Here is a 71,009-nt window from a genome sequence, read left to right on the forward strand (position 1 = left end):
TACCCTTATCAACCTGTTCTATCATTGAGGGAACAGAGAAAGCTGATTTTTATCATGGAACTGTAGAGCAGCTCTTAACCAGAGCAAAAGGAAAGATGATGATATTAGAAAGAGGGATAAAAGTATGTTCAACTGCTCTGTAGGTGCTGGTTAGCATCAGAGGATGTTAGGGGTTGGAAGGGACCTCTGGAGAGCTTCCAGTCCATAGCCCCTGCCAGAGCACAGAACACATCCAGAGAGGGCTGGAAAGGCTCCAGACAAGGTGTGGTGGAGGCAGGGAATGAGCGTGGCCAAGTCAGGCACATATATAAAAATAGTTATTTTGTTTCCTGAATCCCACCCCCAAAACTGCAGACAGAAATTAACTGAGTTTAATTAGCAGACTCCCTTAATTGAGAAGGCCTTACAGAGGATGCTATGGATAAATCTGCCTGCTTCAGAAGCCAGGGAATGGAGCAGACTGAGCTACAAACGCAGCTTCCCCAGGGTCAGTCAGGCTGAGCAGAAGATTCACCACTCACAGGTGGGGCTGAGAGAAAGGCAGCCCAGACCTTGTCAGCTCTCCCAAAGGCCGTCCCAGGCTCCTTGGGCCTGTCGAGCTCGCACAGAGGCTGCTCACGGCGGGAGCCGTCCTGGGCACCACGGCCTGGGCCCTCGGAGCCTGTCCTTCGGCCCCTCGGCAGCCTGTCCCTCGGCCCCTCGGCAGCCTGTCCCTCGGCCCCTCGGCAGCCTGTCCCTCGGCCCCTCGGCAGCCTGTCCCTCGGCCCCTCGGCAGCCTGTCCCTCGGCCCCTCGGCAGCCTGTCCCTCGGCCCCTCGGCAGCCTGTCCCTCGGCCCCTCGGCAGCCTGTCCCTCGGCCCCTCGGCAGCCTGTCCCTCGGCCCCTCGGCAGCCTGTCCCTCGGCCCCTCGGCAGCCTGCCCGTCGGCCCCTCGGCAGCCTGCCCGTCGGCCCCTCGGCAGCCTGCCCGTCGGCCCCTCGGCAGCCTGTCCCTCGGCCCCTCGGCAGCCTGTCCCCCGGCCCCTCGGCAGCCTGTCCCCCGGCCCCTCGGCAGCCTGTCCCCCGGCCCCTCGGCAGCCTGTCCCCCGCCCCCTCGGCAGCCTGTCCCTCTGCCCCTCGGCAGCCTGTCCCTCTGCCCCTCGGCAGCCTGTCCCTCTGCCCCTCGGCAGCCTGTCCCTCGGCCCCTCGGCAGCCTGTCCCTCGGCCCCTCGGCAGCCTGTCCCTCGGCCCCTCGGCAGCCTGTCCCTCGGCCCCTCGGCAGCCTGTCCCTCGGCCCCTCGGCAGCCTGTCCCTCTGCCCCTCGGCAGCCTGTCCCTCTGCCCCTCGGCAGCCTGTCCCTCGCCCCCTCGGCAGCCTGTCCCTCGGCCCCTCGGCAGCCTGTCCTTCTGCCCCTCGGCAGCCTGTCCTTCGGCCCCTCGGCAGCCTGTCCCTCGGCCCCTCGGCAGCCTGTCCCTCGGCCCCTCGGCAGCCTGCCCTTCGGCCCCTCGGCAGCCTGCCCTTCGGCCCCTCGGCAGCCTGTCCCTCGGCCCCTCGGCAGCCTGTCCCTCGGCCCCTCGGCAGCCTGTCCCTCGGCCCCTCGGCAGCCTGTCCCTCGGCCCCTCGGCAGCCTGCCCGTCGGCCCCTCGGCAGCCTGTCCCTCGGCCCCTCGGCAGCCTGTCCCTCGGCCCCTCGGCAGCCTGTCCTTCGGCCCCTCGGCAGCCTGTCCCTCGGCCCCTCGGCAGCCTGTCCCCCGGCCCCTCGGCAGCCTGTCCCCCGGCCCCTCGGCAGCCTGTCCCCCGCCCCCTCGGCAGCCTGTCCCTCTGCCCCTCGGCAGCCTGTCCCTCTGCCCCTCGGCAGCCTGTCCCTCTGCCCCTCGGCAGCCTGTCCCTCTGCCCCTCGGCAGCCTGTCCCTCTGCCCCTCGGCAGCCTGTCCCTCTGCCCCTCGGCAGCCTGTCCCTCGCCCCCTCGGCAGCCTGTCCCTCGGCCCCTCGGCAGCCTGTCCCTCGGCCCCTCGGCAGCCTGTCCCTCGGCCCCTCGGCAGCCTGTCCCTCGGCCCCTCGGCAGCCTGTCCTTCTGCCCCTCGGCAGCCTGTCCCTCTGCCCCTCGGCAGCCTGTCCCTCGCCCCCTCGGCAGCCTGTCCCTCGGCCCCTCGGCAGCCTGTCCCTCGGCCCCTCGGCAGCCTGTCCTTCGGCCCCTCGGCAGCCTGTCCTTCGGCCCCTCGGCAGCCTGTCCCTCGGCCCCTCGGCAGCCTGTCCCTCGGCCCCTCGGCCCCTCGGCAGCCTGCCCTTCGGCCCCTCGGCAGCCTGCCCTTCGGCCCCTCGGCAGCCTGTCCTTCGGCCCCTCGGCAGCCTGTCCCTCGGCCCCTCGGCAGCCTGCCCTTCTGCCCCTCGGCAGCCTGCCCTTCTGCCCCTCGGCAGCCTGTCCTTCGGCCCCTCGGCAGCCTGTCCCCCGGCCCCTCGGCAGCCTGTCCCTCGCCCCCTCGGCAGCCTGTCCCCCGGCCCCTCGGCAGCCTGTCCCCCGGCCCCTCGGCAGCCTGTCCCCCGGCCCCTCGGCAGCCTGTCCCCCGGCCCCTCGGCAGCCTGTCCCTCGGCAGCCTGTCCTTCTGCCCCTCGGCAGCCTGTCCCTCGCCCCCTCGGCAGCCTGTCCCTCGCCCCCTCGGCAGCCTGTCCCTCGCCCCCTCGGCAGCCTGTCCCTCGCCCCCTCGGCAGCCTGTCCCTCGCCCCCTCGGCAGCCTGTCCCTCGCCCCCTCGGCAGCCTGTCCCTCGCCCCCTCGGCAGCCTGTCCTTCTGCCCCTCGGCAGCCTGTCCTTCTGCCCCTCGGCAGCCTGTCCTTCTGCCCCTCGGCAGCCTGTCCCCCGGCCCCACGGCAGCCTGTCCCCCGGCCCCACGGCAGCCTGTCCCCCGGCCCCTCGGCAGCCTGTCCCCCGGCCCCTCGGCAGCCTGTCCCCCGGCCCCTCGGCAGCCTGTCCCCCGGCCCCTCGGCAGCCTGTCCCTCTGCCCCTCGGCAGCCTGTCCCTCTGCCCCTCGGCAGCCTGTCCCTCTGCCCCTCGGCAGCCTGTCCCTCTGCCCCTCGGCAGCCTGTCCCTCTGCCCCTCGGCAGCCTGTCCCTCGGCCCCTCGGCAGCCTGTCCCTCGGCCCCTCGGCAGCCTGTCCTTCTGCCCCTCGGCAGCCTGTCCCCCGGCCCCTCGGCAGCCTGTCCCCCGGCCCCTCGGCAGCCTGTCCTTCTGCCCCTCGGCAGCCTGTCCTTCTGCCCCTCGGCAGCCTGTCCTTCTGCCCCTCGGCAGCCTGTCCCTCTGCCCCTCGGCAGCCTGTCCCTCTGCCCCTCGGCAGCCTGTCCCTCTGCCCCTCGGCAGCCTGTCCCTCTGCCCCTCGGCAGCCTGCCCTTCGGCCCCTCGGCAGCCTGTCCTTCTGCCCCTCGGCAGCCTGTCCTTCTGCCCCTCGGCAGCCTGTCCTTCTGCCCCTCGGCAGCCTGTCCTTCGGCCCCTCGGCAGCCTGTCCCTCTGCCCCTCGGCAGCCTGTCCCTCTGCCCCTCGGCAGCCTGTCCTTCTGCCCCTCGGCAGCCTGTCCTGCGCAGCGCCGGGGACTCTCTGCAGGCACTACCCAGCGGGTCAGAACTCTGCGGCAGGCACCACAGGGCAGGCAGCATCCCAATGGTTATCCCTTTCCCAGACACAGAGCCGAGTTGCCACTCCCTAGGCGCGAAGACCACAGCCAAGCAGCAGCCCCACTGCAGCGCGGGCACTGCACAGGCACCGCTGGCGCCGGCAGGGCCTTTGCTGCCCCCTTCACGCCTGCAGGGCAGGGGAGGAGGTTTTTGCGCCTCTCCTCTCCCATTCAAACCTCGGAGGGAGAGGAATTTTCGGGCACCCAGGAGTCCAGGACACAAGGAGACTGCACAGCCTCTCTGGGCAGCCTGTGCCACTGCTCTCTCACCCTTACAGCAAAGAAGTTCTTCCTCCTCTTAAGCTGCAGCTTCCTGTGCTGCAGTTTCCATCCCTTGCCCCTTGGCCTATGGCAGGGCACAAGTGAGCAGAGGCTGTCCCTGTGCCTTCCTTCCTGACCCCCAGCCCTCAGCTACTGATAGACATTGCTCAGCTCCCTCTCAGCCTTCTCCTCTGCAGACTGAACAGCCCCAGGGCTCTCAGCCTCTCCTCACCAGGCAGTGCTCCAGGCCCTTCAGCATCCTTGCAGCCCTGCCTTGGACTCTCTCCAGCAGATCCCTGTCCCTCTGGAACTGAGGAGCCTAGAACTGGCTGCAGTATTCCAGGTGGGGCCTCAATAGGGCCCAGTAGAGAGGGAGGACAACACACGCTGACCACACTCTTCTTAATGCCCCTCACTGGCCTTCTTGCCCACCAGGGCACATTGCTGTGCCCTGCAGAGCTTGGTGCCCAGCAGCACTCCCAGGTCCCTCTCCACAGGGCTGCTCTCCAGCAGATCCTCTCCCAGACTGTACTGCTGCAGTTTATTGTCCCTTCCCAGCTGCAGGAGTGATCCTTGGGAACAGGTTACTCTCTGCCCAGCCCTCAGTTTGCCCAAGTCTCTGAACAGCCTCACAGGCTCCAGGTGTCTCAGCCAAGCCTCCCAGTTTGGTAGCCTCAGCAAGCTTGCTGAGCAGACGCTGTGTGCCCATTCCCTCAGCGCCACTGTGTGCTAGTTAGAAGCAAGCTGGGATGTTTTGGTAAAAGAACTTGATAACAGGCAGTGGAATGAAAAACATGGTTGTGTCTCCTTCTCTCACAGTTACGCTGAGAGCTCTGGGAAGAAGAAGTAAACTTTCTCCATTTTGTCTTTCTCTTCTGCCTTTGCCTTCAGACCTGGTCACATCTCATTAACCTTGCTCCTACTAACCTTGCTCCCTAACCTCTTGGCCACACCTCTCTTCTTCCTGAGAACTGGGGTAAGGTTAAGAGGGCAAGGGGAGGTGTTGGGGTGGTTTGAGAGCCCCTCCTGGGGACTCAGGTTTCTGGGAGGGGAGTTGTGTTTTGTATTGTTTATCCTTTGTATATTTCTGTATATAATTGTATATAACTGTATATATTGTAAATAGCTGCTTGTAAATTCTGCTAGCTGTAAATAAATTGCTTCATCTATATTCCCAGGGTCCATCTGAGTTAGCTGGGGCAAATACAAAGTGTGGGGGGGCGGGTAAGAGCCCAAACCATCACACACTGATAATGCTGCTGAACAGGGCTGAACCCAGCACTCGTGCCCCTGGTACAGCTCTACATGAAGATCTTACAGCACAAGTCCACTCTCAACATCGCCTCACAAAAAACACAGGAACAGTACTGAAGAGATGCAGAAAGTGTGAAACTGAGTATCCTCAGCTTGCATTGCTGGTAGCTCTCCAAGTAACCTGACTGCCCTCAGGAAGGCCACAGGAGCTTTGCCTTTCTTACCAACAAGAGTTCATCCAGAAAGACAACTTCAGCCACGGAAGTGTCCCTCAGGGGACATGTTACACAGACCTGACAATGGAATTGCTGTCCACTGTGGTGAAATACTCTTGAATCAGCAATCTTTCATCTTCACCATGAGGATGGTGAGACACTGGCACAGGTTGCTCAGGTAGGTGGTGGAAGCCTCACCCCTGAAAGGTTTTAAGGCCAGGCTGAATGTGGCTCTGAGCAAGCTGATCTGGTGTGAGCTATCCCTGCCCACGGCAGGGGGGCTGGAACTAAATGTCCCCTGAGGTCCCTTGCAGCCCTGACAATTCTGTGATTCTCTCAAGTGAAGAAATAGCATGGGAATTGAAGATGTATGGATCCCTCCAGACCTCATTGTTGTATCAGGAACTCTTGCAGGACAGCTCCTTTCAGTGGCAGGAAAGAAAATCTAGTGACTTCTACTATTCCTCTAAAAAGTTTGCTGATGGCACCCAACTGGGTGGAGTGGCTGCCACTCCAGAAGGCTGTGCTGCCATTCAGCCAGACTTGGACAGGCTGAAGGTTGGGCAGGGAGAAGTTTAATGAAATTCACCAAGAAGAAGGGAAGAGGCAGGCACCTGGGAAAGAACAACCTCAGGGAGCAGGAGAGGTCGGGGACTAATCCGTTCGAAGGCAGCAAAGGGGAAAAGGAGCTGGGGGCCCTAGTTGATGGGGAGGTTGACCACGAGCCAGCAATGTGCTCTGGTGGCCAGGAGGGGAAATGCCATTCTAGGGTGAATTAGAAGGGCTAAGGTTGAGAGAAGTTCTCTTGCCCCTCTACTCTGCCCTGCTGAGGCCACATGTGGAGTGCCGTGTCCAGTTTTGGGCCCCTCAGTTCAAGAAGGACCTCAGGGAGCTGCTTGAGAGAGTCCAGCACAGAGCCAGAAAGATGCTGAAGGCAGAGGAAGATCTTCCTTAGGAGCAGAGCCTGAGGGAGCTGTGGCTGTGCTGCTGGAAGAAGAGGAGCCTGAGAGGTGACCTCAGTCAGGGTGATAAAGATGTGCAGGGTGAGTGGGCAGAGGCTGGAGCCAGGCTCTGCTGGGTGATGCCCAAAGACAGCACAAGGGGCAGTGGTGGAAGCTGAGGCCTAGGAAGACCGTGGAAAAAGGAGGATTTTTTACCCTGTGAGGCTGACAGAAGCCTGGAAGAGGCTGCCCAGGGGGGCTGTGGAGTCTCCTTCCCTGGAGATACTCAGATCCCATCTGGATATGTTCCTATGTGACCTGCTCTGGCAGAGGGATTGGACTGGGTGAGCTTCTGAGGCCCCTTCCAGCCTCTGACATTCTGTGTGAAACACAATTCCCTGACAATAAAAGAATACCCATTTGAAAGCAAGTATCTCCTTCACAGCTCATTACCAGGAGATGCAGAGTTTGTGATTCCATCTTTCATTCTAACAGCCTTCTTCCCTTCACCCAGCCAGCCAGCTTGCTGTCCACCTACATACCTACCCCACCCATGTAACCATCTACATACTTGTTACAAGGTGCCTTGCTCACGCTCTTCACAAGCCCAGACTACACCTCTCCCCTCACCCTGCTCTGTGACCACCCAGCCCATCTACTGGGAAAGAAGGGTGGAACAGCAAGTCACATCTGGGGCTGTTTCTGATGCTGTGCCACCTCTTCTAGCCTTCAAGAAGCGGAGAAGAAACACTGAGGACAGGGGAAATTCGTCTCCCAGCTCAGCTAGGACATGGCATTTGCCTCCAGCTGAGAATGAGACTGAACTGCACACCTGCACCTCATCTCCACATTGCCCAGCCTCGGCAGATCACAAGCATTGATCTCACCTGAGAAAGAATGGATTCAGTCACAAACACCTCTGTCAAGACTAAAAAACAGCCATGGTGAGAATACTTTTTTCCCTGGTGGTCTAGAGGGGGTAGCTTATCTCCCTCTTTCCAGGAATCAGGAAGGTGGAGTGACCTTGTTTTCTGCTAGGCAATAGTATTAATAGTGCTGGTGCCAGCTCAGACCCATAAGCATTTAGGGAGTGGTGACTCACTCTGGTCTGCTTCAGAGAAAATAAATGGTAGGGCAAAGCACTGCAAGCAAGGAGCTCCTGTGAGCAGCCACCACCTGCCTCCACCTCTCAAAACATAAATAACTCCTTTCAGCTCCTTTCCACATAGGGGTGAAGTTGGGAGGCTTAGCTGGAGGCTTGCACCACAGCAAAACAGCAGGAGCCAACCACATTCACAGGCTGTTTGCCTTAGCCAAAGAGCAGGGCTCAAACTGCATCTCTACAGCTTACCCTTTAGTGCTGACAGGCAAGTGAAGCTGAGCTGCCCACTGAGATGTGATGTGCCTGCTCCCCACACCCAACTCCACTCAAGAAAAAGGCATCCCTCAAATATCTGTGGGAGATCTCAGCCCTGCTTTTAACACTCCTTTGTACAGAGGACATGCACTGGCATAGAGAATCCCACAGTCCTGATGTCACAGAACTCCAGAAAACATCCAGTTGGAAGAGACCACCAAGCTTCCACCCACCACTAAACCATGTCCCTAGGCACCAGCTCCACAGGCTGCTTGAACACCTCCAGGGGTACTGACTGCAGCGCTGCCCTGGGCAGAACATTCCAGGGGCTGAGAACCCTTCCAGTGAAGAAATATTTCCTAGCATCCAGACTGAACCTCCCCTGGGGCAGCTTGGAACTATTTCCCCTGCTCCTGTCCCTTGGCACCAAGGAGCAGAGGCTGCCCCCTCCTCGCTCCAACCTCCCTGCAAGGAGCTGTAGAGAGCAAGGAGGTCTCCCTCAGCCTCCTCTTCTCCAGCCTGCACACCCCCAGCTCCCTCAGCCCCTCCTCACAGCCCAGCTGCTCCAGGCCCTTCTCCAGCCTCACTGACCTTCTCTGGACACACTCCAGAGCCCTCATGTCCTCTTTGTAGTGAGGGGCCCAGAGCTGAACACACCTTTCTCCTACACAGAAACTCCAGGCATGTCTCATCTATAAACAGTTCTCTCTGCACTTAGCTCACAACTGGGCATAAACTCTAGCAGTTACTCTACCCTCAGTGACCTCTCTCCAGCAGAGAAGAAGGATCAGGGAAAAGTGAAGACTCAGAGCTGCAATGAACATGGATTTAATAAGCAAGCCAAGCTAATAAAGATGCCAATATCAAGCAAATGAATTTTCACTTACCCAGCGAGCATGTGGTGGTTGTGACACCAGGGAAAGCAGCCCTCAGAAGAAAGAGCAGGGAGAAAGTCAGGAGAAAGCTAAGCAGGCAACTCTCCCATCCTCATTAAAGCTCCCTCATTTATTGGATGGGACACACCTGAGATCCAACTCGAGTCAGCTGCCACAGCTGATGCGTATCAGTCAGTTTTGCCAAGGGCCTGCAGACCATGGCTGCCCTGCGTTCCCATCCCAGCAAAGCCAGAACAAGTTCTTCTCCTGTTTTCTTACTCTACAGTTTGAGATGAGGATCTGGAGTTGAAGCACAGAAATGTCAGGAGAGTTGGTGTGTGCAGGTAGAAAATATACCCCTAAGAGATCTGCTGGAGATCTAATTGTTGTTAGAGACCAAATCTCCCCTCTGGTGGAACAGTTCTTGCAGGGGGTGACATAGAGAGTCACAGAATTGTCAGGGTTGGGAGTAACCTCAAGGATAATCCAGTTCCAACCCCCCTGCCATGGGCAGGGACACCTCACATTAGATCAGCTTGCCCAGAGCCACATCCAGCCTGGCCTTAAAAACGTCCAGGGATGAGGCTTCCATTACCTTCCTGGGCAACCTGTGCCAGTTTCTCACTGCCCTTATGGTGAAGAATTTCTTCCTACAGTCTAATCTCAATCTGCCCTCCTCTAGCTTGGATCCATCCCCCCAGTCTTATCACTACCTGACACCCTAAAATGTCCCTCCCCAGCTTTCAGATACTGGAAGGCCACAAGAAGGTCTCCTCAGAGCCTTCTCTTCACCAGACTGAACAACCCCAACTCCCTCAACCTCCTCATAGCAGAGCAGCTCCAGCTCTCTGATCATCCTTGTGGCCCTTCTCTGGACAAAAGTTCTTGCTCTCTCCCTCAATTTTTATGATATATATGCAACCTGCCACAGGCATTGGGAACGATCTTCTCCACCTCCCATATGGATGGGGATCTGAGATCACAACACTGCCAAGAGCAGAGCAAAAAAGGCCAACTATGACAAACTGTGCAAACATCTGTCCCAGCAGCCTGGGAACACTGTGCCTTTCAGAGCCAGCCAAACACTTCACATTTTGATCTCCTGAAAAGCTAAACACTCCAGGTGCAGATATAGGTACATTAAAAAGTCACCTGCCAGGCAAACAATGCAGGGTCTGACGCCAGGAGACGAAGTGCAAAGAAGTACTTGTGAGATAACCACAAATGTTCCTCAAGACACAGTGGCAGAAGGCTGTGACTGAATGGAGAAAGACAGGAAAGGAAGAACTTTTCACCACCATTCCTTTAATTTAATATCTTGGTGTGCATTAAGACCTCTAAAAAAGTGGGAAAAGATAGGAATGGGATTCTGAAGAGACACAATCACAGAGTCCCAGAATGGTGGGGATCAGAATGGACCTCTGGAGATCATATAGGCCAACCCCCCTGCCAAAGAAGTCGCCTAGATCAGGTTGCCCAGGATCATAATGTCCAGGCAGGTTTGTATCCTTTTGGAGAAGGGTCCTCCAGAAGCTGTCTGGGACATTGCTCCAGCACCCTCAAAGCACTTCCATCTGTTAAGTGCTCCAGTTTGCTCCTGTTCCCCCTGTCCCGTCAGTGAGAGGAGCCCAATCCCATCCTCAGGACACCACCTGTCAGATATTTCTGTGCACTGTCACTGAGGTGTCACAGGTCAGAGGGAGCCTTGAGGGCTGAGTGGAGCTGGAGTGGGCAACCACAGAAACAGTGGGAGGCCTTCAAAATCTCTTTATGAGGAAGGATTATACTTAGGCTCAGCTACACCTGAGCAAAGGCAGATAACATTTGGAGTATTTGAAAGATGAAACATATAGCCTGAAAAGGAGAAGACTGAGGGAAGGTCTTCTCAATGCATTCAAATGTCTCCAGGGTGGGGTTTAAGAGAATGAGGCTGGGCTCAGTGGTGAAAAGTGAACAAGGGGAGCAGCAGGTTTGGCTTGAAAAGAAGGAAACACTTCTTCAGCTTGAGGGTGCTGGAGTCCTGGAGGAGTCTGCCCAAAGAGGCTGTGGAGTCTCCTTCTCTGTAACTTGGCACTGGTGAGCTTGCAACTTGAATCCTGGGTTCAGTTTTGGGGTCCTCACTATGAGAAAGACTTTGAGGTGCTGGAGCATGTCCAGAGAAGGGCAACAAAGCTGGTGAAGGGTCTTGAACACCTCCAGGGAGAGAGAAGCCACAACCACCTTGGGCAATCTCTGCCAGTGTCTCACCACCCTCACCGCAAAGACCTTCTTCCTAACAGCCACTTTCAATCTCCCCTCTGACACTTTAAACCCATTCCTCCTCATCCTCTCATTACAAGACCTTGTCAATAGTCCCTCCCCAGCCTTCCTGTAGCCCCCTTCAGATACTGGAAGACCACTCCTAGGTCTCCTGGAAGTCTTCTCTTCTCCAGGCTGCACAGCCCCAACTCTCTCAGCCTGTCCTCATAGCAGAACTGCTGCAGCCCTCTGAGCATCTTGGTGGCCTCCTCTGGACTGGCCCAAACAGTTCCATGTCCTTCTTTTGTTGGGGGCTCCAAAACTGCACACAGCACTCCAGGTGGGGTTTCAGGAAAGCAGAGTAAAGGGGCAGAGTCATCTTCATGGCCCTCCCTTGGCTTCTCTCTGAGAGTTTGCTGTCTCTCCAGAACTGGGCACAATACTCCAGGCGCAACCTCACTAGAACAGAGTGGAGAGGGGGGAGAACCTTCCTTGACCTTCTGGCCACGGTCTGCTTCCTGCAGCCCAGAGTACCCAGGTCTCATTGCTGTCTCAGTAATTACTGGTGTTGATGGACACTAAAGCAAACCACAGACCAAGAGATTGCAAGCACCTGGCAAACTGCTTCTTTTCACCGCACCCAATGCTTTTTGTCTTTTAGGCAGCCTTAAGCATGCCTTGAAAATGTCTTTACACACAGCATCACAGCATCACCAAGGTTGGAAGAGACCTCATAGATCATCAAGTCCAACCCTTTACCACAGAGCTCAAGGCCAGACCATGGCACCAAGTGCCACGTCCAGTCCTGCCTTGAACAGCTCCAGGGACGGCGACTCCACCACCTCCCCGGGCAGCCCATTCCAGTGTCCAATGACTCTCTCAGGGAAGAACTTTCTCCTCACCTCCAGCCTAAATCTCCCCTGGCACAGCCTGAGGCTGTGTCCTCTCGTTCTGGTGCTGGCCACCTGAGAGAAGAGAGCAACCTCCTCCTGGCCACAACCACCCCTCAGGTAGTTGTAGACAGCAATAAGGTCTGCCCTGAGCCTCCTCTTCTCCAGGCTAACCAATCCCAGCTCCCTCAGCCTCTCCTCGTAGGGCTGTGCTCAAGGCCTCTCCCCAGCCTCCTCGCCCTTCTCTGGACACGCTCAAGCATCTCAATGTCCCTCCTAAACTGGGGGGCCCAGAACTGAACACAGCACTCAAGGTGAGGTCTAACCAGTGCAGAGTACAGGGGCAGAATGACCTCCCTGCTCCTGCTGGCCACACCATTCCTGAGGCAGGCCAGGATGCCACTGGCTCTCTTGGCCACCTGGGCACACTGCTGGCTCATGTTCAGGTGGGTATCAATCAGCACCCCCAGATCCCTCTCTGTCTGGCTGCTCTCAGCCACTCCGACCCCATCCTGTATCTCTGCATGGGGTTGCTGTGGCCAAAGTGCAACTGAGTTTCTGACCTGCTCTGAACTTCAAGCCTTACCACATTTGCCTAGGTATCTCAGGAGGGAAAACTCTGTTAATTCTCCCCTTCCTGAAGAAATAAAGCCAGTGTGGGGTCACAGACAGTCCCATGGCCCTTCTCATAGCAGCAGGGGTGCAGCAGTGTTAGATCATTGGCCAAACTCCAACTTGGCTCATTATAATCTCTCTCTCTAATGTTTCCTGCAGTTTCAATTAAATAAGTTATTAATTACTTCCCCAGCTAAAGCATGCTGCTAGCTGTACTGCTGGCCCAGAGGAACTGTGGTGCTTTCTCAGCTGTGTGTTTATGCACCAAGGTACATCGGAACCCTGTCATGAAGGTCACTAGAGAGATGTGCACCACTGCTGGCTTTTATTGTTGTGTCAGGCACAGCCTTCTCAGATCACTCCCATGCTTGGTAATAAAGATATTTGCATTTTATAACCATGGAATCACAGAGTTGTTTGGGTTGGAAAAGACCTCTAAGATCATCAAGTCCAACCATTAATCTAAGACCACCCTGGCCATTAAACCACGTCCTGAAGTGCCATGTCCACGCATTTATTGAACACCTGCATGGATGGGGACAGCACAGCTTCCCTGGGCAACCTGTTCCAGTTCCTGACCACGATTTTTTTCCTAATCTTCAACCTAAACCTCCCCTGGCACAATTTCAGCCATTTATTCTTGTTCTATCACCTGAAACTGTGCAGAAGAAACCAACTCCACCTCACTGCAACTTCCTTTCAGGCAGCAGCAGAGAACAATGAGGTCTCCCCTCAGCCTCCTCCAGACTAAACATCTCCAGTTCCCTCAGCTGCTCCTCACCAGCCCTGTGCTCCAGACCCTTCAACAGCTTCATTATCCTTCTCTGAACACATTCCAGCACCTCAAATCCTTCTTGTAGTGAGGACCCCAAAACTAAACCCAGGAGTTGAGTTGCTACTTCATCAGTGCCAAGTTACAGAGAAGGAGACTCCACAGCCTCTTTGGGCAGACTCCTCCAGGACTCCAGCACCCTCAAGCTGAAGAAGTGTTTCCTTCTTTTCAAGCCAAACCTGCTGCTGCCCTTGCTCACTTGGCACCACTGAGCCCAGCCTCATTCTCTTAAACCCCACCCTGGAGACATTTGAATGCATTGAGAAGACCTTCCCTCAATCTTCTCCTTTTCAGGCTAAATGTTTCATCTTTCAAATACTCCAAATGTTATCTGCCTTTGCTCAGGTGTAGCTGAGCCTAAGTATAATCCTTCCTCATAGAGAGATTTTGAAGGCCTCCCACTGTTTCTGTGGTTGCCCACTCCAGCTCCACTCAGCCCTCAAGGCTCCCTCTGACCTGTGACACCTCAGTGACAATGCTACCAGGAAGCCATTGCAACATGCAGCCTTTATTGATTTGTGAAACCAGGCAGGATAATTCAAGGAACACATTCAAAGGTGTGAATCTGGAGCACAAGAGCTGCCAGGTTATGTTCAGTGACATGCTAGGACTCAAAGAAGAGTGACCTGAAACTACTCTGAGGCAGCCAAACTAGGCTGAACGTGAGCCTATGTGTGCAAACAGCAGTGCAGGGACACTGTCAACCACAGAAAAGATTCCACACGGGTCTCATAGGCTTTGTGTCAGGTCACAAGAGCACAGGGTGTTAGGACTTGGAAGGGACCTCTGGAGAGGGTTCAGGGAAACAGAAATTAAGAAGCAGGGAAATATTGACTGAAAAAAACAACAACAATGAAACCACCTGAAGTGGATGATTTAAAAGACATCCTCTTGGAAAAGAGATTCACAGGATCAGAGGATGTTAGGGGGTGGAAGGGACCTCTGGAGAGCTTCCAGTCCAAGCCCCCTGCCACAGCAGGAGCAGAGAATCCAGCACAGGTGACACAGGAACACATGCAGACAGGGCTGCAAAGGCTCCAGACAAGGAGACTCCACAGCCTCTCTGGGCAGCCTGTGCCACTGCTCTCTCACCCTTACAGCAAAGAAGTTCTTCCTCCTCTTGAGCTGCAGCTTCCTGTGCTGCAGTTTCCATCCCTTGCCCCTTGGCCTATGGCAGGGCACAAGTGAGCAGAGGCTGTCCCTGTGCCTTCCTTCCTGACCCCCAGCCCTCAGCTCTTGATAGACATTGCTCAGCTCCCTCTCAGCCTTCTCCTCTGCAGACTCAACAGCCCCAGGGCTCTCAGCCTCTCCTCACCAGGCAGTGCTGCAGTCCGTTCAGCATCCTTGCAGCCCTGCCTTGGACTCTCTCCAGCAGATCCCTGTTCCTCTTGAATTGGGGAGCCCAGAACTGGCTGCAATATTCCAGGTGGGGCCTCAATAGGGCAGAGTAGAGGGACTGAAACATAACTGAGTGCTTCTGGAATTATAACTGTGTAAAAGCAGATATTAATTACTCCCCTGAAAGGTGTCAGTAGGTTTGTTTTGGAAGACCACTTCTTGTTTAGCTTACATGCAGTAATAACTGAAAACATTTAACTTTTTCTTCCCTTTAAAGAGCTTGGGGGATAAAGGTTCAATGATAGGGAATCAGAATTAAAATGCAGTCAGCTCATTTCATGAGAAAGGAGGAAACTAAGTGCTGCCTTCTGGTTCAGAGGCACGGAACACAGAATGGTCTACACCGGAGGGGACCTCCAAAGCTCATCCAGCCCAACCCCCTCTGCAGTCAGCAGGGACATCCCTAGCTAGATCCCAGAGCTCTGCTGAGCCTCACCTTGAATATCTTCAGGTGTGGGACCTCAGCCACCTCTCCAGGCAACCAGTTCAAGGGCCCAAGCACCCTCATTGTCAAGAGCTTGTTCGTAACATCCACTCTAAATCTGCTCTTCTCTGATTTTAAACCACTGCCCTCATCCTACCACCTCAGGCCTTTCTGAACAGACCCCCTCCAGCCTTCTTGCAGGCCTCCTTCCAAGTCCTGTTTGCAGTTCAGTGCAGTCTTTTCCCCAGGAAGATAATCAAACTTTCAGTAGTATGAAAGCGAGGATGGTTAAAAGATGTCTGCTAGAGCAGCATCCAGCAGTTGATGTGCAGTTTATAGATGAACACATCTGCTGGCTTGGCCAGCATCAGACCTTTGTGATGGCCTGAAGCTGTGCCAGGGGAGGGTTAGGTTGGATGTTAGGAAGCAGTTCCTGCTGCAAAGGGGAATTAGAGACTAGAGTGGACTGCCCAGGGAGGTGGTGGAGTTGCCGTCGCTGGAGTTGTGTAAGGACAGCTTGGCTGTGGCACTCAGTGCCATGGTCTGGTTGCTGTGGTCATAGGCTGGACCTGATGATCTGAAAGGTCTACTGCACCCTCATTAATGCTTCACTTCTGTGTTTTCCCCCAGGCTGCCAAAAACCAGCACATCTCTGTAGTGATGAAACATTCCCAACACAACTTTAACATGGGAGCATTTCAGCCCAGATTTGTTTTAAACTTGATCAAGTTACTGAGTTACCAACTTGTCTGGTTACTGTGACTCTAAAGGTGATGTTTCATAATGAGAGAGGCATCAGAACTTGCTACCTATCATAGAACAATGTTTGCAATGTTTACTGTACTGACTTGGTGCCATGGCCTAGTTGACTGGATAGGGCTGGGGGATAGGTTGGACTGGATGAGCTTGGAGGTCTCTTCCAACCTGGTTGATTCTATGATTCTATGATCACAGAACTATGGAACCACAGAATTGTTTGGGTTGGAAAAGCCCTTTCATATTATCCAGTCTAACCCTACCCAGGCTGGTGCTAAACCATGGCCACCAGCACCACATCTCCAGGAGTGGGGATTCAATCAGCCCATGCCAGTGGCTGAGAGCACTTTCACTGAAGCCATCACTTCTAATATCCAGCCTAAACCTCCCCTGGTGTGACCTGAGGCCATTTCCTCTTGTCCTATCACTTGCAACTAGAGTGATCATGGCTTTGAGCCCTGAAGCACTGCAGTGAAACTCTCCTCACTGCTGTGTCCTGCTACAGAAATCACAGGAACATGGAATCTCAGTGTGGTGGGATCTGGAAGAGACCTCTGGAGCTCACTGACTCCAAATCCCCTGCCAAGGCAGAGTCACATAGAGAAGGCAACAGAGGAACGTGTCCTGGTGAGTTTTGGGTGTGTCCAGAGATGGAGAAGCCATCCCCTCTCTGGGCAGCCTGCTCCAGTGCTACATCACCCTTGAACTCAAGAAGTTCCTCATTTTTGGGTGGAACCTCTTGTGCCTGTTCCCACTTGTCTCATCCCTGAGCACCAGGTGGCTGCACTTTGGCCACAACAACCCCATGCAGAGATACAGGCTGGGGTCGGAGTGGCTGAGAGCAGCCAGACAGAGAGGGATCTGGGGGTGCTGATTGATACCCACCTGAACATGAGCCAGCAGTGTGCCCAGGTGGCCAAGAGAGCCAGTGGCATCCTGGCCTGCCTCAGGAATGGTGTGGCCAGCAGGAGCAGGGAGGTCATTCTGCCCCTGTACTCTGCACTGCTTAGACCACACCTTGAGTGCTGTGTTCAGTTCTGGGCTCCCCAGTTTAGGAGGGACATTGAGATGCTTGAGTGTGTCCAGAGAAGGGCAACGAGGCTGGGGAGAGGCCTTGAGCACAGCCCTACGAGGAGAGGCTGAGGGAGCTGGGATTGGTTAGCCTGGAGAAGAGGAGGCTCAGGGCAGACCTTATTGCTGTCTACAACTACCTGAGGGGTGGTTGTGGCCAGGAGGAGGTTGCTCTCTTCTCTCAGGTGGCCAGTGCCAGAACAAGAGGACACAGCCTCAGGCTGTGCCAGGGGAAATTTAGGCTGGAGGTGAGGAGAAAGTTCTTCCCTGAGAGAGTCATTGGACACTGGAATGGGCTGCCCGGGGAGGTGGTGGAGTCGCTGTCCCTGGAGCTGTTCAAGGCAGGACTGGACGTGGCACTTGGTGCCATGGTCTGGCCTTGAGCTCTGTGCTAAAGGGTTGGACTTGATGATCTATGAGGTCTCTTCCAACCTTGGTGATACTGGGATACTGTGATACTGTGATACTGTGAACACCTGGTCCCATCCTGCTGACACCCATCTTGTAAGTATTGACAAGCACTGATGAGATCCCTGCTCAGTCTGCTCTTCTGGCAGACTCCAGAGCCCAAACTCTTGCTGCCTTCCCTCAGAAGAGAGACGAGAGGCAGAATTTGAGGGTGAAGCCTTCCACAACTTTACTTCTCCCCTTCAGCACTCAAGATCTGGGGTGAAAAAGACGTTTTCACTCTGCAGCTTCACTCTGAGTATGACGACCCTGGTCCTCTTCCATATCCTTCATCTTTTCACTGTGGTTCCTATGGGTGAGGCCTGAAATCCTTCCCCTGTGCATGATATAATCAGGACAGTTCTAGAGCGCTCTGAACTGCTCAAGAAATGTGGATCATTGCCAAGGTCAGAACCCAAACAACAGTGCTGGGCCATACCTCAACGGGTCCAATCTGCAAAGCTTGATTAAAGGAGGCAGGGCAAAGGTCTCTGAGTGTGCTGTTTCAAACAGTTTTTACCAGGATTTCCTGAACTTGTGCTGGCCCTGAAAAAGCAAATTCTCATCAGAAGCAAAATAAGCCTCATTAACTGTGAGGTTACAGCGTCCTGGGCAGATTAACTTTGGGGTTGTTTTAAATAGAGCTGATCAAGTTTAACCAGGAGCCTGCAATTTAAATTACTCAGTTCAGCCTCTGGAAAATCGTTTCCAGTGGATGTGCCACTCTTTATTTGAGCAATCAGGTTTGCAGATGGAAGGTGTCTTTGGAAGACCATGGTGGCCTCGTGAAAAGACTCCAAACCACATCAGATCCTGCATGTGGGTTGGGGCAGCATCAGTACAGGATGGGGGATGATGAGACTGAGAGCAGCCCTGCAGAAAAGGTCTTGAAGGTGTTGGTGGATGATAAGCTGGACAGGAGCCAGCAATGGGTAGCTGAAGTCCATAAGGCCAATGGCAACCTGGGCTGCATCAAAAAACAAGCTTGGCCAGAGAGGCACTTCTGCCCTTCCATGCTGGTGAGCCTCACCTGGAGTGCTGTGTCCATCTCTGAACTCCTCGGTACGAGAAGGACATGGGCCTCATGGAGCAGGTCCAAAGGAGTCCATGGAGATGATCAGAGGTCTGGAGAACCTCTCCTATGGAGACAGGCTGAGAGAGGTGGGGTTGTTCAGCCTGGAGAAGAGAAGGCTCTGGGGAGACCTTAGACTTGCATTTCAGTATCTGAAGGGGACCTACAGAAGGGATGAAGAACTGTTTGGAAGGGTCTGTGAGGCTCTGGGGAGACCTTAGACCTGCATTTCAGTATCTGAAGGGGATCTACAGAAGGGCTGCAGAGGGACTGTTTGGAAGGGTCTGTGAGGGTAGGATTTGTGTCATGGCTTGAAACTGGAGCAGGGGAGATTTAGGCTGGACATTAGGAGGAAGTTCTGAGCAGTGAGGGTGCTGAAATGCTGGAACAGGTTGCCCAGGGATGTGGTTGAGGCCTCATCCCTGGAGACATTCAAGGTCAAACTTGATGGGGCTCTGAGCAATCTGATCTAGTTGGAGATGTCCCTGCTGACTGCAGGAGATTTAGACAAGATGACCTTCAAGGATCGCTTCCAACCTGATGCATTCTGTGGTTCTGTGATGGCTCTCTTTTGGCTCCATCATTTATTCCAGGGAACAGCATGGCAGGAACAGTGCTTTTCCTTGCAACAGACACTGACATGTTTTCTTGTCACAGAATCACAGAACTGCAGAATGGTAGGGGTTGGATGAGACCTCTGGTGATGATCAAGTCCAAGCCCCTGCCAAGGTAGGGTCACCTAGAGAAGGTCACACAGGAATACATCTTAGGATGGATTGGAATCTCTTCAGAGATGGAAACTCCACCACCTCTCTGGGTAGCCTGCTCCAGTTCTGTCACCCTTAAATTAAATAAGTTCCCCCTCATGTTTAGGGGAAACCTCTTATGTTGCAGTTTGTGCCTGATATCCCTTGTCCTGTCACTGGGCACCAGTGTCAAAAAAGGACTGGTCCCATCCTCATGACATCCACCCTCTAAGTGCTGCTCAGCACTGATGAGATCCTGTTCCAGTCTCCTCTCTTCCAGACCAGATTGAGAGGGGGATCTGCAGCTGGGGAGTGAACAGTGTCCATCAGCCCCCAGATAAATCAGGATGGGAATTATGTCAGGGCAAGTAATCCACAGAATCACAGAACGTTAGGGGCTGGAAGGGACCTCGAAAGATCCTTCAGTCCAACCCTCCTGACACAGCAGAAGCAGCTAGAGCAGGCTACACAGGAACACATCCAGGTGGGGGTTGAATATCTCCAGAGAGAGAGACTCCACAACCTTTCTAGGAAGCCTCTTCCAGGGTTCTGTCTCCCTTACAGGGGAAAAATTCCTCCTCCTGTTTGCATGAAACCACCTATGCTTCAGCTTCCACCACTGCCCCTTGTGCTGCCATTGGGCATCACCCAGCAGAGCCTGGCTCCAGCCTCTGCCCACTCACCCTGCATATCTTTATCACTATGAATGAGTCACCTCTCAGGCTCCTCCTCTCCCAGCAGCACAGCCACAGCTCCCTCAGGCTCTCCTCCTAAGGAAGATCTTCCTCTGCCTTCATCATCTTTGTGGCTCTGGCTCTGCACTGGACTTTCTCAAGCAGTTCTCCGAGGTCCTCCTCGAACTGAGAGGCCCAGAGCTGGTCACAGTACTTCAGATGTGGCCTCACCAGGGCAGAGTAAAGGGGCAGGACAGCCTCTCTCCACGTGCTAACCACAGCCCTTTCAATACACCCCAGAATGGCACTGGCCCTCCTGGCCACCAGAGCACACTACTGGCTTGTGAGCATCCTTTGATGCACCAGGACCCCCAAGTCCTTTCCCCTTCACTGCTCTCCAGCAGGTCAGTCCCCAGCCTACACTGGTCCACGGGGCTGTTCTTTCCTAGGAGCCAGACTCTTTCCTTGTCCTTGTTGAATTTCCATCAGCTGTTCCACCAAGCTGTCAATGATTGCTCCCAGACAAGAACTAGTCCAATCTCTTAGATACCATTAAACTGCCTCCAGCATTTCTGGGGGTAACCCACAGTACACCTCTTCAGATAGTCTTAATTCTAATATTTTAATAACCTAGTAAGAGTATTGCAATCAAGCCTAGAGGCCTCTGTGCAGCAGGGATGCTATTTTCTTCAGAGCTCTGATAAAACACAGCTATGAGATAGCCAAGATAAGGGAGTTTTATTGGCTAATAGAGATTCAGAAGAGGAAAAACCTTTAGCAAGTACGCAGCTGAGCAACAGGAGCAGAATGATGCTTGTAGGAGTTTAAGAAGTGGGTCAGCTCACCCTGGCCAAATGCAGGCAGGGCACACAAACCTGGTCTTAGAGGATGTGCCCTGCCTATTACCTTTAATTCACTCCTTCAATAAAGTGGTCTGATACTTTTCTGAACCTTCTGATCCTACTCTCCACAAGCTTCTGTGCCTGAAAATGCCATCAGGTCATTAACCTGGTGGACCAAAATACTGTCCCTGGGACAACTATGTGCCTTTGTGGCCAAGGAGGACAATGATAGCCTCAAATCTATTAAGAAGAGTGTGACCAGCAGGCCAAGGGAGATCCTTCTCACCTTCTACTCTGCCCTGCTGTGCTGGTTTGAGGCTACTCAGAATATTCTAATGAGAGAAATTAGATCATTCATCGTGAAAAGAAAATAGGGCTGAAATCTCTATCATTCATTGGTCTGCTGAGAGCCAGGCAAGACAGTGCAACAGCTCATCCTGAGGGCAATCACAGGGCACCTACAGGGTGGTGCAGCAGCTCATCCTGAGGGCAATCACAGGGCACCTACAGGATGGTGCAACAGCTCATCCTGAGGGCAATCACAGGCCACCTACAGGATGGTGCAACAGCTCATCCTGAGGGCAATCACAGGGCACCTACAGGATGGTGCAACAGCTCATCCTGAGTGCAATCACAGGGCACCTACAGGATGGTGCAGCAGCTCATCCTGTGGCTAGCAATCCTGCATTCAAGTGTCCCTTAGCTGTAGGGCAGTGGCACTCTGTGGCTAGCAATCCTGCATTCAAGTGTCCCTTAGCTGTAAGGTTGTGGCACTTTGTGGCTAGCAATCCTGCATTCAAGTGTCCCTTAGCTGCAGGGCAGTGGCACTCTGTGGCTAGCAATCCTGCATTCAAGTGTCCCTTAGCTGTAGGGCAGTGGCACTCTGTGGCTAGCAATCCTGCATTCAAGTGTCCCTTAGCTGTGGGGCAGTGGCACTCTGTGGCTAGCAATCCTGCATTCAAGTGTCCCTTAGCTGTAGGGCAGTGGCACTCTGTGGCTAGCAATCCTGCATTCAAGTGTCCCTTAGCTGGAGGGCAGTGGCACTCTGTGGCTAGCAATCCTGCATTCAAGTGTCCCTTAGCTGCAGGGCAGTGGCACTCTGTGGCTAGCAATCCTGCATTCAAGTGTCCCTTAGCTGTAGGGCAGTGGCACTCTGTGGCTAGCAATCCTGTATTCAAGTGTCCCTTAGCTGTAAGGTTGTGGCACTTTGTGGCTAGCAATCCTGCATTCAAGTGTCCCTTAGCTGTGGGGCAGTGGCACTTTGTGGCTAGCAATCCTGTATTCAAGTGTCCCTTAGCTGTAAGGTTGTGGCACTTTGTGGCTAGCAATCCTGCATTCAAGTGTCCCTTAGCTGTGGGGCAGTGGCACTCTGTGGCTAGCAATCCTGCATTCAAGTGTCCCTTAGCTGTAGGGCAGTGGCACTCTGTGGCTAGCAATCCTGTATTCAAGTGTCCCTTAGCTGTAAGGTTGTGGCACTTTGTGGCTAGCAATCCTGCATTCAAGTGTCCCTTAGCTGTGGGGCAGTGGCACTTTGTGGCTAGCAATCCTGTATTCAAGTGTCCCTTAGCTGTAAGGTTGTGGCACTTTGTGGCTAGCAATCCTGCATTCAAGTGTCCCTTAGCTGTAGGGCAGTGGCACTCTGTGGCTAGCAATCCTGCATTCAAGTGTCCCTTAGCTGTGGGGCAGTGGCACTTTGTGGCTAGCAATCCTGCATTCAAGTGTCCCTTAGCTGTGGGGCAGTGGCACTCTGTGGCTAGCAATCCTGCATTCAAGTGTCCCTTAGCTGTAGGGCAGTGGCACTCTGTGGCTAGCAATCCTGCATTCAAGTGTCCCTTAGCTGTGGGGCAGTGGCACTCTGTGGCTAGCAATCCTGCATTCAAGTGTCCCTTAGCTGTAGGGCAATGGCACTCTGTGGCTAGCAATCCTGCATTCAAGTGTCCCTTAGCTGCAGGGCAGTGGCACTCTGTGGCTAGCAATCCTGCATTCAAGTGTCCCTTAGCTGTAGGGCAGTGGCACTCTGTGGCTAGCAATCCTGCATTCAAGTGTCCCTTAGCTGCAGGGCAGTGGCACTCTGTGGCTAGCAATCCTGCATTCACGTGTCCCTTAGCTGTAGGGCAGTGGCACTCTGTGGCTAGCAATCCTGTATTCAAGTGTCCCTTAGCTGCAGGGCAGTGGCACTTTGTGGCTAGCAATCCTGCATTCAAGTGTCCCTTAGCTGTAGGGCAGGGGCACTTTGTGGCTAGCAATCCTGCATTCAAGTGTCCCTTAGCTGTAGGGCAGGGGCACTTTGTGGCTAGCAATCCTGCATTCACCACAGCCACACTCTTCATCACTATGCAGTCTCCCTCCTCCTGTCTTCCTCAGACTTTTGGAGACTCTCAGCCTCTTTAGGCTCTCACTTGCTTGGTTATTTTCATGTGCCTTCTCTGTAGTCTCTGGCCTCACTGGATACTTGTTGAAGCATTGGGAAGTAGAACTGAATGCAGCACTCAATTTGTTGCCATTATGAACCTTTATAGGGAGGGGAAATTGCATCACCTTCCTTGTCCTCAGTGTCTGGATGACAGCCACCATTTTTGACCTGTTATTGCCTACTGAGCCAAGGTTTTAAATAAACTGGTGCTGATGAAAGCCCAGAGAGCCAAGCAAAGCCTGGGCTGCCTCAAGAATCATAGAATCATAGAATCAACCAGGTTGGAAGAGACCTCCAAGCTCATCCAGTCCAACCTAGCACCCAGCCCTAGCCAGTCAACCAGACCATGGCACTAAGTGCCTCAGCCAGGCTTTGCTTCAACACCTCCAGGCACAGTGACTCCACCACCTCCCTGGGCAGCCCATTCCAATGCCAATCACTCTCTCTGCCAACAGCTTCCTCCTAACATCCAGCCTAGACCTGCCCTGGCACAACTTGAGACTGTGTCCCCTTGTTCTGTTGCTGGGTGCCTGGCAGAAGAGGCCACCCCGCTGCCTCCCTCCCCAGTCCCCCTCCAGATGCTAGAATACACATGCAAGAGATTTGAGACCAAGAACCTGAAACAAAACACATTTGGAAGTGCCTGGGATCAGATAATGACAACTAATTCTGCCACTGAGTTTGCTCCACCAGAGGTGGCCTTGGCTTGCATTTACTTCTGTCAAGGGATGAACGTTCAAGACAGATTTCCACATCTCAATATGCATCTTTTGCTTACAGAAAGACTTTGATAATCATAATATCTTAGCTTGCTATCCAAGAAGCACACCTAATAAGTTTAATCACTTTCTGCCAGATCTGGGGGGGGAACTACACTTTTATAACCAACTTAGCCTGAAGATATAAACTCATTCCACCCTCTCCAGTGAAGTGCCTGGTCTAGTAACCACCACCATCTTCCAGAAATCCCATCTCATGTGCAAGGAATTGAATTAGGCTTCAGTGCCTGCAGCCATTCTAATGGTTCAATCATATTTCCCTGTTTTGAAGCCAAGCATCTATATTTCTCCTACATAAAGGCATTTGAATTCAGTGATGAGACAGGTAATAAATGAGAGAATATTGGAAGGTAATAACTACAATTCTCTCTAAAGGTCATAGATAGATGAGGAATTATTACGTTCTGCTAATGTTACTTGTCAGGGGCTGACTGGGTTCCATCCCCAGCCAAAATGAAATCTGGAATGCCACCCATCCTTTCACCAAATAAAATAAATTAGGATCTGGCTCAGCAGCAGTCAGAGGGAAGAATCCTCTCCTGCACGGGGCAGGTTTCTAAAGGAGAAGGCAGAGTGAATAACAAAGCTGGGGAAGGGTCTGGAGGACAGGGCTAGGGAGCAGCAGCTGAGAGGCCTGGAGAAATGGAGCCTGAGGGGAGAGCTCACTGCTGCCTGCCAGGAGGTTGGGATGAGGTGAGGGTTGGTTTCTTCTCTCTAGTATCGGGGTATAGGACAAGAGGAAATGGTCTGAAATTGTGCCAGGGGAGGCTGGGGTTGAATATTAGGAGAAGTTCATTGCTGCAAGAGTGGTCAGAGACTGGAACAGGCTGTCCAGGGAGGCTGTGGTGTCCCTACCCCTGCAGGTGTTGAAGAAAAGTGTGGACATGGCACTTTGGGACATGTTTTAATGGCTATGGTGGTCTCAGGTTGATGGTTGGACTGGATGATCTGAGAGGTCTTTTCCAACCCAAACCATTCTATCATGCTGTGAATCTAAACTTAATCCTGAAATTGGGCTCCATGAAAATCATGCTCCTAAACTCTGCATTGTCTCACAGCAAGGTTGAAAAAAATCAAGATTCTGAAGAGCAGCAGGCAGAAGGTTACTCCTTTGTGTAGAAGAGGACAAATGAGTGCCAACACAGACCCCAAAACCTACTAAAATCACTAACAACAGTTGTAATGCTGCCTGATTTTGATGCACCAGACTTAATTTCTTGAATCCCAATTATTTGCATGCATTAACACCCCCAGCTCCCTCAAGCCCTTCTCCAGCCTCGCTGCCCTGCTCTGGACAGGCTCCAGCCCATCAATGTCCTTCCTGCAGTGAGGGGTCCAGAGCTGAGCTTAGGAGGATGATTCCCTCCTGTCCCTGCTGCCCACCCTGTTTCTGCCCCATGCCAGGATGCCATTGGCTTTCTTGCCCACCTGGGCACTGCTGGCTCATATTTCATCAACTGCCAACCAGCACCCCCAGACCCCTCTCTGAGTTGCAACTTTCCAAAATTAGATTGAGAAAACCCAGGCTGGCTTGGAAATAACTTTGATTGCTGAGTGCATGCATAGAACCCTTTCCAAAGTATTGATAAGAATACATAGCTTCATTCCTTAACCTTACTTCTCTCACACTCTTTGCTTTCTTCCCCATCAATTATAACCTTGTTGAATGACACACAGAATGACACACAGAACCACAAAATTAACCAGGCTGGAAAGGACCTTCAAGTCCAATCTATCACCTAACACCATCTAATAAATTAGACCATGGCACCAAGTGCCTCATCCAGGCTTCTCTTAAACACCTCCAGGGATGAGGACTCCACCACTCCCCAGGCAGCCCATTCCAATGCCAATCACTCTTGCTCTGAAGAACTTCTTCCTAACATCCAGCCTGAACCTGCCCTGCTGCAGCTTGAGGCTGTGTCCCCTTGTTCTGTTGCTGGGTGCCTGGGAGAAAGAGCCCAACCCCACCTGGCTACAGCCTCCCTTCAGGTAGTTGTAGACAGCAATGAGGTCTGCCCTAACAGCTTTACTTACTGAGTGATGTACACATGTGCTATGGTTCTGCAACATTAGGATTCCATGATGTAATTGAGATCTAACAGATGCTGCAGAAATACAAGGTGGGTACCATGTATCTTTATTTCTAATTTGTTTGCTTACTCCCTTCTGAGTAGCAATAAATCATTAATATCATCACAAAGAAGTGACTGAAATGATCACAGTTTTCATTTTTAAAAATATTAGAACCATAGAATGGTTTAGGTTGGAAGGGACCTCAGAGCTCAGCCAGTTCCAACCCCCCACCATAGGCAGGGACACCTCCCACTAGAACAGGTCACTCAAGGCCTCATCCAACCTGGCCTTCAACACTTCCAGGGAGGGAGCATCCACAACCTCCCTGGCCAACCTGTGCCAGTGTCTCACCACCCTCACTGCAAACAACTTCTTCCTAACAGCCACTTTCAATCTCCCCTCTGCCACTTTAAACCCATTCCTCCTCATCCTGTCATTACAAGACCTTGTCAATAGTCCCTCCCCAGCCCTCCTGTAGCCCACTTCAGCTACTGGAAGGCCACTCCAAGGTCTTCTGGAAGCCTTCTCTCCTCCAGGCTGCAGAGCCCAAACTCTCTCAGCCTGTCCTCATAGCAGAGCTGCTGCAGCCCTCTCAACATCTTGGTGACTTCTTTTGGACTGGCTCCAACAGTTCCATGTCCTTCTTGTGTTGGGGACTCCAGAACTGCACACAGTTACTTCCATCTCTTTTTTTGTTTTTTGGTTGGTTGGTTTTGGGTTAGTTTGGGTTTTTTCTGTCTCCAGAGTGAAAGAATTTATGATTCTTTTGTACATCTTCTCGGAGTCACAGAACTGTAAAGGTTGGAAAGGACCTCAATGATCATCCAGTTCCAACCTTCCTGCCATGGGTAGTGAAACCTCACACTAGATCAGACTGCTCACAGCCACCTCCAGCCTGCCTTTAAAAGCATCCAGGGATGAGGTTTCCACCATCTCCCTGGGCAAGCTGTGCCAAAATCTTCTCCAAGAAAAGGAGAGAAAAAGGAACTTGTTAGGATCAACTTCTGCACCATGATGGTGCTGGAGCACTGGAACAGGTTGCCCAGGGAGGTGGTGGGTCCCTACCCCTGGAGATATTCAAGGTGAGGTTGGACAGGGCTCTGAACAACCTGATCTAGTTGGGGATGTCCCTGTTGACAGCAGAGGGGGTTGGACTGGATGAGGTTTGGAGGTCCCTTCCAACCCAGAGCATTTTGTGATTCTCTGCTAATATATCAGATGAGAATAAAGGGGCAGAGATCTTAATTTTATAGAGGACACATTTAGGAATCCTGGAGCAGTTGTTTTATCACCAAGTCTGGAAAATAAAGATTCTCCATAAAGATTCTCTCTGCAAACAGCTATATCACCTAGAGTGCTCCTATGAGCTGGTTTGTTTGGGGTGGTTTTTTTATTGTCCTCAGTTCTACTGAAGAAAAAGGAAACCAAATCAAATGAACATTGCAGGCAGTTAGACAGATTAGAATAAACAGGGTATGAAAGTGGCTAGGGCTAACTCGAGTGACTGTGCCTGGAGGACAGATGCAATTTATAGAGAGTGGTGAAGAAGGGGGGTGTGGGGAGTTTGGGGTGTGTGTGGAAGGGTACAGAACCTCCAGAAAAGAAAGTGTACCTCCAGCCTAAGACATACATGCTGCAATGAAAGGATCCTGGTGCTGGATCTTCCCCACTCTCCATGCTCTCTGCATTAGAGCTAAGCATAGGGGTACAAAAACACAAGCAAAAGACTTCCCTGCTGCTATTGATGGTAAGAAAGTAATGTCTTATATCATAGAATCAACCAGGTTGGAAGAGACCTCCAAGAGCATCCAGTCCAACCTATCCCCCAGCCCTAGCCAGTCAACCAGACCATGGCACTAAGTGCCTCACGTTCATCACAGAGAGAGTGATTGGCATTGGAATGGGCTGCCCAGGGAGGTGGTGGAGTCCCCGTCCCTGGAGGTGTTGAAGCCAAGCCTGGCTGGGGCACTTAGTGCCATGGTCTGGTTGATTGGCTAGGGCTGGGTGCTAGGTTGGACTGGATGAGCATGGAGCTCTCTTCCAACCTGGCTGATTCTATGATATGGTATAAGACATTACTTTCTTATCATCAATAGCAGCAGTGAAGTCTTTTGATTGTGTTTTTATACCCCTGTGCTTAACTCTAATGCAGAGAGCATGGAGAGTGGGGAAGGTCCAGCACCAGTACCCTTTTATTGCAGCGTGTATGTCTTAGGCTGGAGGCACAACTTTCTTTTCTGGAGGTTCTGTACCCTTCCACACACCCCCAACCCCCCCACACATTAAAAGTGACTAAATGTGTCAGAGTTACACCCACCTTTCCCCTCCTCTTATATAAGAGGGAGTTATTTTGGAGACTAACAGGACTATTTCCAGTCCTCACTAAACTCTTTAAGACGCTGAAGGCTGAAAAACGCAAGCGCCTTGTTTACAAAGCAGATTTAGGTCATGCTGTCATCCAGCAGCTCGTGGCTGGTGTGTTTCTCTTCCCTCCTTCCAATCATTGTGGCCAGGTGTCTCCCCTCTAATTTAAATTCCCAGAGACTCAAATATATTGGCCACAGCAACCCCATGCAGAGATACAGGCTGGGGTCAGAGTGGCTGAGAGCAGCCAGACAGAGAGGGATCTGGGGGTGCTGATTGATACCCACCTGAACATGAGCCAGCAGTGTGCCCAGGTGGCCAAGAGAGCCAGTGGCATCCTGGCCTGCCTCAGGAATGGTGTGGCCAGCAGGAGCAGGGAGGTCATTCTGCCCCTGTACTCTGCACTGGTTAGACCACACCTTGAGTGCTGTGTTCAGTTCTGGGCCCCCCAGTTTAGGAGGGACATTGAGATGCTTGAGCGGGTCCAGAGAAGGGCGAGGAGGCTGGGGAGAGGCCTTGAGCACAGCCCTACGAGGAGAGGCTGAGGGAGCTGGGATTGGTTAGCCTGGAGAAGAGGAGGCTCAGGGCAGACCTTATTGCTGTCTGCAACTACCTGAGGGGAGGTTGTGGCCAGGAGGAGGTTGCTCTCTTCTCTCAGGTGGCCAGCACCAGAACAAGAGGACACAGCCTCAGGCTGTGCCAGGGGAGATTTAGGCAGGAGGTGAGGAGAAAGTTCTTCACTGAGAGAGTCATTGGACACTGGAATGGGCTGCCCGGGGAGGTGGTGGAGTCGCCGTCCCTGGAGCTGTTCAAGGCAGGACTGGACGTGGCACTTGGTGCCATGGTCTGGCCTTGAGCTCTGTGCTAAAGGGTTGGACTTGATGATCTGTGAGGTCTCTTCCAGCTCTGATGATACTGTGTTATACTGTGATACTGTGATACTGTGATATTTGATAGAACCAATAACAATTTACAGAGCGCTCTTCTCTCTTCCCCCTTCTTTCCCAAAAGAAAGGTGTGAGATGTAGAGAGAGAGGAAGAGGTAAGCACACCCAAATGAGTCATCTCACTCTGATCTGGAAGCTAAAAAGAAAAACAGTTGAACAATCAATTAAAAAGGTATCTGAGAAAGGGAAGTTACAGAGGTATAGGGAAGGGAAAAACAGATACAGAATGTGTAAATGCAACCAGATTTTGATGGTGATGGCTTTGTCCACCTTGTGGGTGATGGCCACGTGGTGAGACAAAAAGAACCAGGACCAGGATGGTGATGCTGGGAAGCAGGGAGCACAGAGAGAACAGGCAGTCGCCCTGCTTTTATAGACCTTTAGGCAGGAAGGGGGAGTGGGCTAACCATCACCTGGTAGTGTTCAGGCACACCCCTAGGGAGGGGTAAAGACCACCTAGGGTCTGGTTTAAGGTCAGTCCCCCTGGAGGGTTAACCCTGTACACCAGGGGAAAAAAAAAGCTAATCAGGGCTGAAAAAAGCATCCAAACACCAAGATGCAGTTTAATTAAAGTAACATTAATCTCTGTAAGCGAGGGAGAAAAGCAAGATGCTGGCCCAAGGTCCATGCAGGGTGTGCCTACCCTGGGTGTGCTGTGCAAAGTATTTCACCCAGAAAGGACATTTAAAAAAAGGTTAACTTGAAAGAAAATTGGATGTCACAGGATCCCAGCATGTTAGGAGTTGGAAGGGACCTCTGGAGAGCTTCCAGTCCAACCTCCCTTCTCACTTGATCCTTATGACAGGACAAGGAGGAAGGGATGGAAGTTGCAGCAAAAGAGGTTCTGCCTCAACACAAGGGGGAACTTCTTTCCTGTAAGGGTCACAGAGCACTGGCACAGTCTGCCCAGAGAGGTTGTGGAGTCTCCTTCTCTGGAGCCTTTCAAGGCCTGTCTGGATGTGTTCCTGTGTGCTGTGTTAAATAGCATTGTCCTGCTGTGGCAGGGGGGTTGGACTCAATGAGCTCCTTGGCTCCCTTCCAAACCCTGGTATCCTGTGAGCCTGTGATCCCCCTGCCAGAGCAGGAGCAGAGAATCCAGCACAGACGGCACAGGAACACATCCAGACAGGGCTGGAAAGGCTCCAGAGAAGGAGACTCCACAACCTCTCTGGGCAGCCTGTGCCACTGTGTCATGGAATGGTAATTAATTCATGCAAGATGCTATTGTCCCCAAATGAATATTGTTTATTAATTTTGTTATTCAGAACTCCTGCTACCCCTGACCACTCATGTTTAATAATAATGGGTTCCTTGCATGGACATGGAAACATACAGAGGAGTAACTAGATCTAGACATAGCTTACACAAATGGATAGACACTAACTGAACTGGAAGAGAAGGTTGCTGCAGTTAAATGCAACTTGCGGCCAATACAATGCTGCTTCTCCACTGGATGGACTCAGGGAGCTCCTTTCTGCTTATGGCAGAAGGCAATGGTGCCAGGAGCAGAGAGCATAGTATCATAGTATCACAGTATCATCAGGGTTGGAAGAGACCTCACAGATCATCAAGTCCAACCCTTTAGCACAGAGCTCAAGGCCAGACCATGGCACCAAGTGCCACGTCCAGTCCTGCCTTGAACAGCTCCAGGGATGGCGACTCCACCACCTCCCCGGGCAGCCCATTCCAGTGTCCAATGACTCTCTCAGGGAAGAACTTTCTCCTCACCTCCAGCCTAAATCTCCCCTGGCACAGCCTGAGGCTGTGTCCTCTTGTTCTGGTGCTGGCCGCCTGAGAGAAGAGAGCAACCTCCTCCTGGCCACAACCTCCCCTCAGGTACTTGCAGACAGCAATAAGGTCTGCCCTGAGCCTCCTCTTCTCCAGGCTAACCAATCCCAGCTCCCTCAGCCTCTCCTCGTAGGGCTGTGCTCAAGGCCTCTCCCCAGCCTCGTTGCCCTTCTCTGGACACTCTCAAGCATCTCAATGTCCCTCCTAAACTGGGGGGCCCAGAACTGAACACAGCACTCAAGGTGTGGTCTAACCAGTGCAGAGTACAGGGGCAGAATGACCTCCCTGCTCCTGCTGGCCACACCATTCCTGATGCAGGCCAGGATGCTACTGGCTCTCTTGGCCACCTGGGCACACTGCTGGCTCATGTTCAGGTGGGTATCAATCAGCACCCCCAGATCCCTCTCTGTCTGGCTGCTCTCCAGCCACTCTGACCCCAGCCTGTATCTCTGCATGGGGTTGCTGTGGCCAAAGTGCAGCACCCTGCACTTGGAGCTATTGAAGCCATCCCCTTGGACTCTGCCCATCTGTGCAGGCGGTCAAGGTCCTGCTGCAGAGCCCTTCTGCCTTCCAACTCAGTCACATCTGCTGATAGCAGCAGGCAACAGCAGGCATGAATAGAGCAGCAGAGCACATTGTGGTTACATGAGTATCTCCTTTATCAGTGTAGCCTCAGACTAATGGACCTTTGGCCATGGAATAGCCAATCAGAATGGCAGTCAGCAAAGCCTGACCATATTAGGTGAAGCCATAGGCTTGCCTTACCCAAATGTGGGAAAGGCACAGGCCTTGCACAAGGCAGGCACAAGCTAAGTGTGTGTACCTTGTTTACCACAGGAGCAAAACAAGTCTGGGCAGGCCAGTGTCCTTAGTCTCGCTGGCTCCAGGTTCTTTGTCCTCTTTCCCACAGTTGCTTCTCTCCAAAGCAGAAGGAGGGAGAGCTGCAAAACATGTCTGGGCAAGCCAGAACACACATAAGCCTGTGACTGCTCTGTCACCCTTACAGCAAAGTTCTTCCTCCTCTTGAGCTGCAGCTTCCTGTGCTGCAGTTTCCATCCCTTGCCCCTTGGCCTATGGCAGGGCACAAGTGAGCAGAGGCTGTCCCTGTGCCTTCCTTCCTGACCCCCAGCCCTCAGCTCTTGACAGACATTGCTCAGCTCCCTCTCAGCCTTCTCCTCTGCAGACTGAACAGCCCCAGGGCTCTCAGCCTCTCCTCACCAGGCAGTGCTTCAGGCCCTTCAGCATCCTTGCAGCCCTGCCTTGGACTCTCTCCAGCAGATCCCTGTCCCTCTTGAAGTGGGGAGCCCAGAACTGGCTGCAGTATTGCAGGTGTAGCCTCACCAAGGCAGAGTTGAGGGGGAGGAAAACCTCCTTGATCTGCTGGACACACTCTTCTTGATGCCACTCAGGACCCCATTGGCCTTCTTAGCCAGGAGGGCACATTGATTTAAGTTTTGCTCTGCAAACTTCACCTGACAAGTAGCAATCACAGGATCATCTTAGACAGATCAAAACAGCAGGGAGAAAGGTTTTCTGCCAGCACTGGCTTGCCAGGACACATCACCTTTATCAACTGGACCAAGCCCTAAGGATTATGATTCCTGCCATCTAAAGGTCAGTCAGTACCACTGTAATGCTGAAACTGGTAGGAGAAAAGGCAATGCCTCCTCTCTGTGACCATCTGCATCTCTTTCCCAGTGAAAATAAAATGTGTCTGAGGAAGTTGGATAGACAAAGGCCAGTGAGATAAAGCAGTGTCAAGGGATTATTGCTCAGCTGGGGGTATCCAGGCTGTTACCCTATGGATGCCATATCTGAGGAAAAGGGTCAACCTTTCCTCCTTATCTTTTAGATATCTGCACCAAACTCTCTCCTGAGTAAGTGGTAGTTTATCACTCAGACCCTAGAGCCTGCTACATTTGGAAGTACCAAATGTTCTTGAGGTCTATCTGCTCTTGGAAGGTAGAGTGAAAATGGCACCAGTCCTTCTTTTGCTCTATTAAGTGCAGAGTCCCTGCAGGTGCTAGTTGGGAAAATGTCACAGTAAGCAGTTTTATGCTTTGCTCTTAAGCTTGCCAGAAACTTAAGCTAAGAGCCCAGAACTGTATGTCAGGAAAAGGGAGGCTTCAGAGGAAGATTCATGCCTTTTGCTTTTGCCAGCACTGATGCCCTAGCTCAGAGTCACAGAGTGGGTTTGGTTGGAAAAGACCTTTAAGATTGTCAGGTCCAACCATTCTCTAACTCTGCCCAGGCTGCTGCTGAACCATTCCCTCAGCACCAAATCTCTGCCTCCCTGGAACAACTCCTGGCATGAGGGTTCCATCACCTCCTTGGGGAGCCTGTTCCAGTGGTCAAGAAGGTTTTTGGTGAAGAAGTTCCTTCTAATACTCAGTCTAAACTTTCCCTCAGGTGCTTCTGCAAAAGTACAGGTAGGAAAAGTATGGTTGCAAAAGACCTGTAAGATTGTTAAGCCCAACCACTGTCTAACTCTCTGCAGGCTGCTGCTAAACCATGGCCCTCAGCATTACATCTCTGCCTCTGGAACACCTCCAAGGATGGGGATTCACCACCTGCCTGGACAGCCTGTGCCATTCCTTGAGAACCCTTTCAGTGAAGGAAAAGTTTCTTCTAATGCCCAACCCAAACCTCCCCTGGGGTAACTCGAGGCCATTTCCTCTCATCCTATCACTTGTTACTACGGAGAGGAAACCAACCTCCACCTGGCTCATACCTTCTTTCAGGGAGCTGTAGAGAGCAATTAGGTCTCTTCTCAGCCTCCTTTTCTCCAGACTGAACACCCCCAGCTCCCTCACCCTCTGCTCCTTCACCCCCTGCTCCAGACCTGATCTCCAGGCACACTTCACAGAGAGAGTGATTGGCATTGGAATGGGCTGCCCAGGGAGGTGGTGGAGGCACTGTCCCTGGAGGTGTTGAAGCCAAGCCTGGATGAGGCACTTAGTGCCATGGTCTGGTTGACTGGTTAGGGCTGGGTGCTAGGTTGGACTGGATGATCTTGGAGGTCTCTTCCAACCTGGTTGATTCTATGATTCTATGAAGCACTCTGGTTTTGCTGCTGAGATCTCAGACTCCTGTACTGTGAAGACACAGGGGAGAAAGCTAGCTTTTGAAGATTAAAATCATCTGAGATGGCAACCAATTAACCCCTGCACACCAGCGACACACTTGGCAAGCCACAAAGTGCTGCTTTGCCCAGTCACCTTCTGTACAATCAGAAATGCCAACGAGATGCCTTCACACGACTGAAATCCAAGGGAAGAGCTGCTGGCAGGTTTTCACACCCGTGCTGACTGAACTGGGAGATGCCCTGGGGGCCAGAGCTGATGGCATTAACACTGTGCTTTCTAAAGAAGGGCATGGGATCTCAGCATTAATTAGTATGCCATTAACCCAAACATGAGGGCCACGAGCATGATCAGAGGGCTGGAGCTGCTCTGCTTCTGCTACGGGGACAGGCTGAGAGAGTTGGGGCTGTTCAGTCTGGAGAGGAGAAGGCTCCCAGGAGATCTTCTTGTAGCCTTCCTGTATCTGAAGGAGGCTCCAAGAAAGCTGGGGAGGAACTTTTTAGGGTGTCAGGTAGTGATAGGACTGGGGGGGATGGATCCAAGCTAGAGGAGGGGAGATTGAGATTAAATGTTAGGCAGTTTTTCATCATGAGGGTGGTGAGAGACTGGCACAGGCTGCCCAGGGAGCAGGAGGTGGCAGCCTCATCCCTGCATGTTTTGAAGGCCAGGCTGGATGTGGCTCTGGGCAAGCTGACCTAGTGTGAGGTGTCCCTGCCCATGGCAGGAGGGTTGGAAGTGGCTGATGCTTGAGGGCCCTTCCAGCCCTGACAGTTCTGTGTGATTCTGTGTGTCCATGTAAGTTAAATTATCCTGCCACTCGAGTCAGATGATTAGAAAACTAATTCTCCCCTGAAACCTAGACAATCTCAGCTCCAGGGCACAAAACTCCAAAGACTTTCCATTTTCTCCTGTTTACTGTGCTAAAATTAGGTGTCCTGTAATTTAAATTACATTAATTACAAATCTCAACATTTAACACTCAAAGAAGCCCAGCCTGCTGCCTGCAGAGAGGAGAAGCTGACACGAGCTGGAGCTTGCCAGAGTCTGACTAATAATGATCTCGAGGTCAGGGACTGACAGATCAGCAGGGGGGAAAAAAAGGCCTGGTAAATATCAAAGCCAGATGAGATTGTCTTATCCTCAGGATTTCTTAAAATCATGTTAACTACAGAGATTTGTTGAAACAGCTTGGCCAGAGCAAAATTAGTGCCTTTGCTGTGGATGGATTTCTCTGGACACATTTTAACTACTGTCAAGAGGTATTTGGAGCTTCTTGATTCAAAACCCAACCACAAAGGGAGAGAAAGCTAAGAGCCAAATAAACACTGCTTATTCCAAAGAGAATCAGAAAATTGTTTTGGTTGGAAAAGGCCTCTAAGTTCAACCAGCATCTCACTCTAAGAAGTCTGGAAGTAGCCCACTTCCCTCAGCACCTTTGCATCTTTGAAACACCTCTGAGGATGGGGATGCAGCCACATCCCTGGGCAGCCTGTGTCAGTGCTTGAGAACTCTTTCAGTCAAGAATCATAGAATAAGCCAGATTGGAAGAGACCTCCAAGCCCATCCAGTCCAACCTAGCACCCAGCCCTAGCCAGTCAACCAGACCATGGCACTAAATGCCTCATCCAGGCTTTGCTTGAACACCTCATCCAACCTAAGCCTCCCCTGGCACAACTTAGAATCAACCAGGTTGGAAGAGACCTCCAAGATCATCTAGTCCAACCAGAGAATTAAAACCACATTTTCTTGAACCCAGGGGAAAAGCACTGTGGAATTACAGGTGTTTACTTAGCTGTAAGGTGGTAATTGGGTGGCAGTGGATTGCCAGTTCTCAGCAGTCAGGTAGCTGAAATTCCCATGAGGGGGCATAGTGCCTCCCAGGAATCATAGAATCATAGAATCAAGCAGGTTGGAAGAGAGCTCCAAGCTCATCCAGCCCAACCTAGCACCCAGCCCTGGCCAATCAACCAGACCATGGCACTAAGTGCCTCAGCCAGGCTTTGCTTCAACACCTCCAGGGATGGTGACTCCACCACCTCCCTGGGCAGCCCATTCCAATGCCAATCACTCTCTCTGACAACAACTTCCTCCTAACATCCAGCCTAGACCTCCCCTGGCACAACTTGAGACTGTGTCCCCTAGTTCTGTTGCTGGCTGCCTGGCAGAAGAGCCCAACTCCACCTGTCTACAGCCTCCCTTCAGGTAGCTGTAGACAGCAATGAGGTCTGCCCTCAGCTTCCTCTCCTCCAGGCTAAGCAACCCCAGCTCCCTCAGCCTCTCCTCACAAGGCTGTGCTCCAGGCACTTGAGGCTGTTTCCTCTCACCCTATCACTTGACACTAGGGAGAAGACACCAAGCCCCAGCTGTATGCAAACTCCAGCAGCTCAATATCTTTCATGCTCTGAGCCAGACACACCCTCTCTGATATTCCTAAGCATGGAATCAGTCTTGTCCTAGTGCCACATCACTCTGGTTGATCAGAGCCATTCTGTGGTAGATTCCTACACCCATATCTTTCTTCCACCCTGTCTTTTCTGACTGATCAGCTCCCAGATTCCAGCAGAAGTTCCCTTCCTCCATGCGTGTGATCAGAACCACAGACATGAGATCAGCTGCAATTGCTTTACTGGTGCTGGAGCCAGTGCAGAGGAAGGCAAGGCAACTGTGAAGGGCCTGGAGAATAAATCTGATGAGGAGCAACTGAAGGAGCTTGGGCTGGTTAGTGTGAAACAGAGGAGGCTGAGGGCAGACCTCATGGCTCTCTACAGCTACCTGAAAGGACCTTGCGTAGAGGCTGCTGCTGGGCTCTTTTCATGGGGCATTAGTGACAGAACAAGAGGGAATAGCCTCAAGCTGTGACTGGGTAGGTTTAGAATGGATATGAGGAAGACTTTTTTTCCCAGCAGGAGTGCTCAGGGACTGGAATGAGTTGCCCAGGGAGGTGGTGGAGTCACCAACTCTGGGTGTGTTAAAAGGAGGTTTGGATGTGGTGCTTGGGAATGTGATTTAGAGTGAACCTTGTAGGGTTCTGGGTTGGACTTGGTGATCCTGAGGCTCTTCCAGCCTGAAGGTTTCTGATTGTGTGGTACTGCACTTCTCAAGGCCATGCAGCTCTTCTTTTTCATCTGCCAGTTTACCATCAGCTGTTCTTCATTCCCACTGCATTTGGCAACAGATTCTCTTCTCACAAGAAGTGGATTTCTCTTCCTTGTGACAGGTGATAAGAAGCAGTAAATGGGGAATGCAGGATGGGTGCTCATCTCCTTTATCATGCCTCTTTTCTTTCACCCCCTTGAAGCTTCTGATGCTCTGTGTGGCTGTTTGAGCTGCTGGATTTCTAGCTCAGACACAAAAAAGCAAAGCTCTGAGTGGAGAGGTGAACATTCTAGGGATAGGCCATAGAATGGCAACAATGGATAAGTTAACAGAATCTCACTGGAGCACCAAGAGCCTTACGTTGGGAAGCACAGCTTGGACCTTCCCCTTGCTGCTTCTGCTGCACCTGCTGCTATCTTGCCCTGACAATGTTTTCATAGAATCAGAGAATCAGCCAGGCTGGAAGAGAGCTCCAAGCTCATCCAGTCCAACCTAGCACCCAGCCCTAGCCAGTCAACCAGACCATGGCACTAAGTGCCTCATCCAGGCTTTGCTTCAACACCTCCAGGCACAGTGACTCCACCACCTCCCTGGGCAGCCCATTCCAATGCCAATCACTCTCCCTGGCAACAACTTCCTCCTAACATCCAGCCTAGACCTCCCCTGGCACAACTTGAGACTGTGTCCCCTTGTTCTGTTGCTGCTTGCCTGGCAGCAGAGCCCAACCCCACCTGGCTACAGCCTCCCTGCAGGGAGTTGTAGACAGCAATGAGCTCTGCCCTGAGCCTCCTCTGCTGCAGGCTGCACACCCCCAGCTCCCTCAGCCTCTCCTCATAGGGTTTGTGCTCCAGGCCCCTCACCAGCTTTGTTGCCCTTCTCTGGACACCTTCCAGCACCTCAACATCTCTCTTGAATTGAGGGGCCCAGAACTGGTCACAGTACTCAAGGTGTGGCCTGAGCAGTGCTGAGCACAGGGGCAGAATAATCTCCCTTGTCCTGCTGGCCACACTGCTCCTGATGCAGGCCAGGATGCCATTGGCTCTCTTGGCCACCTGGGCACACTGCTGCCTCATCTGCAGCTACTCTCTACCAGCATCCCCAGGTCCCTTTCCTTCTGGCTGCTCTCAGCCACTCTGTCCCCAGCCTGTAGTGCTGCTTGGGGTTGTTGTGGCCAAAGAGCAGAACCCTGCACTTGGCCTTGTTCAATCTCATCCCATTGGCCTCTGCCCACCCATCCAGCCTGGCCAGGTCCCTCTGCAGGGCTCTCCTACCTTCCAACAGATCAACACCTGCTCCCAGCTTGGTGGCACCTGCAAACTTACTGATGCTGGACTCAATCCCCTGCTCCAGATCATCAATAAAGACATTGATCAAGAAAGGCACTGATCCTTGGGGCACACCACCAGTGACAGCTGCCAACTGCATGTGGCACCATTCCCCACCACTCTCTGGGCTCTGCCATCCAGCCAGTTCCTGACCCAGCACAGAATGAATCTGCCCAAACCATGAGCTGCCATGGCTAGGAACTTCTTTTGGCTGCTGCTGCTTTGCTGCTTCACCACCTCCTGACCTCTTCCCCATCTTCTACAGTTTATCATATTTCTGTTGTAGTTTATTCTCCTTATACTCTTATGTTTAGTTTAAACTATAAGAAATACAATTTCTTTTTGCCTGACTTACCCAAAAAAATCTGTGTTGCAGTGAGTTTGCCAGGGGAGGGATTTGCTCTAACCTGACACACTCTGCTGCTGAGGTCCTTCAAGGTCATGCCTAACACCTGACTACTTTTGGGCAGAGCTGGCCAAAGCCAAGGACCTTGCTGTAAGGCAGGCCTTGTCTTTCAGGGCAGGCAATGACTCCATCAAAACTCCTCATGGTTTTCTTGGCAACCCTAGCCCTGCCCAGAGAGGTTGTGGAATCTCTCCTCTTGAGACTTTGCAAACCTCCCTGGATGTGTTTCTGTGTGACCTGCCCTAGATGATCCTACTTTGGCAGGTGGCTTGGATGATCTCTAGATGTTCCTTCCAGCCCCTAACATTTAGTGATTCTGTGACTGTGCTAAGCTGTAATCACAACTGCCCCCAGCTGATGCTGGAAAGCTTTTTGGTGGTGGTTCTGTGAGCTCACCTTTGCCAGCACACCAATGAACTACTGTATTCAGAGAACCACACAATGGTTCAGGTTGGAAGGGACCTTAAAGCTCATCCAGTTCCAACTCCCTGCCACGGGCAGGGACACCTCCCACCAGACCAGCTCATTCAAGGTCCCATCCAAGCTGGCCTTGAGCACTTTCAGGCTATCCATGACCTTCCTGAGCAACCTGTTCCAGTGTCTCACCACCCTCACTGTAAGTAATTGCTTCCTGATCTCCAGCCTAAGACTGCCTTATTCCAGCCTAAACCCATTCTCTGTCATCTTATCATTACAAGCCCTCTTGGAGGGCCCTTCTGAGATACTGGAAGGCTGTTTTAAGGTCTCCATGGAACCTTCTCCAGAAGCTGTTAACCATTTCAAACCATTCTCCATGATAAATGAGGATCATTTTTCCTTAGAGGGGCCAGACTGGCATGCATATATCAGCTTACTCTTGCTTCCCTTACTCTTTAGCTAGGCTTTTCAGGGCATTCCCCTGAGCAAGACTACAACTTGGCAAGGCATAAATTGCTGAGTTTTCTCTCAGTCCTGTTTGAGGGAGCAAAGAAGAGATTTTCCCATTTCAAGCACATCACTATTTTAAGGTTAAATTCCTTTTCCCTAACCCTGCTGCTTCACTTTCCTTCCTTCAGACCTCTCAGATGAATATTCTGCTGTCCTAGTTGCTGAGTTGCTCCACAAATTCCTCCTCTGAGACTTCAGTCTCTGTCAGGATCAGGCTATTATTTCCATTTCAAGTGTCCTTGGAATAGGAATTTCCCTAATGGCTTCTACAATAGGGACTGGAAAAAACATCTTAGCAGCTGCTGAGCTACTTCTCTCTTCTTTAGTTGCCCAACACATCACAATTCCTCACGTCGATCTAGAGCTGCTTGCAGGCAGGCATGCAGATTCCTTCCTCCTGATGTGCTTTAGGTGCTTACCACTTTTTCCCTGCTGTCCTTAGTCTTGTATCTCTGACAACCATTCAGTGACTGCAAACCTAACATAGAGCCAGGTCTATGCAGCTCGAAAAATGCACCTGGCAGTGCAGGGCTTCTGAGCCAAACCTTCCACCAGGACCTTAAAACTTCCATCACAACAGGGGTTCGAGCTGAGGCAAACAGCAGGCACTTGGGAAGCAAAGGATTCAGAAAGAGGATCCACTGTGACACTCCACTGTGACTTCAGCAAGGCCTTTGGCACTGTCCCCCACAGCAAACTGCTGGCTAAGCTGTCAGCCCATGGCTTGGATGGCAACACTCTGTGCTGGGTTAGGAACTGGCTGGAGGGCTGAGCCCAGAGAGTGGTGGTGAATGGTGCCACATCCAGCTGGCAGCTGTCACTAGTGGTGTCCCTCAGGGGTCAGTGCTGGGCCCCATCCTCTTTAACATCTTCATAGATGACCTGGATGAGGGCATGGAGTCAGTCATCAGCAAGTGTGCAGATGACACTAAGCTGGGGGCAGATGTGGCTGGGTTGGAGGGCAGAAGGGCTCTGCAGCAGGACCTTGACCACCTGCACAGATGGGCAGAGTCCAAGGGGATGGCTTCAATAGCTCCAAGTGCAGGGTGCTGCACTTTGGCCACAGCAACCCCATGCAGAGATACAGGCTGGGGTCAGAGTGGCTGAGAGCAGCCAGACAGAGAGGGATCTGGGGGTGCTGATTGATACCCACCTGAACATGAGCCAGCAGTGTGCCCAGGTGGCCAAGAGAGCCAGTGGCATCCTGGCCTGCCTCAGGAATGGTGTGGCCAGCAGGAGCAGGGAGGTCATTCTGCCCCTGTACTCTGCACTGCTTAGACCTCACCTTGAGTGCTGTGTTCACTTCTGGGCCCCCCAGTTTAGGAGGGACATTGAGATGCTTGAGTGTGTCCAGAGAAGGGCGAGGAGGCTGGGGAGAGGCCTTGAGCACAGCCCTACGAGGAGAGGCTGAGGGAGCTGGGATTGGTTAGCCTGGAGAAGAGGAGGCTCAGGGCAGACCTTATTGCTGTCTACAACTACCTGAGGGGAGGTTGTGGCCAGGAGGAGGTTGCTCTCTTCTCTCAGGTGGCCAGCACCAGAACAAGAGGACACAGCCTCAAGCTGTGCCAGGGGAGATTTAGGCTGGAGGTGAGGAGAAAGTTCTTCCCTGAGAGAGTCATTGGGCACTGGAATGGGCTGCCCGGGGAGGTGGTGGAGTCGCCGTCCCTGGAGCTGTTCAAGGCAGGACTGGACGTGGCACTTGGTGCCATGGTCTGGCCTTGAGCTCTGTGCTAAAGGGTTGGACTTGATGATCTGTGAGGTCTCTTCCAACCCTGATGATACTGTGACACTGTGATACTGTGACACTGTGATACTCTGCTCTCCAGCATGAAGGCACAGAACAAGAGATACAGTCTCAGGTTAGGTTTAGGTTGGATATCAGAAGGAACATCTTGACTGAAAGGGTTCTCACGTGCTGGACCAGGGTTCACAAGAGGTGGCTGAATCCCCATCCCCAGAGGTGTTTCAAAGATGCAGAGGTGAAGTGCTGAGGGCCATGGCTTAGGACCAGCTTTGGCAGAGCTGGGGAATGGTTTGACTCACTGATCATGAAGGCCTTTTCCAACTGGAATGGTTCTGTGTTTCTCTGAGTCTCTAATGCACTTTCACTTCGTGTCTTTTCTGCTATCTTTGCTGGATCATCACCTCTCCTAGAAGGGCTGTTGTTAATAGGCCCAGAGACATTCTCCTCCTCTTCTACTCTGCCCTGGTGAGGCCACATCTGAAGTACTGTGTCCAGTTCTGGGCCCCCCAGTTCAAGAAAGACCTCAGAAAACTGCTTGAAAGACTCCAGCACAGAGCCACAAAGATGCTGAAGGCAGTGGAAGATCTTCCTTGGAAGGAGAGCCCAAGGGAGCCGTGGCTGTGCTGCTGGGAGAGGAGGAGTCTGAAGGGTGACCTCAGGGTGATAAAGATGTGCAGGGTGAGTGGGCAGAGGCTGGAGCCAGGCTCTGCTGGGTGATGCCCAATGACAGCACAAGGGGCAGTGGTGGAAGCTGAGGCATAGGAAGTGCCATGCAAACAGGAGGAGGAATTTTTTCCCTGTGAGGCTGACAGAAGCCTGGAAGAGGCTGCCCAGGGGGTTTGTGGAGTCTCCTTCTCTGGAAATATTCAAACCCCACCTGGATGTGTTCCTGTGTGACCTGCTCTAGGTGCTCCTGCTCTGGTGGAGGTGTTGCACTGGATGAGATTTTGAGGTCACTTCCAGCCCCTGACATTCTGTCATTCACCACCAGTGACATCTCTCCAGCTGGCCTTGGCACCACTGACAGGCACTCTTTGCACTCTCTGGTGCAACCAGTTCCTAATCCATCCCACTCTCTGCTCTTCTATTCCACACCTCCTGAGCTTGCTCACAAAGATGTTGCGGAGGGCAGTGCCAAGAGCCTTGCTAAGGTCCAGGTAGACTCCATCCACTGCTGCCCCTGCAGCTACCCACTCAGTTGTGGCACCACAGAAGGCTATCTGGTATTTTATCTAAGTGCATTGCATTTGATCTACCATTTAGCCATAGGGAAACTATTTCAGTATTTGAAATATTCACTGTTTTCAAATTCTTTCTTCATGGGATTAAACCTTAAACTAGCTTGGAAGTTTAAAATGACTCTTTGGGAGCACTCTCAAGGAGAGAAGCACATTCAAGGATGTTCAGGAGCTATGAGAAAGATTTTGTTTTGAAGAGTCTGATCCTTCTTTTATGTGCTGAATAAAAAGGGCATACCTTTCTTTCCCATGGTTCAGGGTTGCCTATAAATCATGTCATAATTAACTGCTCAGAATTTCCCCTAGATTAGGAATGCCTAATGTGAATTATTGCCCAATTGCAGTGGACAATGCAAACCCATTACCAAGGTATGGTACAGCCCTCATAATTTATGTGAGGGGAAAAGGAATTTCTCAGAAAGACTGAATGGACCTCCAGTGTGCACCTGCAGCCCAGAGAGCCAAGCAGAGCCTGGGCTGCAGCCAGAGCAGTGTGGGCAGCAGGGTGAGGGAGGGGATTCTGCCCCTCTGCACTGCTCTGCTGAGACCCCACCTGGAGCACTGTGTCCAGTGCTGGAGCCCCTGGGGCAGGAAAGGTCTGGAGGTGCTGGAAGGTGTCCAGAGAAGGGCCATGAGGATGATCAGAGGGCTGGAGCTGCTCTGCTGTGGGGACAGGCTGAGAGAGTTGGGGTTGTTCAGTCTGGAGAAGAGGAGGCTCCAAGGCGACCTTCTTGTGGCCTGCCAGTATCTGAAGGGGGCTCCAAGAAAGCTGGGGAGGGACTTTTTAGGGTGTCAGGTAGTGATAGGACTGGGGGGGATGGATCCAAGGTAGAGGAGGGCAGATTGAGAACGGATGTTAGGAAGAAGTTCTTCATCGTGAGGATGGTGAGAAACTGGTGCAAGTTGCCCAGGGAGGTGGTGGAAGCCTCTTTCCTGGAGGTATTTAAGGCCAGGCTGGATGTGTCTCTGGGCAAGCTGACCTAGTGTGAGGTGTCCCTGCCCATGGCAGGGGGTTGGAACTGGCTGATCCTTGAGGTTCCTTCCAACCTTGATAATTGTGTGGTTCTGTGATCTCTGAGGAGCATGAGCAGAAGCTGAAGATCTGTGACATTACTGGCAAGTCCACATTAGAAATATCCAATAATTCTTAAGGTAAGCCTTTGCTGCTCTGCCCTCATTCCTACCTGCCACGCAACGACAGCTCTTGATTGATCAGCTAAGGTGCAAAGGAGCAGAGTCTCAGATGAGGGATCCACCTCCAATGGCTCCCAGAGCAAACATAATCCTAGTCAGTATTTTATAAAGCCTTGACTTAGTGATCATTTCACTTTTGCTCCTTTCCATTACAGAAGATTTACATGGCCTGTGATGGCACTAACCTTTTCCTTGCATGGGGAGCACATCTCATATATTGAAGTAATTATCTGATAGATCTCTTAAATGATAACCACAAAAAGAAAAGAAAAGGCATGAGAACCTGTCAAGAGTGTTTAAAGGGATCTCTAAGTGCAGTGAGCTGTCCCTTGCTTCATTTCTCTTGACATGATCATGGAATCATAGAAACACAGAAATGTAGAATCAAAACCTCAGAGACTCAGAGACTCAGAGAAGTGAGTTTGGTTGGAAAAGACCTCTAAGATCAAGTCTAACCATCCACATAAGACCACCACAGCCATTAAATCATGTCCCAAAGTGCCATGTCCACATGCCTCCAGGGATGGTGACTCCACCACCACCCTGGGGAGCCTGTTCCAGTGGCTGCCCACTCTTGCAGCAAAGAAATTGTTCCTAATCTCCAGCCTAAACCTCCCCTGGTGCAGTCTAGGATCATTTCCTCTTAGTCTATCCCTTCATACTACGGAGAAGAGACTGTGCCCACCTCACTGCAACCTCCCTTCAGTGAGAATATCTCCCTTCAGCCTCCTTTTCTCCAGACTAAACACTTCCAGCCTCCTCAGCTACTCCTCCCCAGGCCCCTCAGATGCTCCTCCCCAGCCCTGTTCTCCAGACCCTCACCAGCTTTGTTGCTCTTCTCTGGATCTACACCATCACTTCAATGTCCTGCTTGGAGTCAGTGACCCAAAGCTGAGCCCAATACTCAAGATATTGCCTCACCAGTGCTAAGCTGTACTGCTTCTGATCCAGGCTAGGATGCTGGTGACCTGCTTAGCTGTTTCATGTTCAGCTGCTGCCAACCAGCACTCCCAGCACTTTCTCCAATGAGCAATTTCCAGACACTCTGCTCCAAGCCTGGAACACTCATGGGGTTGTTGTGACTTGAGTGCATAACCTGGCACTTGGACTTGTTAAACCTCTCACAACTGACCTTAGCCCCTCTAGATCACAGAATCACAGAACTTTATGGGTTGGAAGGGACCTCCAGAGATCATCCAGTCCAAACCACCTGCCAAAGCAGCATCACCCAGGGGAGTCCACACAGGAGTGCATCCAGGTGGGGTTGGAAAGGCTCCAGAGAAGGAGACTCCACAACCTCTCTGGGCAGCCTGCTCCAGGGCTCTGGCAGCCTCACTCTAAACAAGTTTCTCCTCATGCTGAGCTGAAACCTTCTCTGTTCCACTTTGTATCCATTGCTCCTTGGCTTATTGCTGTGCAGCACCCACAAGAGCTTGGACCCCTCCACTTGACCCCCAGCCCTCAGCTCTTGATAGACATTGCTCAGGTCCCCTCTCAGCTTTCTCTTCTCCAGGCTAACCAGCCCCAGGGCTCTTAGTCTCTCTCCATAAGGGAGATGCTCAAGTCCCCCACTCATCCTTGTGGCTCTCTGCTGGACTCTCTCCAGCAGGTCCCTGTCTCTCTTGAACTGGGGAGCCCAAAATTGGACACAGTATTGCAGGAGTGGTCTCAACAGAGCAGAGCAGAGCAGAACAGGGCAAGAACCTCCCTATCTCTGCTGGCCACACTTTTCCTGATGCCCCCCAGGCTGCCATTGGCTCTCTTGCCCACCAGGGCACATTGCTGCCCCATGCAGAACTTGCTGCCCACCAGCACTCCGAGGCCTTTCTCCATGGAGCTGCTTTCCAGCAGGGCAGCCCCAACCTGCACTGCTGGCTGTAGCTTCATAGGCAGAGCCTTCCTACCGTCAAGCAGAGCAACACTGCCACCCAATTCAGTGTCATCTGCACCCGGTCCCCTCACCCAGATCACTGATAAAGACATTCAAGAGAACTGGCCCCAGTAGTGAGCCCTAGGGAGCGCCACTCGTGAGTGGCCACCAGCTGCAGTTAGCTCCACTGGCCACCAGGCAACCATTTCAAAAGCTTTGGCTTGAATGTTCATTGCCTCCCTCCCAGAAAAGAAAGAACCACCAAAACTTGCTATTGGTTGGTTTGTTTTAGGGGGGGGGTGGTTGTTGGTTTGATTGTTTGGGGGGGTTGTTTATCACAGATTTGTCAGGGCTGGAAGGAACCTCAAAGATCATCCAGTTCCAACCCCTTGACATGGGCAGGGACACCTCACAGTAGATCAGCCTGCCCAGAGCCACATCCAGCCTGGCCTCCAAAACTGGGGTAAAAGAGCTCCTGCTCAAAATGAAGGACTTCTTTTACTGCACAGAAGCTACTTACAGCCCTTTAAAACTCCTTAGTCAAATTTTGGTTCATTCTTATTCAAAACCTTTGTTTGTCCTCTTTGTTCCTTCTATTAATGACCTTTGCCTTTCTTTCGTGAGCAGGATTTACTCTTGCACAGAAGCTCCTAGGAATGGACAGAGATGGGCAGAGATTTGGATCAGTGCTGGGCCCAGTCCTGTTCAATATCTTTATTGATGACCTGGATGAGGGGATTGAGTCCAGCATCAGTAAGTTTGCAGATGACACCAAGCTAGGAGCAGCTGTGGAGCTGTTGGAGGGTAGGAGAGCCCTGCAGAGGGACCTGGCCAGGCTGGATGGGTGGGCAGAGGCCAATGGGATGAGACTGAACAAGGCCAAGTGCAGGGTTCTGCTCTTTGGCCACAACAACCCCAAGCAGCACCACAGGCTGGGGACAGAGTGGCTGAGAGCAGCCAGGCAGAGAGGGACCTGGGGGTGCTGATAGAGAGTAGCTGGAGATGAGCCAGCAGTGTGCCCAGGTGGCCAAGAGAGCCAATGGCATCCTGGCCTGCATCAGGAGCAGTGTGGCCAGCAGGACAAGGGAGGTTCTTCTGCCCCTGTGCTCAGCACTGCTCAGGCCACACCTTGAGTACTGTGTCCAGTTCTGGGCCCCTCAATTCAAGAGAGATGTTGAGGTGCTGGAAGGTGTCCAGAGAAGGGCAACAAAGCTGGTGAGGGGCCTGGAACACAAACCCTATGAGGAGAGGCTGAGGGAGCTGGGGGTGTGCAGCCTGCAGAAGAGGAGGCTCAGGGGTGATCTTATTACTGTCTACAACTCCCTGAAGGGAGGCTGTAGCCAGGTGGGGTTGGTCTCTTCTGCCAGGCAAGCAGCACCAGAACAAGGGGACACAGTCTCAAGTTGTGCCAGGGGAGGTCTAGGCTGGATGTTAGGAGGAAGTTGTTTCCAGGGAGAGTGATTGGCATTGGAATGGGCTGCCCAGGGAGGTGGTGGAGTTGCCGTCCCTGGAGGTGTTCAAGCAAAGCCTGGCTGGGGCACTTAGTGCCATGGTCTGGTTGGTTGGACAGGGCTGGGTGCTAGGTTGGACTGGATGATCTTGGAGGTCTCTTCCAACCTGCTTGATTCTCTGATTCTATGATTCTATTAGGAAGAATGTCTTCTCTGAAAGAGTGATCAGGCAGTGGCACAGGCTGCCCAAGGAGCCAGCAGACCTGGAGAAGTTCAAAGAGTGAGTAGATGTGGCATTTTGGGACATGGTCTAGTGGCCATGGAGGTGTTAGGTAGAAGATTGGACTTGCTGATCTCAGAGGTCTTTTCCAACCTTAATGATTCTATGGATTTACATGGAATATAGGTGAACTGTTGGCCCCTTGCACAGGGTTAATATAGGCCATCAAGAAGAACATTATGCAGCTGGAAATCACAGAAGGTTAAGGGTAGGAAGGGACCTCCAAAGCTCATCCAGTCCAACCACCCTGCCACAGCAGGAGCACCTAGAGGAGGTCACATAGGAACACATCCAGGCAGGGTTTGAATATCTCCAGAGAAGGAGACTCCACAACCCCCCATGGCAGCCTGTTCCAGGGTTCTGTCACCCTTACAGGGAGAACATTTCCCCTCCTGTTTCCATGGAACTTCCTATGCCTCAACATCCACCACTGCCCCTTGCTCCCCTTGTGCCCCTTGCGCACAAGCGAGTAGAGATGGACAGAGAAAAGAAACCTTCTGGCCATGTAACTTCATACACTGTGGCAAGGGGGTTGGATGCAATCTTTTGGGGTCTCTTCCAAGCCCTGATGTTCTCTGATTCTGTTTCTGTCTCTGCTTGTAAATGTTGCTATTTATAAAGATCAGAGCTGAGGTTTGGGCAGGTTTGGGTAGGTTTGGGTTGGGTTTTCGTTTGTTTGCTTGATTAGAGTTGCTTTCCTTTCATCTTCTGCCACTGCTTCATGTTAAGAGTAGTCTGTTTCACTCAGATGGGGTGGAAAGCAATTAGCAGAATTTAAAACATGGACAGAAGTAATTGCATGAATTGATTCCACTTAGATTATCAAAAGGAGCTTTGAAAACCCATCTCTTTGATTTCCTGGGCCTCATTTGCATGAAGCCTTTGTGGTGCAGTCTCAGATGCACTGCCAGGACAAGGAGGGGGTTTTGTAATGCTTTCAGGGGGAAAATATGACAGAATCACAGAGTTGTCAGGTTTGGAAGGGACCACAAGGATCAGCCAGTTCCAACCCCCTGCCATGGGCAGGGACACCTCACACTAGGTCAGCTTGCCCAGAGCCACATCCAGCCTGGCCTTAAACACCTCCAGGAAAGAGGCTTCCACCACCTCCCTGGGCAACCTCTGCCAGTCTCTCACCACCCTCATGCTGAAGAACTTCTTTCTAATGTTTGATCTCAATCTGCCCTCCTTTAGCTTGGATTCATTCCCCCCAGTCCTATCACTACCTGACACCCTGAAAAGTCCCTCCCAGCTTTCTTGGAGCCCCCTTCAGATACAGGAAGGCCACAAGAAGGTCGCCTCGGAGCCTTCTCTTCTCCAGAATGAACAGCCCCAACTCCCAACTCTCTCAGCCTGTCCCCATAGCAGAGCAGCTCCAGCCCTCTGATCATCCTCATGGCCCTTCTCTGGACACCTTCCAGCACCTCCAGACCTTTCCTGTCCCAGGGGCTCCAGCACTGGACACAGTGCTCCAGGTGGGGTCTCAGCAGAGCGGAGCAGAGGGGCAGAATCCCCTTTCTCACCCTGCTGCCCACACTGCTCTGGCTGCAGCCCAGGCTCTGCTTGGCTCTCTGGGCTGCAGGTGCACACTGCTGGCTCATGTTGAGCTTCTCCTCCACCAGCATCCCCAAACCCTTTTCTTCAGGGCTGTTTTCAAGCCAGGCACTGCCCAGCCTATATTGGTGCCTGGAATTGTCCTGATCCAGATGCAGGACCCTGCACTTGGTCCTGTTGAACCTCACGAGGTCGGCGTGGGTGCAGCTCTGCAGCCTGTCAAGGTCCCTCTGGATGGATCCCTTCCCTCCAGCTGTCAGCCACAGCACACAGCTTGGTGTCACTTGCAAACATGCTGAGGGTGCCTCAGTGCCACTGCCCATGTGGTCAGCGAAGATGTTAAACAAGATGGGTCCCAGTGCTGGGAGCAAAAGGCTGTGAACGTAGCTGTGTACAAAACCATTACAGATTGACTTTATTAAGTGTACAGGCAGGAAAGGGAAGACATTTTCCAGGGGGAAATTAAATTTTCCAGAAGAAAAGCACACCACCAGAGAAGCTCTCTTTCATTTGTTACCAGTTTTTTTACATGGCAGCTGGTTTATTATATTGGAACAACAGTGATGTGGAGACAGAGCTACTTGGACATGAAAAGAGATTTGTTTTGATTATTCTTCTCTTGGCAAATTGGAAGAGAAAACTGCTTTGCATTTACAGTTGCAATGTAATTATAGGCATTGGCTTAGTTTACTTTGAGAGCCTAGTTACAAAAATCATCTGTCTGGTGCCTAACTCTTTGGGTACACTTACAGGGGTGGCCAAGAAGATGATCAGAGGATTGGAGTACCTCTGCTATGAAGGTAGGCTGAGAGATCTGGGGAAGAGAAGGCTCCAGAGAGACCTCACAGCAACCTTCCAGAACCTGAATGGGACTACAGGAGAGTTAGGGAGGGACTTCTGACAAGAGCTTGGAATGGCTTGCAGCTTGAGAAGGGCAGATTTACACTGGGGATAAGGAAGAAAGCCTTCACAGTGAGGGTGGTGAGACGTTGGAACAGACTGCCCAGGGAGGCTGTGGATGCTCCCTCCCTGGAAGTGTTCAAAGCTAGACTGGACAGAGCCTTCAGCAACCTGACCAAGCGGCAAGAGGGCTGGAACTAGGTGATCTCTAAGGTCCATTCCAACTCGAGTCATTCTGTGATCCTCTGGTTCAAACCATGTGCTGGGAAATCTGACACACATGCTTTTAGCAATGATCATGCAACATACTGGGTTTTACATTTCACTGGAGACTCCATTTTCCCAGTAGCTGCTTAAGGCTCTCCACCTAAAAAGGCACAACTTTGCCCACACAGCTTATTCTGCACTGACTGTCTCAGCAAGATCTTGGGAAGGATCAGAGCAAGAACCCAGCTGACCAACAAGACATTCTGTGCCAAAGGATGTCTGTTCAGAAATCAAAGTCAAGAGAAAGGAGGAGGGAAGTGGCCTAAAGAGGTGATGGAAGGTTGCTCAAAGAGGTGATGGAAGGTTGCCTAAAGAGGTGGTAGAAGGTTGCCTAAAGAGGAGGTGGAAGGTTGCCTAAAGAGGTGGGGGAAGGTTGTCCAAACAGGTGGTGGAAGGTTGCCTAAAGAGGTGGTAGAAGGTTGCCTAAAGAGGTGGGGGAAGGTTGTCCAAACAGGTGGTGGAAGGTTGCCTAAAGAGGTGGTAGAAGGTTGCCTAAAGAGGTCATGGAAGGTTGTCCAAACAGGCGGTGGAAGGCTGCCTAAAGAGGTGGTAGAAGGTTGCCTAAAGAGGAGGTGGAAGGTTGTCCAAACAAGTGGTGGAAGGTTGCCTAAAGAGGTGGTAGAAGGTTGCCTAAAGAGGAGGTGGAAGGTTGCCTAAAGAGGTGGGGGAAGGTTGCCTAAAGAGGTGGTAGAAGGTTGCCTAAAGAGGTGGTAGAAGGTTGCCTAAAGAGGTCATGGAAGGTTGTCCAAACAGGCGGTGGAAGGTTGCCTAAAGAGGTGGTAGAAGGTTGCCTAAAGAGGTGGTAAAAGGTTGTCCAAACAGGTGGTGGAAGGCTGCCTAAAGAGGTGGTAGAAGGTTGCCTAAAGAGGTGGGGGAAGGTTGTCCAAACAGGTGGGGGAAGGTTGTCCAAACAGGTGGTGGAAGGCTGCCTAAAGAGGTGGTAGAAGGTTGCCTAAAGAGGTGGTAAAAGGTTGTCCAAACAGGTGGTGGAAGGCTGCCTAAAGAGGTGGTAGAAGGTTGCCTAAAGAGGTGGTGGAAGCCTCATCCATAGAAGGTTCTCAGGCTAGTCTGGATGTGGCTCTGGGCAAGCTGATCTAGTGTGAGGTGTCCCTGCCCATGGATGGAACTAGATGACCCTTGGGGTCCCTTCCAGCCCTGGCAGTTCTGTGATTTAGTGAAGGGGCACTGGTTACTTAGCTGTCTTTAGAAGCAACCACTATGCTTACTGAAACACTGCTTCCTGGGAGTGTCTGAGTATCAGCAGCTGGTGGGAAACAGACACTAAATGTTTGTTCATTCATTCATTCATTCATTCATACCTTCCATGGGTGAACTTTGCTTTTTCTTCTTTAGATTGCTTGACCAATTGCTGTGGCTTGACCATCACATCTTTTTCCATCATAGTTTCTCCCCTCCCCCACCCTCCTTGTCCTGATGAGGAGTGAGAGAGCAGCTTCGTGGGCGCCTGGCCCCCAGCCATGGTCTCCCCACCACCCAGCCCTTCATAGCATAGACCTTGTGACAGTGATTCATGCTTTGAAGCTCAGAACCATCTGCTCCCTCAGAAACTTCCTTAGCCAAGGTGAAAGGTGAGGCTTAACAGCTGCATCATCTGTGCCTTCTAAAGTCCATCCAAAGCTGCCCATGGAACAGCAAAATCCTCACTCTAATAAGATTGCAGCAGAGTCCTCCACATGTTCTAATACCAATGAACTCCCTGAGCAGTTGTCCTTAGTCTTGTCATGTCTGTGCTAGACTAAGACAGTGAAGGGCAGTCCTGAGTCTCTCATCTCAGTCTTTATCCTCTGCCTCAGGCCGTAACTCACTTCTGCACTGAAACTGGTATCACATTTATCATAGAATCAAGCAGACTGGAAGAGAGCTCCAAGCTCATCCAGTCCAACCTAGCACCCAGCCCTAGCCAGTCAACCAGACCATGGCACTAAGTGCCTCATCCAGGCTTCGCTTCAACACCTCCAGGGACAGTGCCTCCACCACCTCCCTGGGCAGCCCATTCCAATGCCAATCACTCTCTCTGCCAACAACTTCCTCCTAACATCCAGCCTAGACCTGCCCTGGCACAGCTTGAGACTGTGTCCCCTTGTTCTCTTGCTGCTTGCCTGGCAGAAGAGCCCAACCCCACCTGGCTACAGCCTCCCTGCAGGTAGTTGTAGACAGCAATGAGCTCTGCCCTGAGCCTCCTCTGCTGCAGGCTGCACACCCCCAGCTCCCTCAGCCTCTCCTCACAGGGCTGTGCTCCAGGCCCCTCACCAGCTTTGTTGCCCTTCTCTGGACACCTTCCAGCACCTCAACATCTCTCTTGAATTGAGGAGCCCAGAACTGGACACAGCACTAAAACTGTGGCCTGAGCAGTGCTGAGCACAGGGGCAGAATAACCTCCCTTGTCCTGCTGGCCACACTGCTCCTGATGCAGGCCAGGATGCCATTGGCTCTCTTGGCCACCTGGGCACACTGCTGCCTCATCTTCAGCTACTATCCACCAGCACCCCCAGGTCCCTCTCTGCCTGGCTGCTCTCAGCCACTCTGTCCCCAGCCTGTAGTGCTGCTTGGGGTTGTTGTGGCCAAAGTGCAGAACCCTGCACTTGGCCTTGTTCAATCTCATCCCATTGGCCTCTGCCCACCCATCCAGCCTGGCCAGGTCCCTCTGCAGGGCTCTCCTACCTTCCAACAGCTCCACACCTGCTCCTGGCTTGGTGTCATCTGCAAACTTACTGATGCTGGACTCAATCCCCTTGTCCAGATCATCAATAAAGATATTGAACAGGACTGGGCCCAGCACTGATCCCTAGGGACACCACCAGTGCCAGCTGTCAACTGGATGTGGCACCATTCACCACCACTCTCTGGGCTCTGCCATCCAGCCAGTTCCTGACCCAGCACAGAGTGAATCTGTCCAAGCCATGAGCTGCCAGCTTGGCCAGGAGCTTCTTGTGGCAGACAGTGTCAAAGGCTTTGCTGAAGTCCAAGTAGACTACATCCACAGCCTGCCCCACATTCACCAGGCAGGAACCTGATCATAGAAGGAGATCAGGTTGGTGAGACAGGACCTGCCCTTCCTAAGCCCATGCTGGCTGGGCCTGATCCCTTGGCCATCCTGTAGGTGCTGTGTGATGGCACTCAAGATGACCTGTTCCATGCCCTTGCCTGGCACTGAGGTCAGGCTCACAAGTCTGTAGTTTTATGGCTCCTCCTTACGACCCTTCTTATGGATGGGATCACATTGGCAGCTTCCAGTCTTCAGGGACCTCTCCACTGAGCCAGGACTGTTGGTAAATGATGGAGAGTGGCTTGGCCAGCTCAGCTGCCAGCTCTCTCAGCACCCTAGGGTGGATCCCATCCAGTCCCATGGACTTGTGAGGATCTAAGTGGCTCAGCAGGTCCCTTACTGCTTCCTCCTGGATTGCAGGGGGACTGTACTGGTCCCTGACTCCATCTGCCTATATTCCAAATTATCCTGTGAGAGGTAGAGGAGCCCTGGTTATGGTTCATAGCACATGCCACCCCCATGGACATGCCACCACGCTAACCACTGGGGATTTGTTTCCTTCAGTGCTTCCCTGACCTGTAGAGGTCCCAGAGAAGATGTTAAACAAGCTGGATCCACGTTTGCTCTTTTACTGAGAAGACTCTGGGAGGACCTTCGAGCTGCCTTCCAATGGCTGAAAGGATCCTGCAGGGAGGCTGAGGAGGGACATTTTACAAGAGTGCCCACCCATAGGTCCAGGGGAAATGGATTGAAATTGAAGGAGGATAGGTTTAGATTGGGTCTTAGGAAGAAATTCTTCACTCCAAGGGTGGCAGGAGGTGCCTCCTCTCTGGAGATGATCAAGGCCAGGTTGGATGGGGCCTTGAGTAACCTGAGCTGGTTGAGAGGTGACCCTGGCCATGGCAGGGGGTTGGGTTAGATGATCTTTAAAAGCTTTTCCAGCTGAAACCATTCTATGATTTTACAATTCTATGACTCTCTGATTCTATCTTTACATATGCATAAACACAAAAACCCCACAAACCACCAGCCAACCAGCCAAAGAAACCCAAACCCATCAAACAACAACCCAGCCATCACCAAAAACCCCAGATCACAACAAAACCAAACCACAAGCTGAAACATAAAGCTCAAACTTCCCTTTTTATAACACCTGGTGCTGATTTTACCTTTGTTTCTTTGTTTTGTTTCCCCTAAGTTTGATTATGTAAAGACACTTCAGTAGTTCCATAGAACAAAGCAATCATCACAGAATTGCCAGGGTTGGAAAGGACCTCAAGGATCATCCAGCTCCAACCCCTCTGCCATGGGCAGGGACACCTCACACTAGATCAGCTTGCCCAGAGCCACATCCAGCCTGGCCTTCAAAACATCCAGGGATGAGGCTTCCACCTCCACCCTGGGCAACCTCTGCCAGTCTCTCACCACCCTCATGATGAAGAACTTCTTCCTAAGATCTAATCTAAATCTGCCCTCCTCTGGCTTGGATCTACTCCCCCCCAGTCCTATCACTAACTGACACCCTGAAAAGTCCTTCCCCAGCTTTCTTGTATCACCTTTTAGACACTGGAAGGCCACAAGAAGATCTCCTTGGAGCCTCTTCTTCTCCAGACTGAACAATCCCAACTCTCAGCCTATCCTCAGAATGGCTCAGAGGGACAGAATTCCCTCCCTCACCCTGCTGCCCACACTTCTCTTAGAATCATAGGATCATAGAATCAACCAGGTTGGAAGAGACCTCCAAGATCATCCAGTCCAACCTAGCACCCAGCCCTAGCCAATCAACCAGACCATGGCACTAAGTGCCTCATCCAGGCTTTGCTTCAACACCTCCAGGGATGGTGCCTCCATCACCTCCCTGGGCAGCCCATTCCAATGCCAATCACTCTCTCTGGGAAGAACTTCTTCCTAACATCCAGCCTAGACCTACCCCAGCACAACTTGAGACTGTGTCCCCTTGTTCTGTTGCTGCTTGCCTGGGAGAAGAGCCCAACCCCACCTGGCTACAATGTCCCTTCAGGTAGTTGTAGACAGCAATGAGCTCTGCCCTGAGCCTCCTCTTCTGCAGGCTGCACACCCCCAGCTCCCTCAGCCTCTCCTCATAGGGTTTGTGCTCCAGGCCCCTCACCAGCTTTGTTGCCCTTCTCTGGACACCATCCAGCACCTCAACATCTCTCTTGAATTGAGGAGCCCAGAACTGGACACAGCACTCAAGGTGTGGCCTGAGCAGTGCTGAGCACAGGGGCAGAAGAACCTCCCTTGTCCTACTGGCCACACTGCTCCTGATGCAGGCCAGGATGCCATTGGCTCTCTTGGCCACCTGGGCACACTGCTGCCTCATCTTCAGCTACTCTCTATCAGTACCCCCAGGTCCCTTTCCTCCTGGCTGCTCTCAGCCACTCTGTCCCCAGCCTGTAGTGCTGCTTGGTGTTGTTGTGGCCAAAGTGCAGAACCCTGCACTTGGCCTTGTTCAGTCTCATCCCCTTGGCCTCTGCCCACCCATCCAGCCTGGCCAGGTCCCTCTGCAGGGCTCTCCTACCCTCCAACAGCTCCACACCTGCTCCTGGCTTGGTGTCATCTGCAAACTTACTGATGCTGGACTCAATCCCCTTGTCCAGGTCATCAATAAAGATATTGAACAGGACTGGGCCCAGCAGAGATCCTTGGGGAACACCACTAGTGACTGGCTGCCAAGTGGATCTTGATGCAGCCCAGGCTCTGCTTGGCTCTCTGGGCCTTTGCAAAGACAAAAGCATCCTTTTTCCAAAGTTAGTTGTTAATAAATCAAATTAAGACTCATTTTCTAGGGTGCAGAGGTAGCAGGACTCTGCCACCAAAACTTCTAAGGGAGTAAGAATGCAGCCTCACGCAGCTGGTTGGGGACATCAGTGAAGGTTTAAAGCTTTCTAGGGCAAAGTGTAAACTTCACATCTGAATAAAAATCAAAGACATTTTAAAAAGGACATGAAAAATGTTTGGAAAAGCAGAAAGATCATGAATGGTCTTGCAGCAGCTCTTGGAGAGCTTGGGAAGAAGCAGGTGGTCCATAATTCATCAGATCACAGGCTCACAGAACCATTGGGCTTGGGAGAGGCTTTGGAGATCATCAAGTCCAACCACTCAACCAGGGCTTACAATCCCACCACTATTCTTTAGCCACTGCCACTAACCCACATGCCTTAGCACCACATCTCTGCATCCATTACACACCCCCAGGGATGCTGAGTCCACCACCAACCTGAGCAGCCTGTGCCTGTGCCTGAGAACCCTTCCTTTGAAGAGTTTTGTCCCAGTATCCAGTATCTGGTATCTAGACAGAAAGTGGTTTTCTCCCAAGGCAGCAGGACACCAGGAGCAGCCAGTGTAGCCCCACTGAAGGCTGCAGGGTGAGGACATGCTTTGCTGGTCTGAGCAGATTCATAGGTTCTTCAAATACCTGGTTGGAAGGGACCTCAAGCATCATCCAGCCCAAGCTTTCAAGGTAAGAAAACAGTTTAAATCACAGCATCACAGAACTTTAGGGGTTGGAAGGGACCTCCAGAGATCATCCAGCCCAACCTCCCTGCCAAAGCAGCATCACCCAGGGCAGTCCACACAGGAATGCATCCAGGTGGGGTTGGAAAGGCTCCAGAGAAGGAGACTCCACAACCTCTCTGGGCAGCCTGCTCCAGGGCTCTGGCAGCCTCACTCTAAACAAGTTTCTCCTCATGCTGAGCTGAAACCTTCTCTGTTCCAGTTTGTATCCATTGCTCCTTGGCTTATTGCTGTGCAGCACCCACAAGAGCTTGGCCCCCTCCACTTGACCCCCAGCCCTCAGCTCTTGATAGATGTTGCTCAGATCCCCTCTCAGCCTTCTCTTCTCCAGACTAACCAGCCCCAGGGCTCTCAGTCTGTCTGCACAGGGGAGATGAACAAATCCTCAAATTCCCCAGTTGAGCTGGCCCAGCAGCCTGGGCCTTGAAACTGTCTAATATAAGGGAATCCACCACCTCCCTTGGGAGTTTACTCCAATGTCTCATAGTTTGAAACTACTTTCAGGACATGCAGACTTCTGCCCAAGCCTGAGATCTGCTCCACCGAGCTGGTAACCGACAGATGACTACAGAACCATACAACTGTTTCAGCTGGGAAACACTTCAAGGGCATCAGCTCAAATCATTATCTGACTCTAGCAATTCTGGTGCTAAAACACATCCACTGGAGATGCAGGATTTGAAAATCTCCTCAGGTTCACAGTATCATCAGGGTTGGAAGAGACCTCACAGATCATCAAGTCCAACCCTTTAGCACAGAGCTCAAGGCCAGACCATGGCACCAAGTGCCACGTCCAGTCCTGCCTTGAACAGCTCCAGGGACGGCGACTCCACCACCTCCCCAGGCAGCCCATTCCAGTGTCCAATGACTCTCTCAGGGAAGAACTTTCTCCTCACCTCCAGCCTAAATCTCCCCTGGCACAGCCTGAGGCTGTGTCCTCTTGTTCTGGTGCTGGCCACCTGAGAGAAGAGAGCAACCTCCTCCTGGCCACAACCTCCCCTCAGGTAGTTGCAGACAGCAATAAGGTCTGCCCTGAGCCTCCTCTTCTCCAGGCTAACCAATCCCAGCTCCCTCAGCCTCTCCTCGTAGGGCTGTGCTCAAGGCCTCTCCCCAGCCTCCTCGCCCTTCTCTGGACACGCTCAAGCATCTCAATGTCCCTCCTAAACTGGGGGGCCCAGAACTGAACACAGCACTCAAGGTGAGGTCTAACCAGTGCAGAGTACAGGGGCAGAATGACCTCCCTGCTCCTGCTGGCCACACCATTCCTGAGGCAGGCCAGGATGCCACTGGCTCTCTTGGCCACCTGGGCACACTGCTGGCTCATGTTCAGGTGGGTATCAATCAGCACCCCCAGATCCCTCTCTGTCTGGCTGCTCTCAGACACTCTGACCCCAGCCTGTATCTCTGCATGGGGTTGTTGTGGCCAAAGTGCAGCACCCTGCACTTGGAGCTATTGAAGCCATCCCCTTGGACTCTGCCCATCTGTGCAGGCGGTCAAGGTCCTGCTGCAGAGCCTTTCTGCCCTCCAACCCAGCCACATCTGCCCCCAGCTTGGTGTCATCTGCACACTTGCTGATGACTGACTGCATGCCCTCATCCAGATCATCTATGAAGATGTTAAAGAGGAACAGCCTTCACAAAAGGAGCTCTCAGGCACTGGCACAGGCTGCCCATGGAGACAGTGGAGTCACCAACCCTGGAGGTGTATCAAAGCTGCATGAATGTGGTGCTGAGGGGTGTGGGTTACTGCTGGCAATTCAGCAGCAGTGGTGGGGTTGGGAGCTCTAGGTGAGCAGTTGGACTTGATGATCTCAAAAGTCTCCTCCGACCTCATCAGTTCTATGATTCTGATAGAAAAGGAACATTTTCAAACAACTCTCTCCAGAAGAAGTGGCATGGCAAAGCATGGTGAGAGCTCCCTTGGATTTCTAAGCCAGCCCATAATGCAAAGGGGACTAATCCCATGGAAATGGGCTTTTCCTGCCAGCTTTTCACCCTGCTTCTTTCTGTGTGCTTGTTTTCTACAGGCTCAATAGATCTGGTTGGAAGAGACTTTTCACTTCTGCTCTTGTGGATTATGACAGTGAGAGTTTGTGCTGGGCTGCAGCAAGAAAAATGTAGCCAGCAGGGCAATGGAGGGGATTCTCCTCCCTTACTCTGCTCTTCTGAGCCCCCACCTGCAGCCCTGTGTGCAGTTCTGGAGCCCCCGACACAAGAAGGACATGGAACTGTTGGAGCCAGTCCAGAGGAGGCCACCAAGATGCTCAGAGGGCTGCAGCAGCTCTGCTATGAGGACAGGCTGAGAGAGTTGGGGCTCTGCAGCCTGGAGAAGGCTTCCAGGAGTCCTTGGAGTGTCCTTCCAGTATCTGAAGGGGGCTACAGGGGGGCTGGGGAAGGACTATTGACAAGGTCTTGTAATGACAGGACGAGGAGGAATGGGTTTAAAGTGGCAGAGGGGAGATTTAAACTGGATGTTAGGCAGAAGTTGTTTGCAGTGAGGATGGTGAGACACTGGCACAGGTTGCCCAGGGAAGCTGTGGCTGCTCCCTCCCTGGAGGTGTTCAAAGCCAGGCTGGATGAGGCCTTGAGTGACCTGTTCTAGTGGGAGGTGTCCCTGCCTGTGGCAGGGGGTTGGAGCTGGATGATCCTTGAGGTTCCTTCCAACTTAAACCACTTTAAGGTTCTATTCTATGAATCACTCTGCTAAGGGGTTAAGAAGTGAAAGAAGCAGCAAGTGGAAGTGACCTATTTCCTTCCTACTGCTTCAGAATTCAGCCAGCTGGCATGGCCCCAGGTCAGCCACACCACTGACAGCCTTTTCACTCCCTGTCGCTGGCTATGGGATTTCAGGAGATGGATATATATATCTCTTAACTCCTTTGTGCTGCTTTGAAGTTTCTCCAATGCCTTAAGCCCAAGCAGAACCAGACTGTGCTGAACACTGGCATCTCAAAGAGGCAAGAGCTGACAGCCTAATGGTTTCCATGCAGCCCACAGACAGTTCCTCCTATGGAGCAATTGATTTGTTTTCTGACAGATGCATCAATAGTGAGACTTAGCTGTCAGATTTGGAGTTCTCCACAGACTACTCTGTCCTCCAGAATTAGGGGACAAATGATCCCTCCAGTAGGCTTTGCTTGGTCTCAGGCATCTGCAGGGCAAGGTAGAAAATGTCCCTTTCCCTTACCAAGCTAAGACTGAGCACCTCTTTTCCCACAGCAGGCAGCACATTACAGAGCCACAAAGCTTAGAAGATGCTCCAGAGGCCATCAAGTCCAACCAGCCACCCAACAGCACCATGGCTTCTAAACCACCTCCCAGAGTGCCATGTCCACCCAATTTCTGAGCACCTGCAGAGGTGGTGACCCCACCACTTCTCTGGACAGGCTACTCCACTGCTCGAGCACCCTTCAGTGAACACAGCTGTCCTGATGGCCAACCAACACCTCCCCTGGTGTAACTTGAGGGCATTTCCTCTCATCCTGTTGCTAGATACCTGGGAGAAGAGAGCAACATCAACCTCACTACAACCTCCTTCCAGGTAGTTGTGTAGAGTCAGAAGAGCTCCCCTCAGTCTTCTTTTCTCCAGGCTAAACATCCCCAGGTGCCTGATCTGCTCCTCCCCAGCCCTATTCTCCAGGCCCTTCTCCAGACTCGTTGCCTTTCCCTGGACAAACTCCAGCACCTCAATGTCTCTTTTGCACTGAGGGTCCCAAAACTAAACCCAGGACTCAAGGTGTGGCCTTACCAACACTGAGTACAGGGGGATAATTCCTTCCCTGATCCTCCTGGCCACACTATTGCTGATCCAGGCTAGGATGCTGGTGGCCTTCTTGGCCACCTCAGCACACCCTGGCTCGTGTTCCCTTTTCTGCTGGGCAGCTTTCCAGCCACTCTGCCCCAGGCCTGGAGCATTCATGGGAATGTGACCCAAGGGCAGGATGCAGCACTTGGCCCTACTGTATTTGATAGAGCTGAGGTTGGTGATCAACCCAGCCTGTCCAGATCTCTCTGCAGAGCCTGCCTTCCTTCTAGCAGATCAACACTCCCACCCAGCTTGGTGTCACCTGCAGACTTCCTGAGGCACTGCTCAATCCCCTCACCCAGAAGATTAATCAAGACATGAAACAAGACTGGCCCCAAAACTGAGCCCTCAGAACACCACTGGCAAGTGGCCCCTCAGAAAGCACTATCTGCAATCTCTTGTAGCACCTACCTGGAGCAATCATGGAAAGGTTGCTGTGTAGAGAAGGCAGCAGTAGGTGACATCAGAGGCTATCTTTGAGGACCTGGAAGAGAATGATTATGCTCAGGACAAGTTTTTAGTTGCCTCAGTCCTCCCTGATGCTCTGCTTCCTGCTGCCACTGACACCAGAGAGCTGCTGCTATTCCTGTGCTTCCTGCAACACTTAGCGTGGCCAGCAGGATTGCAGATGTGACCATCTGTTGTGCAAGGCCAAAACAGGCCTAAGACATGTCTTGGCCTGTCCAGACATCTTTTCTGCTCCCCTTCTCTCCTGCTGTTGGGAAAGGACAAGAAAGTCCCAGTGCCCTCCAATCTCCTTCTCTCCTTCCAAACTTATAAGCATGGTACCCGCACATGTTTAGACCTTTGTTTATGCTCTGCCCTAAACAGGCAAAAGTAAGCCCTGACTTTGCCTAATATGGTCAAGTTTGGCAAACTGCCATTCTGATTGGCTAATCTGTGGCAAAGAAGCACTAGTTTTGGGCTACACTGGTAAAAAGAGATGATCAGGTAAGCACAACATGCTCTGCCTTACCGCGCTTCTGCCACTGCTTCTGCCTCACTGCTCTCTGCTCTTGTATCCTGCCATTGCTCTACCTGCTGCCTAACAAGAAGCCCTGAGACTTTGGGTCTGTACACCTGTGTGATGGTTTGGGTGTTACCTGCCCCACACACACTTTGGAAATCACCCAGACTAGACTCTGGAAATTGAATGAAGCTTATATTTACAGCTTAGCTCAACATGCAGGCTGATAGTTACAGTCTATGCAGTTAGAGACAGACATAGACAAGGTAAAAGGTGACACAGAAACACAACAGCCCTCCCAGAAACCTGAGTCCCCAGCAGGGGCTCCCAACCACTCCTTCACCTTCCCCCTACCCCTCTCAACCTTACCCCAGTCCCAAGGAAGAATGGAGGTTCAGCCAGGGGGTTAAGAAGCAAAAGTGGATTAGTCAGAGAGGCTGGAGAGAGATGCAGCTCGGAGCTCCCCAGCAGGAGGAGTGGAATGCCTTTATCTATGTTTTGATTCCTCTTCTTGTACCTCTCAGCAAGCCTATGAGTGAAGTAGCCACAGTATCACACAGTATCACAGTATCATCAGGGTTGGAAGAGACCTCACAGTTCATCAAGTCCAACCCTTTAGCACAGAGCTCAAGGCTAGACCATGGCACCAAGTGCCACGTCCAGTCCTGCCTTGAACAGCTCCAGGGACGGCGACTCCACCACCTCCCCGGGCAGCCCATTCCAGTGTCCAATGACTCTCTCAGGGAAGAACTTTCTCCTCACCTCCAGCCTAAATCTCCCCTGGCACAGCCTGAGGCTGTGTCCTCTTGTTCTGGTGCTGGCCACCTGAGAGAAGAGAGCAACCTCCTCCTGGCCACAACCTCCCCTCAGGTAGTTGCAGACAGCAATAAGGTCTGCCCTGAGCCTCCTCTTCTCCAGGCTAACCAATCCCAGCTCCCTCAGCCTCTCCTCGTAGGGCTGTGCTCAAGGCCTCTCCCCAGCCTCGTCACCCTGGTTTCCTTTCACAGCCTGTAATCTAGTCCTTCTCAACAAAACATCCCAGCCTGCTTCAAACTAGCACAACCTGGAAACTGCCTGGCCCAAGTTTACCAGGGAACAGGCATTAGATGCTTTCGCACAACAGGCTCACTTAGCCAGCCTGACATTGTGCCCTGTACATCTGCAAGAAATCCTGCCTGCCCCACTGCAAACCTCCCTGCCAAGTCTGGAGTCAAAGAGGAACCAGGATCAGGTCAGAGATGGTTCTGCCTCTCTCCCAGCATCCTCTTAAGAGCCTGTTGTGTGAAAGGGTGGGGGTGATAAGAGCACACCTGCGGGATGGCAAAGGGCCCAGGTCCAGCCAGCATGGGTTTAGGAAGGGCAGATCCTGCCTTTCCAACCTGCTCTCCTTCTATGCTCAGGTGACTGCTTGGTGGCTGTGGGGAGGCCTTTGGATGTGGTCTGTCTGGACTGCAGCAAGGCCTTTGACACTGCCCCCCACAGCAAACTGCTGGCTAAGCTGTCAGCCCATGGCTTGGATGGCAACACTCTGTGCTGGGTTAGGAACTGGCTGGAGGGCTGAGCCCAGAGAGTGGGGGTGAATGGTGCCACATCCAGCTGGCAGCTGTCACTAGTGGTGTCCCTCAGGGATCAGTGCTGGGCCCCATCCTCTTTAACATCTTCACTGATGATCTGGATGAGGGCATGGAGTCAGTCATCAGCAAGTGTGCAGATGACACCAAGCTGGGGGCAGATGTGGCTGGGTTGGAGGGCAGAAGGGCTCTGCAGCAGGACCTTGACCACCTGGACAGATGGGCAGAGTCCAAGGGGATGGCTTCAATAGCTCCAAGTGCAGGGTGCTGCACTTTGGCCACAGCAACCCCATGCAGAGATATAGGCTGGGGTCAGAGTGGCTGGAGAGCAGCCAGACAGAGAGGGATCTGGGGGTGCTGATTGATACCCACCTGAACATGAGCCAGCAGTGTGCCCAGGTGGCCAAGAGAGCCAGTGGCATCCTGGCCTGCCTCAGGAATGGTGTGGCCAGCAGGAGCAGGGAGGTCATTCTGCCCCTGTACTCTGCACTGCTTAGACCACACCTTGAGTGCTGTGTTCAGTTCTGGGCCCCCCAGTTTAGGAGGGACATTGAGATGCTTGAGCGTGTCCAGAGAAGGGCAACGAGGCTGGGGAGAGGCCTTGAGCACAGCCCTACGAGGAGAGGCTGAGGGAGCTGGGATTGGTTAGCCTGGAGAAGAGGAGGCTCAGGGGAGACCTTATTGCTGTCTGCAGCTACCTGAGGGGTGGTTGTGGCCAGGAGGAGGTTGCTCTCTTCTCTCAGGTGGCCAGCACCAGAACGAGAGGACACAGCCTCAGGCTGCACCAGGGGAGATTTAGGCTGGAGGTGAGGAGAAAGTTCTTCCCTGAGAGAGTCATTGGACACTGGAATGGGCTGCCCGGGGAGGTGGTGGAGTCGCCGTCCCTGGAGCTGTTCAAGGCAGGACTGGACGTGGCACTTGGTGCCATGGTCTGGCCTTGAGCTCTGTGCTAAAGGGTTGGACTTGATGATCTGTGAGGTCTCTTCCAACCCTGATGATACTGTGACACTGTGATAACTATCAAGACACCACCAGAACTCCCTTCACGTGTTTGGGTATTGCCTGGGAACTGTGGTTAGCCCCAGGAGTCCAGAGATAACATTTTGTGAGTAAATACTCCAAAGCCTCCCTGCAAACCTCTCTAAAACTCTGACTGAACCCAAGTGCCTTCTGCCTTCAGCAGAAAGAAGCTTCTCGAGCCCCCCCAGCGGACAAGCAGTATGATGGGCTGCGGGAGCCTCTTGCAGCTCAATGCAGTGCAGTGCTTGCTAGCTACTTCTTCAGTTTTGCTCTCTGTCTGATGTTTGTCCTGACCACTGCAAAGAACCTGATTAAAGTAGGCAATGTGGCAAGATTCAATGTTAATACAAAAATAATTGACTATATCCATTTTTGGTTTAGTAAGCCCTGTCCACACTACTGCCTCACTGTCCCCTTCTGTTTGGCACTGAGGGGGCTGCCCCTCGAATTCTATGTTCAGTTTTGGGCCCCTCACTACAAGAAGGACTTCAGCAAAGCCTTTGACACTGTCTGCCACAAGAAGCTCCTGGCCAAGCTGGCAGCTCATGGCATGGCCAGATTCACTCTGTGCTGGATCAAGAACTGGCTGGAGGGCTGGGCCCAGAGAGTGGTGGTGAATGGTGCCACATCCAGTTGGCAGCTGGCACTGGTGGTGTGCCCCAGGGATCAGTGCTGGGCCCAGTCCTGTTCAATATCTTTATTGATGACCTGAACAAGGGGATTGAGTCCAGCATCAGTAAGTTTGCAGATGACACCAAGCTAGGAGCAGGTGTGGAGCTGTTGGAAGGTAGGAGAGCCCTGCAGAGGGACCTGGCCAGGCTGGATGGGTGGGCAGAGGCCAATGGGATGAGATTGAACAAGGCCAAGTGCAGGGTTCTGCACTTTGGCCACAACAACCCCAAGCAGCACTACAGGCTGGGGACTGAGTGGCTGGAAAGCAGCCAGGAGGAAAGGGACCTGGGGGTGCTGACAGAGAGTAGCTGCAGATGAGCCAGCAGTGTGCCCAGGTGGCCAAGAGAGCCAATGGCATCCTGGCCTGCATCAGGAGCAGTGTGGGCAGCAGGACAAGGGAGGTTATTCTGCCCCTGTACTCAGCACTGGTCAGGCCACACCTTGAGTACTGTGTCCAGTTCTGGGCTCCTCAATTCAAGAGAGATGTTGAGGTGCTGGAAGGTGTCCAGAGAAGGGCAACAAAGTTGGTGAGGGGCCTGGAACACAAACCCTATGAGGAGAGGCTGAGGGAGCTGGGGGTGTGCAGCCTGCAGAAGAGGAGGCTCAGGGGTGATCTTATTATTGTCTACAACTACCTGAAGGGAGGCTGTAGCCAGGTGGGGTTGGGCTCTTCTGCCAGGCAACCAGCAATAGAACAAGGGGACACAGTCTCAAGTTGTGCCAGGGTAGGTCTAGGCTGGATGTTAGGAAGAAGTTCTTCACAGAGAGAGTGATTGGCATTGGAATGGGCTGCCCAGGGAGGTGGTGGAGGCACTGTCCCTGGGGGTCTTCAAGAAAGGACTGGCTGAGGCACTTAGTGCCATGGTCTGGTTGATTGGATAGGGCTGGGTGCTAGGTTGGAGTGGATGAGCTTGGAGGTCTCTTCCAACCTGGTTGATTCTGTGATTCTAAGGATGTCCAAAGAAGAGCAACAAAGCTGATGAAGGCTGTTGAACAGAGATCTTATGAGGAGCAGCTGAGGGAACTGGGGTTGTTTCGGCTGGAGAAGAGGAGGCTGAGGGGAGACCTCATTACACTCTCCAACTACCTCAAAGGAGGCTGGAGCCAGGTGGAGGTTGGTCTCTTCTCACATGCATGAAGTGATGGGACAAGAGGAAACAGCCTCAAGCCAAGGGATGTCCAGACCCAATATTAGGGGAAAAAACCTTCCCAGAAAGGATTCTCAGACACTGAGGAGGAGAAGGCAGAAAGCAGACCTTTTAGCTGCCTACAACTCTGTGAAAGGAGGGTGGAGTCGGGTTGGGGATGGTCTCTCCTCCCTAGTAAAAACAGGAGAAGGGGAAATGTCCTTAAGATGCACCAGGGCAGGTTTAGGTTGGATATTAATGTTGATAAAGATGTGCAAGGTGAGAGCCTGGAGGCTGGAGCCAGGCTCTGCTGAGTGATGCCCAATGACAGCACAAGGGATACTGATGGAAGTTGAGGCATAGGAATGTCCACAGAAACAGGGGGAGGAGTTTTGCCCCTGTGAGGGTGACAGAAGCCTGGAACAGGCTGCCTGAGGGGTTGTGGAGTCTCCCTCTCTGGAGATAATCAAAATCTGCCTGAATGTGTTCTGTGTGACCTGGTATAGGTGACCCTGCTCTGGCAGGGGGGTTGAACTGGATGACCCTTCAAGGCCCCTTCCAGCCCCTGACATTCTGTGGTTCTGTGGTATTAGGAAAAAATCCTTTACTGTGAGAATGCTCAGGCACTGGCACAGGCTGCCCAGAGAGGCAGAAGAGTCACCATGCCTGGAGGTGTTTAAAACACGTGTGGATGCTGTGCTGAGGTTTGTGGTTCAGCAGCAGTGGCTTGCAGTAGCCCTGGGGCTGTGAGGTCTGGGCACGCAGTCGGACTGGGTGGTCTCAAAGGTCTCTTTCAACCTCAGCAGTTCTCTGATTCTATTTAACTGGTTTGTGCATGGAAGTGAGTTGCACAGAACAGATCCCTGCCAGGGAAGGCTGGAGGAAAATGAATATGCAGGATCCAGAACAGCAGCAGAATGAGAGAGGATGCAAAAGTGAACATCCATCATGCGAGGCTGTCGTTGGTGCTCGGAAGGTTGTTAATTGCTCTGCTGCACACCTGAAGGAGAGCCCAGCTCCTACATTGTCACAGCTGAACAAAGCACACCCAGTGCTCCAAACCCACGAGGAAGTTAATGAGCAGTGACATGAGAGAAGGGAGGAAAGAAAAAGGAAAGCTGATGAATGAGATTTTAAACATAAAACATTGCTACAAACATTGCTCCCTTCCTCTGATGCATGCCAACAGCAAAATGGATATGGACAATTCAGGGAGTGACTGGTTACTTCTCAGCAGGTTTAGGTGGACCTGTTGATTCAGAAAGGGATCACAGAGTGTTAGGGGTTGGAAGGCATCTCTAGAGAGCATCCAGTCCAACCCCTTGCCAGAGCAGGAGCAGAGAATCCAGCACAGGTGGCACAGGAACACATCCAGACAGGGCTGGAAAGGCTCCAGAGAAGTGACTCCACAGCCTCTCTGGGCAGCCTCCTGAGAGCTGTGGAAGTTTCACAGGAAGGAAGTCCTTCCTCATGTTCAAGTTGCTCATCCTGTGTTCTAGCTTGAACTTATTGCCTCTTGTCCTGCTCCTGGGCAGGACAGAAAAGAGTCTGGCCCCATCCTCTTGAGAGGCATTGATCAAAGAATCAGAGAATCAATGTGTTTAGAATGGACCTTCAAGACCATCAAGTCCAACCTTTAGCTCAGCCCTGCCACATCACCACTGAATTGTATCTCTCAGCCACTGCCACATCACCACTGAATTGTATCTCTCAGCACCACATCTTCATGGGATGGTGGCTCCACCACTTAGCCAGGCAGCCTTTTCCATGGTTTTATAACCCTGTCAAAGAAGAAATTCCTCCTGATCTCCAAACAAAACCTCCCCTGACACAACTTGAGGCTGTTTCCTCTTGTCCCATTGCTTCTTACTTGAGAAAATCTTGTCTCAGCCTTCTCCAGGCTAAACAGCCTCAAGTCTCTTAGCCTTCCTTCATAAGAGAGGTGCAACAGAGACACTAAATGCATCTCTGAGGAGGACAGCAGCAGATGCATGGCAGCTCCCAACTCCAACTGCATCCTGAGGTGCTCTGCAAAGTTGCTTGCTGCTCCTTCCACCCACCCACTGCATTTTAAGCAGAAAACAATTCTTGCTTTATCTACAGCAAAGCACATCAAAAAATCTCAGCAAATGAAAGCAGGGGCACAGAGCCCTGGCTCTGGCCATCTAAGTCATCTCAGCCACAGCACAAGCAAGTTGCTGGGCTAAAATACCAGGCAGGGTGGAGAAGCAGATGGATGGAATTTAATTACAGAATGGTGGGGCTGGGAAGGGACCTCTGAAGAACATCTGCAACCCCACTGCTACAGCAGGATCACCCAGAGTACATCAGAGAGCAACACATCAAGGCAGGGTTTAAATGCCTGCAGAGAAGGAGACTCCACAACCTCTCTGGGCAGCCTGCTCCAGGGCTTTGCCATCCTCAAAGCAACAAAATGTGTCCTTCTGTTTAACTGGAACCTGCTGTGCTCTGGTTTGTGTCCTTTGCCCCTCGTTCTGTCACTGGGCACTGCTGAGGAGGGTCTGGCTCCATCCTGCTGACACCCATTCAATATTGGTCAGCATTAACGAGATTTCTCCCAAGCTGGGCAATTAAATCCTGTTTGGGTAAACAAGTAGCTGGAGCATGTGGGCTGGTGAATGAGCCATGCTCAGACACGGGGCCAAAACCCTGTCAGGCTGTGCTGCCATCCAGCCAGATCTGGACAGGCTGAGAGCTGGAGGAAGGCAAACCTCATGGAGTTCAGTGAGGACAAGTGCAGGGTCCTGCATCTGGGGAGGAACAGCAGCAGGCAGCAGTGCAGGTTGGGGCTGTCCTGCTGGAATGCAGCTCTGTGGAGAAAGGCCTTGGAGTGCTGGTGGGCAGCAAGTGCTGCATGGGGCAGCAATGTGCCCTGGTGGGCAAGAGAGCCAATGGCAGCCTGGGGGGCATCAGGAAAAGTGTGGCCAGCAGAGCTAGGGAGGTTCTTGCCCCGTTCTGCTCTGCTCTGTTGAGATCACACCTGCAATACTGTGTCAAATTTTGGGCTCCTCAGTTCAAGAGAGACAGGGACCTGCTGGAGAGAGTCCAGTGGAAAGCTATGAGGATGAGTGGGGGACTTGAGCAGCTCCCCTATAGAGAGAGACTGAGAGCCCTGGGGCTGGTTAGTCTGGAGAAGAGAAGGCTGAGAGGGGATCTGAGCAATGTCTAGCAAGAGCTGGGGGTCAAGTGGAGGGGGCCAAGCTCTTTTGGGTGCTGCACAGCAATAAGCCAAGGAGCAATGGATACAAACTGGAACAGAGAAGGTTTCAGCTCAGCATGAGGAGAAACTTGTTTAGAGTGAGGCTGCCAGAGCCCTGGAGCAGGCTGCCCAGAGAGGTTGTGGAATCTCCTTCTGTGGAGCCTTTCCAACCCCACCTGGATGCATTCCTGTGTGGACTACCTTGGGTGATGCTGCTTTTGGCAGGGAGGTTGGGCTGGATGATCTCTGGAGGTCCCTTCCGACCTCTACCACTTTATGATTCTGTGAAATGAATCAAATTGTGAAAGTACTGCACACAGAAGGGCTAAACCTTGATGAAACAGGGAGGCAAACAGTGCTAAACACCTGACACGGGGAGAAAAGAGAAAAACCTGAAGAGGTGGGAGGAAGGCTGAGGAACTGTGAGACAATAGCTCTGCTGAGTGCTACAGAGAGATTTACTCTCTACCAGGCATGTAGTGAAGCTGACTGACGTAATGCAGACCTCGGTGCCCTGCAGTCTCTGCCATGTAGTGACACATCCTCAGGTACAAGCATTAGAAACTTCCTTGCACATCACTCCTGAGCCATCTGGGTGCTCTTTGATACATTCCCTGAGTTTGGTGTATTGCAGAGTTGGTGGGGTTTTTCTCCCCTCCCCTTTCATTCCTGCTCTCCTAAAGGCAGAGATCAGATCACCTTCTATGAATTTGGACATTAAGAGTGAGTGTGAAAGCTCTGCAAGGAGCTGTTTTCTCCTCACACTTTTCAAAGCTGACTTAAAAGCACAGCATGTTGGAGGTTGGAAGGGACCTGCAGAGATCATCCAATCCAAATGCCCTGCCAGAGCAAGGTCACCCAGGGCAGGTCACACAGCAACACATCCAGAGAGGTCTTGAGAGTCTCCAGGGAAGGAGACTTCACAACCTCTTAGGTCAGCCTGCTCCAAGGTTCCTGTACCCTCACAGTGAAGAAGTGTTTCCTTATGTTGAGGTGGAACTTCCTGGGTTGCAGTTTTCATCCATTGCCCCTTGCCCTATTACAGGGCACCACTGAGAAGAGCCTGCCCACTGCTTCTTGACCACCACCACTCAGATACAGGCATTAGTGAAATCCTCTCTGTTTTGTCTTCTGCAGGCTAAACAGCCACAGGTCACAGACAGATGTTCCAGTCCCATCACCATCCTCAGTGCATCCATTGGACACTCTCCACTGTCCAGTAGAATCCTGTCCCTCCTGAGCTGGGGAGCCCAGGACTAGATACAATACTCCAGGTGTGGTCTCACCAAGGCAGAGCAGAGAGAGTAGAACCTGCTGTGACCTGCTGGCCACACTCTTCTTAATGCCCCCCAGGATGCCATTTGCCTTCTTGGCCACAAAAGCACATTGCTGGCTTACTGTGTCCCTCCTTGGCAGGTGGATGTTCATAACATCATCACGTGCACACACACATACAAAAAGCTCTGCTTCTCTGCAAGGAATGTTGAGGTCAGACACTGAGAACTCTTTGGCCAGCAGACAGACTGGGAAGAGGGGGAAAACCATTAGAAAGTAACAACAAACAAACATAAACCAAAGCAGACAACGACAAAGAAAAAAGCAAACCAGAGCAGGACGAAATTAACCCAACAGCACAGAACCACATGGCTTCAGAGGTTGGAAGGGAACAGACATCATCCAGTCCAACCTCCCTGCCAAGGCAGCATCACCCAGAACAGTCCACACGGGAATGCATCCAGGTGGGTTTCAAAGTCTCCATAACCTCTCTGGGCAGCCTGCTCCAGGCTCTGTCACCCTCACTGGTAAGAAGTTTCTCTCTGTTGAGCTGAAAGCTTTGC

Source organism: Pogoniulus pusillus, chromosome 1 (genome assembly GCF_015220805.1).
Source record: "Pogoniulus pusillus isolate bPogPus1 chromosome 1, bPogPus1.pri, whole genome shotgun sequence".
NCBI classification, from domain to species: Eukaryota; Metazoa; Chordata; class Aves; order Piciformes; family Lybiidae; genus Pogoniulus; species Pogoniulus pusillus.